The sequence below is a fragment of the Bos taurus genome, chromosome 2 (genome assembly GCF_002263795.3).
Source record: "Bos taurus isolate L1 Dominette 01449 registration number 42190680 breed Hereford chromosome 2, ARS-UCD2.0, whole genome shotgun sequence".
In the NCBI taxonomy this organism is placed as follows: Eukaryota; Metazoa; Chordata; class Mammalia; order Artiodactyla; family Bovidae; genus Bos; species Bos taurus.
The window spans coordinates 70,730,869-70,802,957 of NC_037329.1; the positions used below are offsets into that span (position 1 = coordinate 70,730,869).

Below are 72,089 nucleotides of genomic sequence, written 5' to 3' on the forward strand. Positions count from 1 at the left end.
ACAACAGAAAAAAGTTTTGGCTCCTGTGAAAACATTATATGTGTCAGGAAGGCAGAGGGTGATGTCTGTGATCAGGAGAACTTTAAAGAAAAAAAAATCAGACCAGAAACTCACAGCTGCCTCTCTTGCTTTTGCCCTGGGTGTGCCCTGAATGGGAGTGCTGGTTCAGTGGGAAAGTTGCACCACAGACCAGTCTGCTTCCCTTTTCTTCCCTCTGTTCTAGAACACAGGCTGCAGTCCTGATGCAGCAATCCCAAAATGTGTGTGAGCATCCCTTCACAGGGAAGAGAAGATGTGGGTGGCTCAGCAAGGTCTCACACACACTTCACCTCATCTACACCCTCCAATGTTCCCCAAAGGACAAACTTCTACAAGTTGGGCCAGGGTCCAGCAGTAATAATTTTGTCACCTTTTTTTCTTTAACTTCTGTTTTAATTAACTTTATTGAAGTACAATTTACATACTATATATATATATTTCAAATGTAAAATTTGGTGAGTTTTGTAACAAACACCCAATCAAGACACAGAACACTGCCATCAACTCAGAAATTTCCCTGGTGCTCCTGATCAGTCAATTCTCCCCTACCTCTAACTCCAGGAAACCATGGTTCTGTTTTTCTTCTTTCTTTTTTTTTTTTAGTGTTGTTTTTAAATTGTCAACTACAAATTGCCACTTGCCTGTCAACTACAAATTGGCACTTACCAAGAGCATTTGTGAGCAACTGAACTACCACAACAAGGGCATTTGCCACCTGCCTGCTCTGCTGCAGCTGCTGACCTTCAACACTCCCTGAAAGGAATTCAGAGTGGAGAGCGAGGCACTCTGTGCTCCAGGGAAACTGGTGGAACAGGTCTTTAGATAGTTAGGTATTTTCAGGAACTGTTTTCATGATCCCAATCCTTGCATCTCTTCATATCTAGGAAAGCACTAAATCTCCTCATGGTCACGTCATCTCCTTATAACTAAGAGAAAACCTTTTGTAAAGTAAGTGCTTGATTACACTGAACTCTCCCTTCACCAAAATCTTATATATTGACCTTTCCCCACTGCCTCTTTGGAGCAGTGTCTCAGTTATCGGAGTGCTGTCTCCCAGGCTGCAGTCCTCACTCTGCCCAACCTTAACTCATCACTCACAAATGTTGTGCATCTTTTTAGTCAACAGTACTTTTATTTATTTATTTTTGGCTGTGCTGGGTCTTCATTGCTGTGTGGACTTTCTCTAGTTGCAGCAAGCAGGGGCTACTCTCTTGTTGCAGTGTGCAGGCTTCTCATTGCAGTAGCTTCTCCTACTACTGGAAAATGGGCTCTGGGGTGTACAGGCTTCAGTGCAACATGGGCTCTAGGGCGTACAGGCTTCAGTAGTTGCAGTGCATGGACTTAGTTGCTCCATGGTATGTGGAATCTTCCCAAACTAAGGATAAAACCCATGTCTTCTGTATTGGCAGATGGATTCTTCACCAATGAGCCACCAAGGAAGCCTGATGGTTCTGTTTTCTGACACAATAGATGAGTATGACTTGTTCTGGACACTTACATGAATGAAGTCATACAATGTCCTATTGGGGTCTATCTTATTTCACTCAACATAATGGCTTTTAAGATTCATTTATGTTGGTGCCTCTTTATCTTTATTGCTATAGCCCATTGAATGGATATACCAAAATTTATTTACCTGTTAATCTAATGATGCTTATTTGTATTGTTGAGATTTTTTAACTTTTAAAATGAATTCATAAGAATTATACTTCATTAAGTACCATTAGTGAAATTATTAAGTAAGTGCTGAGCTAGTCATGGGGGACACTGACCATCACTGTCATGCATGACTAGCAAGAAAAATAAGGTCAATAGATAGAAATGTTTAATATTTGTCTCCTTTCTATTTTCTTGAGCCCAGGTCCCTCTTTCTATCATCTCCACTGGTGAGCTTAAGAAGATAGCAGAACAATGGTTCAAATTGTCAGTGAGGTGTGACAGGGACTCAAAGAGCATCCTGGAGACCTGGCTTGTCTGTTAGCTGAGAAGTTTTGTTTGTTTGTTTTGAATACTTTGGTTTGTGCGGGTGAATTTTACATCATGTGTTATCATGGTTGCCCCAGTTTTAAGCTGGAATGGGGTTACTCAGGGGTTCTTGATGATCTGCCAGGTGGCCCAATGACTGTAGTGGTTAGGGAGCCACTAGTTCAGAGGGTCAAGCTCTGCAGAGGGTACCATGAGTTGGGGTCATGCTTTCCTGGGACTCAAACACCATAACCCCTGTGTAAGAAAGGCAATTTGGAGAACATCAAACCTTGATAGAACTACGTGAGAACCCCTCTGAAAACATGTTTAAATTCTCCAGTGCAATTATATGCACTCTGCATGAAAAGGAAAGCCAAACCCTGCATTTCTTGAACAGCATGGTCCTCCTCAAATGCAAGTCAACCACTTCATCTGGTGCTCAAGGGAAGTAACAGCCAGATCTGTGTTTCAGAGGTAAAAATGTCTGAGTGGGACTTAGGAAGAAACTGTACAAGATTCCCCAAATCGTGTCTTTTGCACTTTATGGAAGACTTAAGGGATTTTTAAGGGTAACATCCACAATCCAGAAGTTTCACACTATGTACCAGCTTGGTATAAGATGCTATTCCACTGAAAGCCCTTTGTTTACAAACACTTAGACTTCTATTATTTAGTTTGATCCTCAAACTCACACTATGGAAAAACAGGGAACTGTTGGTATCCAATTTTGCAAATGAAGATACTGAAACAGAGTAAGGAGCAGTGCTGGGTTCTGGTTGAATGGGTGACCAGAGTCATTGCACAAAGCAGCATGGGATCCTGTGGTCTATTTAAAATGTTGACTTTGTTTTCATGATGAAACTTTTGCATTAATTTTGATTTTTAAGGATTGTGTTAAAATATTACTTACCTTGGTTACTGAATCTTTTCCACCCCAAGCTAGTGCCTGGTTTGCTTTATCTGGCCCTGCTAAGCAGATAGACTAGCTTGAATCTTATGAAGTATCCATTTATCTGGTATCAAATGGGATTAATATCAGTAATTTCCTATGGTTCAACCTCATGGGTCCTCCTAGGATGGAGTCCTGAGGGCTCACATGGGTCTCTGTGCTGCCTGTGACTGCTTTATTATTTTGCACAGCAGTCCTCAGCCTGGCTGTGCATTAGAACCAACCATGAGGCTTCTGATTAAAACCAGGATCTCAGGCTGGAGTAGGAGAAGAGCACCAAGTATTTTCAAAAGCTCATCTGGTATGAGTTTCTGGATTAGAACCCTTGGATTAAACTAGATTTAAACCAAACTGTAAAGGCAAGATGTCCTGGATTTGAATTCAGGTGCTATCACTTTCTAACCACAAGATCTGAGGCAAGTTACAAGTTATTGTGAGTGCTGAGTCATGTATATGTATCCAGCACAGTGCCTGACACCTGATACATCTTGGATAACAGGTAATGCTTCTATGAGCTATTACATTGTGCTGAGGTTCAGGGAAGCTAAGCCAATCACCTGAGGTCACACAACAAGTATGTGAAAGAGTTTGGGTCCCAGGTCTGTCTGACCCCAGAGTTGGAGCTAGTTGACTATACTTGATATCCACTAAATGTTCCCACTAAAGAGGACTACACTCCGTAATTAACACAAGCATTTTCCAAAGAGTCCATTCTGCACCCCTAAGAGTGAGGACTGCCCTTGGCCAGAGCTGAGATAACCAGGCAGAGAGGGGAGGCACTGCAGCCCAAGTAATGGGTTCCTTTCGCCAGGAGATTTCCTGCCCATGGAGGAAGCCCTTATAGCCCCTGGCCTCTTGAACAGTCCACTACCAAACTTGTGACTGGAGCTGCCAGCTGCCTTCATTTCCTCACTGCCAATTCTCTCTTTTAACCTTTCCTGTCCTGGATTCTGCTTCTAAGTCTCAGCCCAAACCAGTGACCTCTTGAATGTTGAAATTGTGAGCAAGTGGGGACCTCTACCTTGAAGGGCACTGTCAGTAACTCCTTTTCCTGAGTTTGCTTTTTGCTATGCCACTGGCTGAAGAACGAGACTTAGTCTAGTTGAGCTTTATCTCCTGCCACATCACAGCTCATGCCTCCAGTATTCCAGTGGTCCATGATTCCTCTGCCTCCAAGTGTCCTGCTGCTGTGATACTATGCTTGCCATTTTTTCCCACCTGCAAGGCCATCACCTTATTCTCCTCTATAGTTAACCCCCAGTCACCCCTTCAAACCCAGATCCAATGGACAAGCTCTTTGTGGCATTCCCAGGCCTGCCTTCTCTGCCTCCAGGTCACACCTGTCCTCCTAGGGGCTCCAATCACCAACATCAATTTTCTAGAATTCAGTTGTATCCAAAACCATTCTGCATACTGGACTGATATCCCTTAAGGCAAAGGCTATTATTACCTTCATCTCCCTGAACCCAGTGGGTTCACAATGTCTCTAGTGATAATAGCAGCAGCACAATGTTAGTGTTCATTGCCCATCAGATGCTACCCTGGCCACCTTACACCATTTAAGTCATTTAATGCACACACAAATTATTACCACCTTCATTATTTTACAAACAAGAAAAGTGAGATCTTCAAAGCTGGCATGACTTTCCCATGGTCACACAACCACTTGCAGGAAGTGAAATTGGAACTCAGGCATTTAAGCTTTCAGGGTCCATGTGTTAACTACTGTGCTATATAACCTCCCTGGTAGAGAGTACCTGGTGTAGGGAACAGAGCAAAGGGGTTTCTCTTAAGGGGCTCAGATCTTATTGGGACCAGACAAAGCACACGCTTTCACACACAGAGAGAACATGGAAAAGCAATGAGAGGAAACATAATTAAATGCTAAAACATATGGGGTAGAGCAGTGTTTCTTCAACTTGAATGTGTACATACATTACCTGGGGACCTTGTTAAACTATAGATTTGGATTCAGTCTCTATGGGGTGGGACCTGAGACTCTGCCTTTATAAGAGTTCCCAAGTGATGCCAACGATACTGGTCCATGGCCCACACTTTGTGTAGCAAGGATGAGCTCAAAGGATTGAAATAGGTCAGAGGAGTCAGGTTTCACTGTGGGTTGGAGAGGTCCCATGACAATAAGCTGGGTCTGGGATGAAGGCAGGGTCTGGACAGGCAGAGAAGATGGGGGTCATTGGTTTTGCTTTTGAGGGACTGAGAACAAGTGATTTCAGGGACCTGTGATTTGTGCCCCAACTCCCCATACCCGTTAACAAGCAGTTGCACTAAGCAGGAACTCCGTGTGTGAATAGCCCATTTTTGAGAAATGTCTAATCCTGACCATGTCAGGAAACATTTTGCAAATTCAGAAATCAGAGTCAAAGGAAGTCCTGTGTGCTCTACAAGTAGAAGCAGTAGTCAAAAGGGAACAATCTCTCCCCAAATGGTTCCTCTTGGGGAGAGCATTTCTGCTGGCTCCAGAACTTTGGCCATCTATAAACCTTAGCAATGGAAAATGAGGAAATTCTCAAGGAGAAAGAGCTCTTGGCTAGCACTGAAGACGGAACGGCTCTCGACCAAACCATGTTGTCTAGGATGGAGACATTCGAAGTTAATGGTAAAGTACTACTCCCCAATAATGACATTGCCTGTGATGTCTTTCTCTTGGCAACATAGGAATAGACAAGTCCATTGAAAGTCTAGATTTGCACCTTAGAGATTCAATGATGCATTTCTGGAATGCTTCCACTGGAAATTTGTATAATGCTAGTAATAGTGTCTTTAGCATACAGTTGGGTTTTCTTTTTTTTAGTTTCACAGCTCGTTTAAATTGTATTTAAATATTTTTCCCTTTCATTAATACTAATGCTTTTTATATGTCCCTCCTTTTTACTAATGTCTCATTGACACACAGATTATGTCTGTGATGTTTGTAATAAAAGGAAAATGCAAAACAAGAGGGATGAAAAAGTTTTACAAAACTGAGGCTAAGTGTCGTATTTATTTAATACAATTCTGTTAAAATTCTTTAAGATAGCTTCTGTGAATACTCATGTGTTGCTCAGGGAACACATTCTCTACTTGTGGGCTTCCTCAGTGGCTCAGTGGTAAAGAATCTGCCTGTAATGCAGGCGACTCGGGTTTGATCCCTGGGTCAGGAAGATACCCTGGAGAAGGAAATGGAAACCCACTTCAGTATTCTTGCCTGGGAAATTCCATGGACAGAGGAGCCTAGTGGGCTACAGTCGCAAAATGATGTAGCCTAGAGCTACAGCCCTAGTGGGCTACATGGGGTCACAAAAGAGTCAGACACGATTTAGCAACTAAACAACAAAGAGTACGTTATAGTGGCATAACTAGTCTGTCTTAAACTCAGAGTTTACAATTCAGTCAACTCTGTTGTTTTATTTTCTCCCTCAATGTTACACAGGTGATATATTTTTAAAAATCTCCTAGAACTCATAACATTGAAAGTCACCAATGAGTGCTTCCCACAGGGGATCTCTGATTTCCTATTTCAGAATATCCTCTTGGAATTGTCTTCCAAGTCAATTAGTCATTCCCACTCTCCATCTTTTCTGGAAGTTGTATGTGTAGGAACAACTGCAGTTCTGTCCCCTGGCTTAACTGTCCCTCTTGTCCAGGGACTGTTGTGCAAGTCAGTAGCTGGAAAGATAGGGTGACAAAGATGAAGGGTCTGGTGCTCTGCCTTTAGGTGCTCAAGTGGGGTAACAATAAAGGCTGAATTACAAACAATTTTAATAATCATTGGCTATTCAGAACTTTGGAGAAGGCAGCGTTATGGACATGTAACTTTTTAAGATACTGAAAATGTTCAAGCAAAGTCAAGTGATCAAACAGACTCAGTACCTACTATCTGCTGAGCTCTGTACTCAGCTCCAAAATGATAGACAAGAATCAACCCAGTCTCTGGCCTCATGTAGGATGGAGGATATAGTACATGACTACATGGATGGAGGATGGCAGAGTGAGCCTATCCATAACTCATTGCTATACAATTTGTCACCAACTGTCACTGAGATTTGCACAGGACTTTATGGACAGATCTAATCTGGTGCAGGGCCCTGGAGGGCAGAGCTGAGATCTCTTCTAAAGTTTAATGGATAAAGAGGATCCATTAGAGAAAGTAAATGGAAGCTGGGACAGGGATAGGGCACCACATGCTTGTGATACTTTCACAAGGAATATTCAGAAAAAAACAAACAGCTCCGTATTGTTTGGTTCAAAATTGGGTGGAGAAACTCAGTGGGGACTGAGATTAGGACCAATTAAACCTGACCTTGTCCTGAAAGCGTCTACTGAAAAAAAAATGCACAATGTGAGAGTGGTGAGTTAATTTTTTTTCAATTGGGGGATAATTGCTTTATAATGTATTGGTCTCTGCTGTACAACAATGTGAATCAGCCATTGTTGTTGTTTAGTCATTATGCTGTGTTCCACTCTTTTGCAACCCCATGAGCATCCGTGGGATTTTCCATGTTAGAATACTGGAGTGGGTTGACAGTTCCTTCTCCAGGGATTTTCCCAACCAGGAATTGAATCCACAACTCCCGTCACATCTCCTTCATTGCAGGTGGGTTCTTTCCTGCTGAGCCATCTTAGTTCATAAGTATATCCCCTCCCTTTAGAGCCTCTCTCCCACCCTCATCCCAACCCTCTAGGTTGTCACAGAGCACTAGGTTGAGTTTCCCGTGTTATACAGCAACTTTCCACTAGCTATCTATTTTACACATGGTAATGTATATTTGGGGCTTCCCTGGTGGCTCAAATAATAAATAATCTGTCTGCAATGTGGGAGACTAGGGTTCAGTCCCTGGGTCAGGAAGATCCCCTGGAGAAGGGAAAGGTTACCCACTCCAGTATTCTTGCCTGGAGAATTCCATGGACAGAGGATTCTAGTGGGCTATATAGTCTATGAGGTCACAAAGAGTTAGACACAACTGAGCTACTAACACAACAACAACAAATGTATATATTTCAATGCTGTTTGGGACAAAATAAAGTCAATAGCCCCGGAGATAGCATTTCAAATAGCTCTGAGAAAATGCTCCAAAGAGGCAAAGGGGAAGGTCAGAGCTTTATATGATTTTAGTGAAGGGGGTACTTGCAGTCAAGTACATATTTTGGCAGAGGCTTGCTCCCAATCACAAAGAACAGATGTCACTGTTAATGATTTTAGTGCTTTTTCAGATGTGAGGAAAGAATTGGGCTCATAAAATCTAATCCTATAAATATCTATCTGAAGACCTATTCTACCATTTTTCCCAGAGTACAAGAATGCCTCATTCTTGACCTCCACACTGAACTCCTTTCAGAGGGTGTTGAAAACAGCTTCAGAGGCTCATTATTTAATCCTTGTAGAGGTAGATGGCAGATGCCAATTTGTAGGTGGCAAGGGCAGTGGGGAGCTTTGTAGAGACTGAAGTTGGCTGAGAGGCAGTGATTTGCACTTCAGTTACTTATCCTCACAGATGGGGGACGAGTTGGAAAGAGCAACCCTGGGGACAGAGAGGAGCTTGGCAGCCAGAGATGATGAGAGACAGTGGGTGTGTGGAAGGAAAAGAGAGGATGCTCTGGAAAAACAGACGTCAGATCAGTAAGACTAGAGTAGGGGAGTCACGGCAAGTGAGGATGATGCATAAGTCAAAGGTGAATCCTAGATTTCTGACTGGGGTTATAGATACCATGATGTAAAAATCTAACCACAATCACCCCTGTTTGGAGAGAACATTTTCCTAAATGCATCCACAAGTTCTTATCTCCTCATACAAAGAACATGGAATGCATGGAAATTTCTAGATGAATACCATTATGGATAATGTTCACTGTGAGATTATGTAACACCAGTACCCCCTCAGGGCTTACTGAGACTAAAAAAAAAACTATTTGCTTCGGCACTAAATGGCTCCAGCCTCATCTATCTGTCTATCCTCATTTATCTGTCTGTCCATCTATCTATCTATCCATCATCTATCTGTCTACTTATCTCTCTGTCAACTGAAGATTGCTTAAGTTATCTGAAGAGGCTCCGCAGACTGCAGACTCTGGTTGCCCTTAAGACAATGAAACTCCAGGTCTTCCTTTATGAACAAATATCAGTTCCTCTTCCCTTCAACAATGGAGCATTTGAGCCCAAATGACAGAATACACCCTAGCCTCTGTGGTCCATATCTTTCTGGAATGTACTTCTTTCACTTTCTTGAAAATATGAGCATTTCTCTGGCTCACATCTTGCTGTCATTCTCCTTATAGGATGGGTCTGATATCTGAATTTCTGTTACCAGATCAGCATGCTCTTGCTGATTTCTGTGGAATGTAATCTAGCCCTCTCATGCAAAGCCCTCAATTATTTTACGTCTTGTATCTTTCATCATGATATTTATTCCCACAAATTTCCATCTGAAGAACATCCTTCTTGACAGAGAAGACCAGAAAAAATACAAATAGAGAAGTTATGGGGGGGGGGGCGCATTGTTTGTTTTAATTAAATAGAGCATTGGCCCCAGCACTGGACCTAGCTGTCCCTTCTTCCTGCTCTGAAGTTAATTTTAAATATTCTGCTAACATGAAACTAAAAGACGCTTACTCCTTGGAAGGAAAGTTATGACCAACCTAGATAGTATATTGAAAAGCAGAGATATTACTTTGCCAACAAAGGTCCGTCTAGTCAAGGCTATGGTTTTTCCAGTGGTCATGTATGGATGTGAGAGTTGGACTGTGAAGAAAGCTGAGCTCCAAAGAATTGATGCTTTTGAACTGTGGTGTTGGAGAAGACTCTTGAGAGTCCCTTGGACTGCAAGGAGATCCAACCAGTCCATCCTAAAGGAGATCAGTCCTGGGTGTTCATTGGAAGGACTGATGCTGAGGCTGAAACTCCAATACTTTGGCCACCTCATGCGAAGAGTTGACTCATTGGAAAAGACCCTGATGCTGGGAGGGATCGGGGGCAGGAGGAGAAGGGGACGACAGAGGATGAGATGGCTGGATGGCATCACCGGCTCAATGGACATGAGTTTGAGTGAACTCCAGGAGTTGGTGATGGACAGGGAGGCCTGGTGTGCTGTCATTCATGGGGTCGCAAAGAGTTGGACACGACTGAGCGACTGAACTGAACTGAACTGAACAGACTTTAACTTTGGAGTCTATGCAGGGTCAGCCTTGCTGAAAGGACTACTTTCATTTCACATTGTTGCTCTGACTTTTGTGTTTTGTCATGTCCTTATTTCTCAACATTTTTAAAAAATCTGACTACCCAGAGGTGTTTTTCCACTTTTTATTGTGAAATATTTGTAATTTCACAGAAAGTTGCAAATAATGTACGGGGAAGTCTTTGTGACCTTCACCCATTTTCTTCAGTGATAACATCTTACATAACTCCAGTACAATATGACAACCAGGGAACTGATATTCATACAATCCACAGAGCGTATGTAGGTTTCTTTAGTTTTACATGCACTCATTTGTGTGTGTGAATGTAGTTCTCTACTATTTTATCAGATGTGTATACCTGCGTAACCACTACCAAAATCAAGATATAGAACAATTTCATCACCACAGAATCTCCTTCATGGTATATTTTAGAGACACACATGCCTTCTCTCCTGTCCAACAATCACTATCCCCAGCAACCACTAATCAGCTCCTCCTCTTTATAGTTTTTCTATTTAAAGAAAGTTACATGAACTACAAGTATGTAACTTTTTAAAGATCGGCTTTTTTTCCCTTTGAGATCCATCCAAGTTGTTGTATGTATCAATAGTTGGTTCTATTATTACTGAGTTTTACTGAGTATTATTTTGTGATATGACTGGACCACAATTGGTTTAACCATTCATCCACTGAAAGACTTTTGGGTTGTTTCCAGTTTTGGGCCATTACAAATAAAGCTGCTATGCTTATTTATGGAAAAGTTTTTGTGCAAGCACAGATTTTCATTTCTCTGGGAAAAATGCCAAAAAGTGCAATTAATTGCTGGATTCTAGGTATGTTTAGTATTATAAAAAGCAGTCGATCTGTTTTTCAAGTGTGGATGTTCCATTTTATATTCCCATCAGCAGTGTACAACTGATTCACTGTCTCTGCATCCTTGCCAGCAATTGGTGTTATCACTATTTTTACTTTAGCCATTTTGATAAGCATGTGATAGTAATACTTTACTGTAATTTTAATTTGTATTTTCCTAGTAGCTAATGATGTTGAGTGAAATAGTTGGCTTAAAGCTCAACATTCAGAAAACTAAGATCAAGGTATCTGGTCCCATCACTTCATGGGAAATAGATGGCGAAGCAGTGGAATCAGTGTCAGACTTTATTTTTCTGGGCTCCAAAATCACTACAGATGGTGATTGCAGCCATGAAATTAAAAGACGCTTACTCCTTGGAAGGAAAGTTATGACCAACCTAGATAGCATATTCAAAAGCAGAGACATTACTTTGCCAACAAAGGTCGGTCTAGTCAAGGCTATGGTTTTTCCAGTGGTCATGTATGAATGTGAGAATTGGACTGTGAAGAAATCTGAGCACCGAAGAATTGATGCTTTTGAACTGTGGTGTTGGAGAAGACTCTTGAGAGTCCCTTGGACTGCAAGGAGATCCAACCAGTCCATCCTAAAGGAGACCAGCCCTGGGTGTTCATTGGAAGGACTGATGCTGAGGCTGAAACTCCAATACTTTGGCCACCTCATGCGAAGAGTTGACTCATTGGAAAAGACCCTGATGCTGGGAGGGATTGGGGGCAAGAGGAGAAGGGGACGATGGAGGAGGAGATGGCTGGATGGCATCACTGGCTCAATGTACATGAGTTTGAGTAATGGACAAGGAGGCTTGACATGCTGCAATTCATGGGGTCACAAAGAGTTGGACATGACTGAGCAACTGAACTGAACTGAACTGAATGATGTTGAATATCCTTTTATGTGTTCATTTGTCACTTATATACCCTCCTCAGTGAAATGTCTCTTTGTGTCTTTTGCCAATATTTTAATAGGATTTTTATTTTTTACTAAGCTAAATGAAAGCTAAACTTTTTGAGAATTCTTTGTATACTCAAAATATACATCCTTTGCTGGATATGCAGTTTGCAAATATTCTTTCTCAGTCTGTAATTTGTCATTTCATCCACTTAACAAAGTCTTTAATTAAATACTTTAAACTAAGTATTTAATTCTATTTGGGTCCAATTTATTGACATTTCCTTTTATGGATTGTGCTTTTGGTGTCAAGTCTGAGAACTTTTTACCTATCACTGTGTCCTAAAGATTTCTCCTATGTGTAATTCCAAAGCTTTGATAGTTTTATAATGTAATATCATGGTTCATTTTGAGCTGATGTGAAGTTTAGGTCAAGGTTTGTTTATTTTGCCTATGGATGTCCAACTGCTTCAATACCATCTGCTGGTATTGAAGCAATCAGTACTATCCTTCCTCAAGTAAATTACTTTTTCACCTTTGTCAAAAATCAGTTGGGCACACTTGAAGGAAATGGCAACCCACTCCATTATCCTTGCCTGGAAAATCTTATGGACAGAGGAGCCTGGTGGGCTGCAGTCGATGGGGTCGCAAAGAGTGGTACACGACTGAGCAACTAACACTTACACTTACTTACTTGTATGAGTCTATTTCTGTGTTCTTCATTCTGTCCATTAATCTACATATCTATCCCTGCACCAATACCACACTGTCTTGATACTGTAGATTTATTGTAACTCTAAACATAATGTTATTTCTCACATTTTATTCTTCTTTTTCAAGATGATTTTAACTATTCTGGGGCTTGTGCCTTTCCATGTAAATTTTGGGGTAAATTTATACCGTCAAAAACCTTGCTGGATTTTGTAAGAATTATATTATACCTCTCAGTTCAGTTCAGTCACTCAGTCGTGTCCAACTCTTTGAAACCCCATGAGTTGCAGCACGCCAGGCCTCCCTGTCCATCTAGATAGTTCAAAAACTGACATCTTTACATCTTTATGTTGTTTTACAATCCAGGAACTTGGTATGTTCTCACATTTCTTTGGGTCTTTGTTGCTTTTTTTTAAATGAAAATTTTGTAACTTTCGGGCATACTGATCTTGTGTACATTTTGTTAAATTTATATCAAAGTATTTCATTTTCTTTAGACCAATTATAAATGTGTGTTTTAAATTTTGATTTCCACTTGTTTGTCAGTTGTATATAGAAAAAGGGAGTGAGAACACATATCCTTGCCTTGTTCCCAGTCTAAGGAGGAAAGTTTTCTGTCTAACCATTAATAGTGATATAAGCAGGGGGCCTCCCCTGGCAGTCCAGTGTATAGACTTAGCCTTGCAATGCAGGGGGTGTGGGTTCAATCCCTAGTTGGGGAATGGAGATCCTACATGCTTCTCCAGTAAAAAACCAAAACATAAAACAGAAGTAATATTGTAACAAATTCAATGAAGACTTTTAAAAAATGGTCTACATCAAAAAAAGAAAAAAGAGTGATGTAAGCTTTAGATAGCTGTTGATACTCTTTTTTAAAAAAGAAAATTTGAGAATGTTCTCTTCTAATTTTCTGAGAGTTATATTATAAATGTGTTATTTATTATGAGAGTGATAATTATGACAGTTTATCATGAATTGGATTTTGTTAAGTACTTTTTTCTGCATTAACTAACTATACAGTTACATGATTTTTCTTCTTTAGTCTATTGGTATGTAGACTACATTGATTTTCTAACATTGAAAACCAGTCATGCATACCTAGAAATCCCATTTAGTATATAAATCTTTTTAATGCTTTATTGGATATGGTTTACTGCTATTTTGTTGAGGATTTTTGTGTCAACATTCATGAGACATATTGATCTTTAGTTTTCTTTTTGTACTGTCTTTGATTTTCATATTACGATAATACTTACAAAACGAGTTAAGAAGTAGTGCTCTTTACTCTTCTGTAAACCGAAAGAGATTGTCTGAACTTAGTGTTAATTCTTTTCTTAAAGGTTTGTTAGGATATTGGACCTGGATATTTCTTTTTATAAGAGATTTTAAATTACAAATTAACTTGTTTAATAGGCATAGATATTTATATTATTTCTTTCACCTTGGTTGAGTTTTGGTAGTTTGTGATTTTTCAAGAATTGGTTCATTCCTTCTAAGTTGTTAGCATAAAGTTAGTAGTATTTTCTTGTTTTCTTTTTAATGGCTGCAGCATCTGTGGTGATATATCCTGTTTTACTCTTGATATTGGTGATTTGTGTCTTCTTTCTTTTTATCTTTGTCAGTCTTGATAGCGCTTTATCAATTTTTATTGATTTTATTCAAGCAACCAGATTTTCAGTTTTTCATTTTCTCCCTTGTATTCTTATTTTAAATCTCGTTGATTTCTGCTCTGGTCTTTATTATTTCTTTTTTTTTTCTGATTGTTTATGATTTATTTTTCTTTTATGTCTTCTTGAGGTAAGGACTTAGTTTATTGATTTGAGAACTTTCCTCATTTGTATTTTAAACTTTTAGTGCTGTGAATTTCCTTTCCAGTGCTGCTTTAGAATCATTCCATAATTTGATATCTTTTATTTCCACTTTCATTCAATTCTTTTTAAGATTTTTTATCTTTGAGATTTTTCCTATGATCCATGCATTATTTAGAAATTAAAAAAAGATTCCAATTGTTTGAAGATTTTTCTATTATTATCTTCTATTTTGATTCCATTATTGTCAGAGAATATCTGTAAATTTTAATTTCTTTTACAGTTTGTTGAGGTTTGTTTTATGACTCAAGATATGGTCTTAGTAAATATTCCATGTATGCATGGAGAGAATGCATACTCTGCTGTTGCTGCATGGAGCATTTTATAAATGTTAGATCCTGTTGGTGTTCAGTTGTTCTATACTTTTGCTGATTTCCTATCAGTTGCTGAGAATGGGGTGTTAATATCCACAATTATAACTAGGATTTGTCCATTTCTCTTTTCAACTATATCGATTCTGTTTCATGTGAATAGAAGTTCTACTGTTTGGTTTCTTATAGACATCTTATAAAGGGTCATAGCTTTTCATGCACTTTGCCAATTTCTGCCCTGTACTTGGTAAAGTTAGATTATTTATGAAAGTAATTACAGGTACGTTAGGTTTAAAGCTGCCATCCTAGTTTGTGTTTTCTCTTTGTTTCTTCTATTTCCCATTCATCTGTTTCTCTTTTCTTATCTTCCTATAGGTTGAGCACTTTTTAGAGTTCCATTTTTATTTATTTATAGTTTGTTTGTGGTACATCTCTTTGAATAGTTTATTTAGTGGTTTCTCTGTGCATTACAATATACATACATAACTTAGCACAGTCAGTGGTATCAACATTTTATCACTTTGTGAGTCAAGTGTAAAAATCTTATTTACATTTATGTCTTTTTATTATCTTCACTTTTTAAAATGAATTGTCTGAGGTATTTCCTCTGCATACACTGAGAGCCACATTAGACGGTATCATATATTTATTTCAACCGTCAATTGTGATCTTTAAAAGCTGTGAGGAAAAGGATAATCTAACATATATCCTTGTATTTTACCCGTTCTTCTTTCCCTTTTCCTGTTCTTCCCTTTGGAGGTGTCAAACCTTTTCCTACATCATTGCCATTCTATTTGAAGATTTCCTTTAGCCATTCTTCAAAGGTAAGTTCATGAGCAATAATTTCTATTAGTTTTCCTTCATCTGAGAACTTCTATTTTCCGATCATTGTTAAAGGATGCACTAGGAATAGAATTCATGGTTGACAATTTCTTTCAGCACACAAAAAGTACTGTGCCACTTCTAGCTGATCTCTGTGGTTTCAGATGAAAAATCTGCTGACATTCCAAACAGATATTTCTTTATAAGTAATTTCTCCTTTCCCTCTGGCTGTTTTCAAGACTTTTTCTTTTTCTTTTGATTTTTAATTTTCTTTATCTCTAAATTTTTCAGATTTTTGCCTATGTATCTTGATATAGATTTCTTTGAATTTACCATGTTTGGGATTTGCTCAACTTCTTGGATCTGTAGGGTCTTTCATCAAATTTGAGAAATTTTCAGCTACCATTATTTCTTTGAGGTTTTTTTTTTTTTTTTTTTTTGGCTTCACACTCTTTCTGGGACTTCAGTGATGAGTATTATGTGTTTTGTGTGTGTGTGTCTTTTTTTATTGACTCACACATCTCTGAGGCTCTGTTTATTTGTCGTTTTGTTGTTGATTTTCTGCTTTTCAGGTTGGGCAATTTCTATTGTTCTCATTTAGTTGAGTGATTCTTTCTTTTGTCATATTTATTACACTATTGAGCCAATGTGGTGATGTTTAAAAAAGATTTTTGGCATTTTGAAATTATATAATTTCCATCTGAGTCTTTTATATATCTTCTATCTTGTGAGATTTTTTTAAAAGTTTTGTTTGTAAGTACTCATTAAAGCATTTTTGTGGTGGCTGCTTTAAAATTTTATTGAATAATTCCAACATTTGTGTCATCTCAATGATCTTAGGTTTAAGTTTCTTGCATAAACTGTTTAGGTTTATTAAATAGATTCTGGCCCATTTTGTGGCTATCATTCTTGACAGTTTCTTCTAACCACTAAGAGATGAAATGATCGACACCAGTCAGTTCAGTTACTCAGTTGTGTCTAACTCTTTGCAACGCCAATGGACTGAAGCACACCACACTCCCAGAGCTTGCTCAAACTCATGTCCATTGAGTCGGTGATGCCATCCAACCATCTCATCCTCTGTCGTCCCCTTCTCCTCCTGCCTTCAATCTTTCCCATCTCAGGGTCTTTTCCAGTGAGTCAGCTCTTCGCATCAGGTAGCCAAAGTATTGGAGATTCAGCTTCAGCATCAGTCCTTCTGATGAATATTCGGACTGATTTCCTTTAGGACTGACTGATTTGATCTCTTTGCAGTCCAAGGGACTCTCAAGAGTCTTCTCCAACACCACAGTTCAAAAGCATCAATTCTTCAACACTCAGCTTTATTTATAGTCCAACTCTCACATCCATACATGACTACTGGAAAAACCATAGCTTTGACTAGATGGACCTTTTTTGGCAGAGTAATGTCTCTGCTTTTTAATATGCTGTCTAGGTTGGTCATAGCTTTGCTTCCAAGGGGCAACCATCTTTTAATTTCATGGCTGCAGTCACCATCTGCAGTGATTTTGGAGCCCCCAAAAATAAAGCTTGTCACTGTTTCCATTGTTTCTCCATCTATTTGCCATGAAATGATGGGACTGGATGCCATGATCTTTGTTTTTTTGAATGTCGAGTGTTAAGGCAACTTTTTCATTCTCCTCTTTCACTTTCATCAAGAGGCTCTTTAATTTTTCTTCACTTTTTGCCATAAGGATGGTGTCATCTGCATATCTGAGGTTATTGATATTTCTCCCATTAATCTTGACTCCAGCTTGTGCTTCATCCAGTCTGGCATTTTGCACAATGTACTCTGCATATAATTTAAATAAACAGGGTGACAATATACAGCCTTGATGTACTCCTTTCCCAATTTGGAACCAGTGCATTGTGCCATGTCTGGTCCTAACTGTTATTTCTTGACCTGTATACAGATTTCTCAGGAGGCAAATACAGTGTTCTTGTATTCCCGCCTCTTTAAGAATTTTCCACAGTTTGTTGTGATCCACACAATTAAAGGCTTTAGCATGGTGAGTGAAGCGGAAGTAGATGATTTTCTGGAACTCTCTTGCTTTTTCGATGATCCAACAAATGTTGCTAATTTGATTTCTGGTTCCTCTGCTTTCTAAATCCAGCTTGAACATCTGGAAGTTCTCAGTTCACATACTGTTGAAGCCTAGCTTGGAGAATTTTGAGCATTACTTTGCTCGTATGTGAAATGAGTGCAATTGTGTGGTAGTTTGAACACTCTTTGTCATTGCCTTTCTTTGGGATTGGAATGAAAACAGACTTTTTCCAGTCCTGTGATCACCAAATTTTCTGGCATATTGAGTACAGCACTTTAAAGCATCATCTTTTAGGATTTGAAATAGCTCAACTGGAATTCCATCACCTCCACTAGCTTTGTTCGTAACGAGCTTCCTAAGGCCCACTTGACTTGGCTCTATGTGAGTGATCATACCCTCGTGGTTATCTGGGTCATTAAGATCTTTTTTGTATAGTTCTATGTATTCTTGCCACCTGTTCTTAATATCTTCTGCCTCTGTTAATGATCAACATAGGGGTAAAGAATTTATCATATCCTTTGCTTTGTACAGAGCAAGTTAGACAAAACCTACAGATTTAAAGTTTCCAGTTCTAAAATACTTTGCCTTTATGCCAGTATAGCTCTGAATTAAAAAGCATTCTGCATTTTGGACCTGAACTACTCCCACCTCCCCGTCATGTCTGTTTTTCCTCTTGTTATCCTTTTGCAAATGCCTTACACCATGTTCCTACCATGTAGTTGAAAATACCTGTATTTTCCATGCTGGCCCTCACCCCTACCTCTAGCACCTATGATATGTGTGTCTCTGAAACATAGTTTATCTTTCTATTCCCATCACATGTTAAGTTTTATCACATTTTGTGCTGTCTATGAGACTGTATTTGCCATCCACCATCTTCTATTAAATGTGAGGCTTCCCATCACACTTATTCATTCTCACTATCATGACTATATGGTACCTGAGGTTTTAAGTTCCATTTCTGATGCTCTCCCAACACTTTTAAACTGGCAGTGTTCAACTCTGCATGTATTTGGCACCCAGACTACTCATTCATCCATTCAACTAGCCGGTCGCCATTTTTCCAGCATATCATATTGATGCTGGAATGCAGCCTTAGGAACTTCCAGGCCATATAGAGGAGACTGAGATATAGAAATAGTTCAAGGTGCTCAGGGTCACAGCAGATAAAAACAAAGTGATGTGGGGAAGAAGAGCAATGTCCCACCCATCCCAGGGGAGCCTGAGGATCTATCTTGGAGCAGGGAAGTCTCTACTCTGCTCCCAAAGGATGAGTAAGAATTAGTTATGCACAAAGAAGGAAGGAATATTCCTTCCTTGGGATTCAGGGGAGATACTCTATCTGAAGTCAGAAGGGTGTAACCCCAGTGGTCTGGGCTCACCATTGGTCAGTATCAGGGGTGGAGGCATGGCCACAGGAGAGCTGGCTGGAGACCAGGCTACATGTACTCACAGGGGAGGTGTTTGCCCTGAGGGCAGTGAGCCCAAGGGCTGAAAACAAGGGAGCGACTGGGGCAGGATGTGTGTTGGAGAACTCACTCAGGCTGCTATGTGGGCCTAGACTCCAGGGGTGCATGCAGGTAGAGAGGACACCCTGTGATAGACAGAGACTAGCCTTGCGTCTTTAAGGAATATGAAGCAACTAATACAGAGAATAGTTAAATCTCTGTCTACTGAGAAAACTAGAAGGAAATCCATGGAAAAATTCTTCATTGCAGAAGCAACATGTGCTTTAGTTGATTACATACTACTAAAGCACATGTGATAAGCACAACATGATAAACACACGTGCTATAGTAGTATGTATTTGTAACATGATATCATTAGTGTTAAACTAACAGGAGAAACAGTCCATCTAGGAGGATACGGGTTTGTTCGGAAGGGGAAATGGGAGGAAGGCCGCATCCCAGAAAGCTAATGAAGCTTACCTCAGCAGGCTAGGACCTCAGGGGATTAATTATGAGATTATTAATCCTTGAAATGCTCTCCATATTGTTTGATAAATTATATTATGCATGTTTTACTTTCATAATTTAAAAATCTAAAGAAAAAGAAAGCAAAGGCCTGGACAAAATGTGCAGATCTTGTCTGATAACCTAATAGGTTTTTCAACTGTTCCAAACCTCACTCACTGCTTATAAAATGGGAACAATCATTTCCTCCAAAAATTTTGAAACTGAAATATGTTAGTTCATCGGTTAATCTGATGTATATCTATTGAGCACCTCCTGTAGCAGGTGGCACACTGGGGCTTCTACAATGAGCAAGGCTGATGTAATATCTGGCTTAAGGACCGTGCTGTTTCAGCAAGGAATATATGCAGAGGTGTTTTTCAACCAGCCACACAAACGAGTGGCTTCTTGCCTTGTGGAAGGAGGATCAAGGGGAGGATTTGGGTGTCATTGGTCTTTGTGTCTTTCCCCTCATGGAACTTCATGGAGACCCCCTTGCTCACCCAGAGGGGATTTGGGCCCAGGCTAGGGACCTCTGCTCCACTCTCTCTAGCAGCTGCTTTCTGCCTGTGTTCTACTTCAGATCCAAAGCCCAAGAGGAGAAATGGAATGAACTGCATCATGGTCCTAGTGATCTTGTACCTGGTTCTGCTCACTGCGGGCGCTGGGCTCTTGGTGATACAAGGTAAAGCATCTGAGTCCTGTCTGGTCCTTCCTTGGGTAACAATGTGGCCCCAACTGACAGAGGACGCAGGCTCAGGGGAGAGCCCTGGGGCCACTGCTGCCCATCTGCTGGGAGAGAGTTCTCAGGCCCTGGGAGGCCAGGGAGGTGGGGGGACGAGAGGGGAAAGCAGAAAGGGCAGTGTGTGTTACGTGTTACATGTGTGTGTGTATGTATGTGTGTGAGGGGGCAGGGAAGAGGGAGGCAAGGAGAAATAGACCACACATGTGTATGTCTGAAGCAGTGAAAGAGGCAGTGATTTCACACAGGTGTGCCTTATGCATCTCACATCAAGAATTCCCTCTCTCTGGGAGGGAAGGAGCCTTGTTTGGTTGGTTTTTTTTAATTTATTTATTTTGATTGGAGGCTAGTTACTTTACAATATTGTAGTGGTTTTGCCATACATTGACATGAATCAGCCATCGGTGTACATGTGTTCCCCATCCTGAACCCCCTCCCACCTCCCTCCCTATCCCATCCTTCTGAGTCATCCCAGTGCACCAGCCCTGAGCACCCTGTCTCATGCACAAAACCTGGACTGGCAATCTGTTTCACATATGATATTATACAGGTTTCAACACTATTCTCTCAAATCATCCCACCCTCGCCTTCTCCCACAGAGTCCAAAAGACTGTTCTATATATCTGTGTCTCTTTTGCTGTCTCGCATACAAGGTTATCGTTACCATCTTTCTAAATTCCATATATATGCAATGGCAAGCCACTCCAGTACTCTTACCTAGAAAATCCCATGAATGGAGGAGCCTGGTGGGCTGCAGTCCATGGGGTCGCTACGAGTTGGATGCGACTGAGTGACTTCACTTTCACTTTTCACTTTCACACAGTGGAGAAGGAAATGGCAACCCACTGCAGTGTTCTTGCCTGGAGAATCCCAGGGACCGCAGAGCCTGGTGGGCTGCTGTCTATGGGGTCGCACAGAGTCCGACACGACTGAAGCGACTTAGCAGCAGTAGCAGCAGCATACCGTATTGGTGTTTTTCTTTCTGGCTTACTTCACTCTGTATAATAGGCTCCAGTTTCATCCACCACATTAGAACTGATTAAAATGTAGTCCTTTTAATAGCTGAGTAATATTCCATTGTGTATATATACCACAGTTTTCTTATCCATTTGTCTGCTGATGGACATCTAGGTTGCTTCCATGTCCTGGCTATTATAAACAGTGCTGCGATGAACATTGGGGTACACGTGTCTCTTTCAATTCTGGTTTAGGAAGGAGCTTTGTTGATCAGTGTTTCGTTTCAACATTATTTGACTTTCAAAGTGCTCCCAGTCCAAATGGTTAGGTCAGGAAGCGATTTTATCATACAGACCATGAAGTTGCTCAAGCGTGTCATGTGCCCAGTTGTCATAAGCACACATCACACACATATTAATGCCTCACATGATTAGGCCAGGTCCGCATATTAGTGGCCATGCACTCATGCCCAAGCATGCACAAAGTTCTTAACTGCATGCAGGTTGATCATGGATGCAGTGGCTGCACAGACTGTGCCAGTGTGTTCTACGGACATGTAACATCTGAGTGTGAAGTGCCCATGTGCCAGATACAGACAAAGCTCTGTGCTTACTCTAGGTCCTCATAGTACACAAAACATGTGTTTACATAGTCAGAACTTACAGAGTTATGCACATATAACACAGAATGTCAGGGTTATGTTCAAATGCCTTGGGCTTTAATGAAGTCCCTAAAAGAATGCTGAAGGGTTGGGGTGTGGGGTGTCCAGTTCTAAACCTGCAGGAGCGGCTCCGGGTCCTGGAGATGCCCTACAACAATGAAACGCAGGCCCAGCTCACCCAAGTCGTCACCAAGCAGGAGACCCTACAACAGCGGATGGACAACTTTATTCAGATCCCAGGTTGGTCCCTCCCCACTGAGTTTGGACTTTTCAGAGAGAATGGGAGTGGGGGAGCTGCTTGTGTGTGGACAAGAGGGTCTCTAGACCCAAATTCCTTTCTTTGGCAGAGGGGCTTCCCAGACCCTGGCCTGGCATGAGACCCTGGAGGCCAAGAGAGGGGGTAAAGACTGAATGAGGAGGGCGTGAAATTACAGGCACCCTGGGTGGCTGCAGACAGATCTGGAGAGAGTGGGGTCAGGAAGCTAGGAGCCAAGGACCCTGTCCAAATGATTATGACATCCAAGAGCCAAGGTCTTCAGTAACCATCCCAAGGTCAGGTCTGGGTCACAAAGCCCTCAGACCAGCCCAGAATGCTCAGGAGGGCAGGTAAAATGCAGAGCCTGGGGCGATTCCTAGGACCACTTCTAAGTGGCAAATTAATACTAGTCTGTGGCTGGAGAGAGGAACGGTGGGCACCAAGCCAGTCTAGCCAAAGCAGGTACCATGGAGGGGAGAGGACATTGGACCTGCCCTTATAGAAGAGACCCCAGAATGCACCCTGGCTCCTCCCACATGTGGGGACGCAGACAGAGGTGGCAGACTGCCACACAGAAGTCCCCTGCACTCGACCCCTCAGGCCCCTTGTCTTGGGCTTCCAGCCTCCAAAACTGTAAGAAGTGAATTTCTTTGGCTAAGCCCCACCTCCCCAGTCCATAATGTGTTGTTATAGTGGCCAGAATGGACTAAGACAGGATAAGGAGCCCCGTCACATCCATCCAAGTCTTTGGGAGGCTGTCATCCCCAAAGCAGTCCTGGAAAGGGAAAGATCTGATATGGGTGACAGCAGTGATGGGTGCCATTTATCAGAGCCTGGGCACGCTTTCCATGTGGGTTTCCATGTGGCAGCCTCAGAACAGCCCTGCTTAACTGGTATATGAACCCTAGTTCACTGAAGAGAAAGCTGATGCTCCAAACGATGGAAGGTCAGGCCCAGGATCACTCAGCTAAAGGGGCAGTGCTGCTGTTCAAACCCGGGTCTGTCCTGCTCAACCTCCCTCTGGAGTCATCATCTATACAACTGAATTTTGCCTGCTGGGCCATGAGCTTCTTGTGGGAAGGCACTCCATCTTTTCTTTCTTCCACGCCATTGGGCTGATCCGTGGTGCCCAATGACACTTGTCGAGTGAATGATGGTGTGAGTGGCACTGTCATCCTCACCTTGGTCATTGGGGCATGGTGTCTCTGCTCCCTTTCCTTAGATCTTTCAGTCCAAAGGGGCTCAGGGTGGACCTCGCCTTCCCCACCTGCCAGGACCGCTCACAGAGAAGTCATAGAAACCACCTCTGTCTCCTGGCCCCATAATCCTTTTTCTCCTCCTTGTCCAGGCTACATTCTGAATTCCTTTTCCTTTCCAGGACCTCCAGGACCCCGAGGCCCACCAGGAATCAAGGGAGAGGCAGGTGAGCAGGGGCTGGGTGTGTGTGCCAGCCAGGCAGCAGCCTGTCTCGGAGCAGCTGCCACACACACACCCCACCCTGAAAGTCTGAACTCCGAGTGGGGTCTGTGTGTGAGGGAGGTCACCTGGGGTGAGACCCTACATGTCCTGGGATGCTGGGAAGTACCTGCTTCACGGAGGAGACACCTAGGTGTCGATGGAAGGGTGAGGACACTGCGAGACTTGGTGCTCAGAGTACAAGCCTATGAGCATCCCTGGAGACAGTCAGGCTCATTGGTCCAGACTCCAGAGTCTGACACAATTGCCTTCACCATAGACTGGTTGCACGACCTGGGGAGCACCCCTTTACCTCTCTGGGTCTCAGTTTCTGTGTCTGTAAAATGGGGATAAGAATGCTTCAGACGATTACTGGGAAGTTAAAATTATAATTCAAAGCCCATGATTGGCTCTGTGTTTTAGGCTGTGGCTTTAATATGCTCAGGTGCCTTACCAATGGCCACGGCAAGGCTCGGATGTGGGGGCTTGGATGGCCCCTGGGGGAGAGGGGCTTCATCACTGTTACAGTCCACTCTGACCTTCACTTAGACTCTCAAACCTCCAATCCCCAGAGGGGTGGAGGCTGCTGAGTTGTAAAGATGTCAAGAAAGCTGTTACTAAAGAAAGAGCAGAATGAGAGGATTTGCAAGAAAAGGGGAAATAGACTGAGAGCCTCTAAGTCTCCAGGACACCGAGACAGAAAGAAAAACACCACTAGTTGCAGAAGGGAAACTTGTTAGGAGGGAAAACTTTTTTTTTCCAGGAACTAATTTTTGGAAGGATTTTAATAGAAGGGGAAATCCCAGCAGGCCTAGTGTTCTAAGTCTCCAGCAGGGTTTTCCTGAGGAAGGTTTTCAGAATGGAGGATGGGCAAACAGTAGAAGGAGAGTTCAGGGACCCACCCAGGCACACAATCACACATGCACGGTCACACTAGGGCACCTGCTCACACGTGCACATCACTCACATGCATACACGCCCACACACTCACTCACATGCACTCACCACCCCTACCACAAACTCATACACACTCACTCACTCAGCCTTCAGGGCCAGGGAGGGGCAAGGTCACCCAGAGGGTGGTGGGTAGCCAAGCATCCCAGGGGCACAGTGGTGGTCACTTCTGTCCAGGCGAGCAAAGGACAGGATGGGAAAGCTGCGAACAGAGTGAGAGGGGGAAGAATCTCCTGCCATGTATAACTGGTGGCAAGGGCAGGCCTGGCAGTGCTGGGAACTCAGGAAAGAAAAAGGTGGGAGATCCAAGTGGGGCCCGAGGTGGGCCTGGGTCAGGAGGGGAGACCGCTGGTAGTGAGGACAAAGGGGCTGATAAGGCATCTAGAATCTTCCCTTGATGGCCAGCACTTGGTCTAGAGCACTGCTTCTCAAGCTAATGGCCATGAATAAGAACCATTTGAGATGCTTTAGAGGCCGTGGAGGATTCAGATCCTGGAGGTGTGGGGGACAGGCTTTGAGAAGCACGGCCCACTGCTCTGGCCACGACTGAGCAGCTCATACTCCTGGGCTCCTGGCCTTCCCAGAGACCACCCTTGGGGTGGCTTGCTGGGGTGACCATCACTTGGCTTACTGAGATTTAACTTCATTTCAGCAAAGAATGGCAATTACATTAAAATAATACTAATTAAATTTTATGTGCTTTCCAGGACAGCTATAAGGATTGGAAATCATTGTTTTCAAACTCCGCTACATTGTAGGTAGTGTGAGTGATCCTGTAATGCAGAAAGGGATTTCAGTTCCTAGGTCAGACAGATCTGGGTTGGAACATGGCTCACTAGCTGTGTAACCTCTCTGAACCTCAATTAACTCACCTATAAAAGGGGGATAGTAATAGCAACCTTCAGTGAGGATTGATTACAACATGAATATAAGACAAAAGATGTGTGATACTGTAGCTGGCATGTGGGAATTATCTACATCAGAAGAAACTGAGGGTACTTGCCTTCATGAGGTGAGCCCCTATAGGGGACATGTCAGCCATCCTTAAATACTAGAAAGGTCCTTGTGGAGGAGAAAATAGACTTGCTGTCAGTGGTACCCATCAGAAGAATGGAGGCCAAGGGGCAAAGGTTTCTGGAGAACCAGTTGTGCTGAGGTAAGGGAGGAACAAACAGTTAAGACTGGGGTCTGCCCTACAATGAAACAGGCAGATGCGGGGCTGGGGGAGAGGGGCTGCAGAATTCTTGGTGGAACAGAAGGGAGATACTTGCACCAGGTAGGTGGTCGGACAGTTGACCTATGAGGATGATTCCAAAGGTGGCCCTCCACAATTCTCAGTGGCCCAGACTTTCTCAAGGTGGCCCCGGCAGCCCCAGAGAGGGGATGAATGAGAGCCAAGCCTTTGCCTGTGGAGTCTGAACCACACTGCTTCCCACCTCACACTCACCCACTGCCACACCCAGGCTCAGAGCTGGGAGCACTGCAGCTGGCAAGGGGAAATGCATCGGTTTCATGTCTTCAGAAATCAGGACTCCTCTTCCCAAATTACCCACTGTTTGCCCAATCCACTGCCCGCAGACAGGGTTAGCAGACCAAGTGGGACCCGCCCCTGCAGTACTGAGTACTGAGGTTTTCCTCTCTTTGTCCCAGAAGATGGGTAATGCCACCGTGATGAGGTTCCAGGGGATCATGTCAATCTCCTTCACTCCACCTTCAGCTGTGATGATGGGGAGTTTCTGAAGTCAGATGTAGCTGTCATTCCTCAGTTGGTCCCAGATTCTGGTATTTTCACCAGTACTACTTTGCTTCCCAAGGTGGTCCTCTTTGTGGAGACATGGAAGTCATAGCAACACACACTCAGGCCCACACCAGTTTCAAGAAACCTCATACAGGAACTTCCCTGGCAGTTCAGTGGTGAGGACTCCATTCTCTTGCGGTCCAATCCCTGGTTGGGGAACTAAGATCTTTCAAACTGCGTGGGAGAGCAAAAAAAGAGAAAAGAAACCTCATACAGTCACACAATTGCCTTAATGTGATGACCCTGACTGGCCCAGAGCAGCAGGGCACCAACAAATGCCTCAGGGAATAATTCCTTGCATTGTCCTAGCTTTTTGGCCCTTCTGCTCAAGTGCATGCTCTGAAGGACCAAAAACTTGTTTGCTCTTTGCAGCTGAGGCAGTTGTAAGGGACTTCAATTGTAATCAAGGTCTCTATGGTTGTTTTGTCTTCCATCAAGGAATAATCATTCTCTAAGTATCCTAACCACCTCAAAGAATCTCATTCTCAAGACATACACCTAACATCTCTCAAATCTTAGATCCAGAGAGTTCTGTACAGCAGTTGCTTCTTTGCCTCCACTCAAGACGACTTTGCCTACTTTTCTAATTCATTAGAGAGGAGGCCAGGGCCTTTCTGTGTTCTCTCCAGCTCTGCTGCTGCGTTGCTTCAGTTGTGTCCAACTCTGTGTGATCCCATAGACAGCAGCCCACCAGGTTCCTTCATCCCTGGGATTCTCCAGACAAAAATACTGGAGTGGGTTGCTATTTCCTTTTCCAATGCATGCATGCATGCTCAGTCGCTTCAGTCGTGTCCGACTCTATGCAACCCTAGGGCCAGCAGCCCACCAGGCTCCTCTGTCCATAGGATTCTCTAGGCAAGTGGGTTGCCATTTCCTTCTCCCTCCAGCTCTGAAATCATGAAAATAATCGAATAGAGCCCTTTAACCAAATTCTGTATTAACGAGGCAGTCCTGCCCCCTGAGGGAGTTGCTAGGAGTGCGACTCTGCTGATGGTGGGACCTCACCAGCCTTCCTCTGCCAGTGGGTACCAATGAGCAGGCCCTTTATGGGTGGCTGGCAGGTTCAGGAAGGGGTTGCTGAGCCCTGCCCAGTGAGGAGCCTCCCTCAATTGATACGCTCTGAGCAGTGGCAGGAAGGAGGAGGGAGTGACGGAGGACAGAGGAAAGGATGGATGGGGGCAAGCTCCGAATACTGATGCCAAGTGGAAAATGTGAAACCGTGGCCACCAGGCAAGACTGTGTCTGAACCACTAGTGGTTCAGTGCTGTTGCAATGCTTTTCTCTCCATCAGCACCTCAAAGCTTCTGCTCTCAGCACATGAAATCTGCTTTCTGGAATATTCAGAATTCTGTTTGGGAAGTTTAAAAAAACAGTTCTCCAAATTCAGACACTGAAATAAGCTAGGCAATGCCGATGGAGAGCTCAGCTTCTGGGACCTTCAACTTCCCATCGGCCAGGCCAGGTCCTCTCATCCATTTTTTATGAGTTTATGCCTGGTCTCTGGGCAAGATGGTGTGCTCTTTGAGGGCAGTCATTGTATCTTCCACTTCTGGGCACCAAGGAGTTCAAGGAGTCTGAGTTTGGAATTTGAGTGGGACAGGAAGTATCAGAGTTGGATGTAGTGGCCTGGCTTGCCCTCCTCCCATGGTGGTGGTGGTTTAGTTGCTAAGTTGTGTCTGACTCTTTGCGACCCCATGGACTGTAAACTGCCAGGCTCCTCTGTCCATGGGATTCTCCAGGCAAGAATACTGGCATGGGTTGCCATTTCCTTCTCCAGGGATCTTTCTAACTCAGGAATCAAACCTGGGTCTCCTGCACTGCAGGCAGATTCTTCAACTACTGAGCCGCCAGGGAAGCCCCACCCTCCCTCCATGTCTGACCACAGTTTCTTGGTTTTTCAGGAAGAAAGGGAGACATGGGCATGAAAGGAGACATGGGACCCCCCGGAGCTCGGGGGGATAAAGGTGACTCAGGAAAGCCAGGTTTCCCAGGTAAGAGTTTGCACTGTTGGGTCTGTTGTCCTGCGGGTATTCCCCTTTTGTCTTGCAGGCTGAAGCTAGAGGGTAAAAATACAATCCCTAAAAATCCTTCTGTACTTTAGGAGTGGCTGGAATTCCTGGAATCAAAGGTGATCAAGGTAAGAATTGTAGGGATGGGCATCATTCCAGGTACCACTCTCCCTGTCTCGTATTTGACTGTAATATTAACCCAGAGCCTCTGAGATTTTGTAAAACCTGGCCCGTCCTTAAGAGGAACGGAGCAGTATTCAGAGGGCAGCCCTAATTGATATTCTTTTTTTTTTTCTTTTTTTTTTAATTAATTTTATTTTATTTTTAAACTTTACATAATTGTATTAGTTTTTTGAGAGCGTCTCTTCACTCTGCTGCTCAGGCTTGTGAAGCCAGACGCTCACACCCAGAGTTCTGAGTGAGTCCATAAGCTTCAAACCCTGCAGCAGTGAAAGGAAATAAATTAATAAATTGCTGAGACTGTAATTTTCCTCCCACTAATAGGGCTAGTTTAAGGCTTCTAAAGAGAGATCTTTTAAGCTGCCCAGGGAATATTTAAGGTGTTAAGAGATGCATGTGCCACTGCAGAGAACAGAGGTGTGTTGAAAGCACAGGCAGCCAGGCCCTCTACCAACCACCCCCAGCCTTCTATTCATGACTTTACTTTCAGGACCTCCTGGAATGAAGGGTCTTCCAGGCTTTCCAGGAGCTGTGGGATCCCCAGGTGCCAAGGGTGATACTGGCAGCATTGGCCCCACTGGGCCAATAGGTGAGGTCCTGGGTCCTGTGGTTGGTGTGGGGAGTGATGTCTGAAGACCCACCCAGTCCAGCCCTTACACTCTCTGTGTTATCTATTGTCCAGGACCACCAGGGCTGCCTGGGACACCAGGAGTCGAAGGTGTGAAAGGAAGCAAGGGGGACACAGGTAACAGAGGCTGTGGGTAGGTGGGCAAGTGGAGTTGCTGGGTGTCAGTGATGGACATGGAGGAGGACTACTTCCCAGCAGGGCCATCAGAAGGAGGCAGAGGGTGTCCTGAGCTCTCGCCCCTGAGCATCTGGATTAAGAAGGGCACCTTCCTCTGCCAGAGCCCTTTGAATCCAAGGCCCTATGGCTGTTTTTCTCTGCCCAGAGTCCATGAGAGACCTTGAATGCCACAATCAAATCTCCACTGTCAAACAGGAGGGGGGTGGGCACCTTGCTTGCACTGTCTCCTGGCCTGCCTTCCAGCTGTGCATGTAGAGCCTACCCTCTCCCACTGATCTGAGGTGGGGCCCCAAGGGTCAGGGCTCTGGATTTGGGCAGCAGTTGTCAAAAATCCTGGTGGTCCTGCAATGCGGGAGACCTGGATTCAATCCCTGGGTTGGGAAGATTCCCTGGAGAAGGAAATGGCAACCCACTCCAGTACTCTTGCCTGGGAAATCCCATGGATGGAGAAGCCTGGTAGGTTACAGTCCATGGGGTCACAAAGAATCAGACACAACTGAGCAATTTCACTTTGTCAAAAAACCCTACTTGCACATTCTCCCAGGGGGGCCCCGGCTGAAAATAGTGACCCACAGTTCCCCAACTCACAGAGATTAGTTCATGAGCCATCACACCAACTTAGTCAAGGTCATAAGCTATTAGGCCAATTTAGTCAAGGTTATAAACCATCCTACCAATGTGGTCTGCTTTATGCTGCTGCTAAGTCACTTCAGTCGTGTCCGACTCTGTGCGGCCCCATAGACGGCAGCCCACCAGGCTCCCCTGTCCCTGGGATTCTCCAGGCAAGAACACTGGAGTGGGTTGCCATTTTCTTCTCCAATGTATGAAAGTGAAAAGTGAAAGTGAAGTCGCTCAGTCGTATCCGACTCTTAGCGACTCCATGGACTGCAGCCTACCAGGCTCCTCCGTCCATAGGATTTTCCAGGCAAGAGTACTAGAGTGGGGTGCCATTGCCTTCTCCAGGTCTGCTTTATAAACAACTGCTAACTTTTGCTAGTCACTAAGTAAGTCCAGGCACCCATGATGATCTAGAAAGTCTGGTTCACTGGATAGTCTAGAAAGTGTTGGGCCTCCAAGACACATAAGACCTGGTTCCTGCTCTCAGACATGCAGGCTGATTCAGGAGACAGGCAGACAGACTGTTGTTAGATGGCATCAGGCACACTCTGCTGAGGGTTTTGCATGGAGGAGTGCCATGTGCCATTTAGGAAGCCAGGTGCAGGCCAGGAGGTGTTGTGGCCAGTGAAGGTTGAGAAAGGGCTGGGCATCTTCCAAGGATGTCTGTGGACAGTCACTGCAGGTGCAGAAGGTCATACTTGAGTTAGACAACCTGGATGCCTTCATCCCAGAGCTACGCTAGAAACCCACACCAGGGGCAGGCCCTCTCATTTTTCATTTAAGCGGTCAATGGATTGATTGATTTTTTTAAAACAGATGTGACTTGATTCTATCAAAATCTTCAAGTTCACAGTGGCCCCTGGTGTGGGTAGCAAAATATAGCATCTTGCAAGAGTGATGGAAGAGCTGGAGTTGAGTCATAGAGGATGAATAGGGCTTGGCCAGGTGGAGAGAGGAAGGCAAGTCTAGAGAAAGGGAACAGAGCAGGTGAAGTCTTCGAAGGTGAGGGAGGGCTCTGTAGGTTGGCATCCCTTGAGTCCAGGTCTGGGATGTGGTGGAGGTTCAGGAAGCTCTGGCCAGAGAGCTGGGCAGGTCACTTTCTGAGCCTAGGAGTCAGATCCTTTGACCTTTGGGTTTCCCCTGAAGGTTGGCAGGAGCCCTGGCACAGGTGACTCCTATACACACTGTCCTTCTAACCCATCCATTTTCAAAGCTGCTTTCCTTTTCACAGATGGTGGGTCAGGAAAGGCAGGGGATCTGCTACCCAGTCCCATGTGGATGCCACCTGAAGGCTGTCAGCAAAGTCTCCATGTGGGTGTAGTGGTCAGGTGACCCCAATTTATTGGCTGCTTCTTTCTGGTCTTATACTTCTCTCTTCCCTGACCCCAGATCTTAGGATTTCTGATTCTGAGGCCTAAAGATGTCTTACCCCTGAGTTTTCTGCTTGGCTTCATGAAGATGCTGGCTTTTCTCCCTCAGTTATAAATTTTGGGGAGAGCCCCTGTACCACATCCCACCTTTGCCAGACTAGTGATTCTTGACTAAGCAAGAGTATGGGTGATAAAACAAGATTTTACACACAGGCAGCACTGCATCTACTTCCCAGGTCCCCAGCCTGCGTCTCCCACTGTCCAAAGGTGGAGAATCTTGCCTGCACTCTGCATCCTGGGAGGGTTTGAGTCCTAAAACTCAAAGAGCATTTTCATGAGTTTCCAATTCAGTGCATCTGGTTTGGGCATCTGTTTTTTGTTTGTTTGTTTGTTTTTAGAAATGTAAAGGAGAAGAGTTTTTAAATATTTTTATTTATTTATTTGGCTGTGCTTGGTCTTAGTTGTAGCATGCAAACTCTCGGTGTGGCATGTGGGATATAGTTCCCTGACCAGGGATTGAACTCAGGGCCCCTGCATTGGGAGCTCAGAGTCTTAGTCACTGGACCACCAGAAAAGTCCCAGAAAGTTTTTAACAAACCTTGTACAGGTGACTGATGTTCACTATAGTTTGACTACTCATTTAGGAGTAAGGGATGGCCCAAGGCTACTGAAAGTCTTTGGAATCCCATGGAGAGCCCATGTGAAACTCCAGGCAGGGGTAAGCTGGCACACTGGTGGAACAGGCAGCCACAGTGCCCAGTGGGAGGCCAACCCTGGTTCCCAAATTTAACTTCACCAGTCCCTCTCTGTGTGACCTGGGTAAATCACCTAGCATCTCTGAGTGTAGACTTCCTCCTCTATGAAGAGGGAAATGGCACAACCTAGCAGGGCAGGTGAGAGATGTATGTGAAGCCCCTGACAGTGTCCAGCATAGCGCATTCAGGAGCAGATGCTTAGTCTCTAAGAGGTGAGGGGCTGGGGGAGGGTGTGAGAAATGAGGTGGGAGAGTCAGGCCTCGGGGACCATGGACCTAGTGAACCAGGGCTTACCTAGGGCTCCTGTTTGTACAAGACATTTGTTGTTTGGTGCTTTGGAGGCTTCTTAGGTAGTGGGGAGGCAATCAGGAGGGATCACAGTGTGAGGTGGCTGCAACCTTGCATCTAGGGACAGGCTTTTAAGGTAAATTGTGCAGTATGGCATCCTTTAGGACGAGACATGGGGGATCAAGTGTCTAGATATGAACCATTTTTCTATTTAACAACCAAAGACAGGTTTCTGAATGTGGTTTCTCCTCCCTAATCTTGACAGCTGCAATTCAGATGCAGGTAAGCACAGAGGATGACTTCCCAGGTGGCACAGTGGTAAGCTTCCCAAGTGGCTCAGTACTAAAGAGTCTGCCCTCCAATGTAGGAGAGGCAGGTTTGATCCCTGGTCAGGAAGATCCCCTGGAGGAGGAAATGGAAATCTATTCCAGTATTCTTGCCTGGGAAATCCCAGGGACAGAGGAGCCTGAAGGGCTACAATCCATGGGGTCACAAAGAGTCAGGTACAACTGAACGACCGAGCACACACCTAAGTAGAGAGGACACATCTGCCGCCCCTGATGGGCCACTTACGGTCAACAGCAAACATTTTGGGGGGCTTCCTGGGCAGCAAGGCTGGAGCTCCTGTGGGGGCTTTAGCCCCAGGATCCCAGGTGCTTCCCACTGGAGGAGTACATACACGTACCAAAAGGGTCCCCAGGGTCTGCATGACACCACTTGCCAGACACGAGGCTTAGGGCTTGACACAGGTGACTTCATTTCAATCTCATAACCACCCCTGAGGCAACCAGAAGCTCAGAGGAGAAAGGTTAGGCTGAGGGAGAGGGAACTGGACTAAATGCCACAGAGGCAGATGCAAACCCAGGCTATCTGGGGCCTGTGCTGCCCTGGGAGGAAGCACATCATCCATGGGCAAGGCCAGAGAAGGTTTTATAGTCGGCAACATCTAGCATCATAGCAGCTTTCACAGGCTTGATCCAGTTCTCCAGGAGACCAAAGGGGTGAGACTTTCCAACCAGAGGGACCGGTAGGAGCACAGCTGGCCCGGGTGAGCTGTGGCCTGCCTGCCAGCTGACCTCAAAGGTTCTAGAAGAAGCTCTCTGAGACTCAAACTGGTCCTCATCTCAAGAATGAGGGGCAAAACTAGTTGCTCTCTCAGATCTTTCCAGCCCTTCCAGCCTCCCTTAGTGCCCAGGCCTGCAGCAGCAGCTCCTAGCTCCTCAGCCCTCTGACCCTCCTCCTCAGACTAGCCATCTGAAAGGCGGCCAGGAGCCAGGACTCCTTGTTCATTATTCCAAGAAGGGATCCTGAAGAGGTGTGCCAGGCCCCGCCTCTGCTCTCCACTGACCAGCACACAGTGGGTGCTCAGGAAAGCCAGGAATTTAAAGTGAGAGGCAGGAACGTCCCCCAGGTGATTGGCAGTGAGAGTAACTGAGTTCCTCTTGGTTCCTAGTGATCATCCAATGAGTGGGTTTTTGGTTAAAGCCGACTGGCTTGTTGGAAGGGACCCCAGTCAAGATCATGGTGGAAGTACAATCCCATTGTTACCCTCAAGAAACTGTTACTTCATGATCAGTAATGAGCTTTACTTTCCCCAAGTTTGCATGACTGTCTTAGAGAATCCTGTTTTCCTGAAATTGAGAGATCATGGAGTTGCTAAACCAATAGGTTATTATCCCACAATAAGTAATGACCCATCATGGTGCTGGGAATAGTAGGCCTTCTACATAAGTTAGTGAATAAAGTGATGAATGGAGGAAAGAAGGAAGGGAGGGAGGGAGGAACTTTCACATCAAAACTACAAATAGGATCGTCCCAAACAATTGCAGTGGTTATTTTTCCATTTTCTGGACATGAGACCCTTTAGCTGCCTAACTGTTTAGCTACAGTGGGGGCCACGATGAAATAAACCAATAGACTTACGGAGTATCTACTGAGGGTGAGAGACTCCCAGAGCTTCTAGTGGCCACTGAGTGCCCTCCACAGTCTTTTAGAAATAAAAATAACTTTATTTTCAAAATATCTCTCAATTCTTTTCCAACAGAAAATGTTTTTTCCAATCTTTTCCTTCTTTTGCAACAAGAAGGAATAGATATCAAGCCAGGTTATTACTGGACAAAGAAGGCCAGTTACTGAGTGTGGGGTCTGTTCACCTAATCCAGACCTTCATCCACCACGTTTCTATTTCACCCCAATACACATACCCATTTATCTGCAATCTGTCTACTTTTATGCTCTGCTAAAGTGGCTTTAAACAATCGAGGAGAACCAATGTACCTTTCCATCTGCATTAATCAGACAGAAGGTAGAGGTTGTCTAAGATTAAAAGTGTTTAATATCTAAGTTTTATTATCTTCTTCCCTTTTCTGTATTTTGATCTTAGGACTTCAAGGACAGAAAGGAACAAAAGGAGAATCAGGATTTCCAGGTAAAGCACTGGCTTCATTTTAATTTTCCACAATAATGACTGGAAGGACTCTCTGAGGTGGGTTTTGTTGACCCTGAAAGCAGGGCTGTAACTGCAGTAACTTTCCACCAGAGTGATGAGGCCTCCAGGGCTCTGTCTTTCAAGCCTCAGGCTCTTCCAGTGATAAACCAGGGGAAAGGGTTTAAAGCGGTGGAGTTGAGAGAGAAAACGGTAAAGAAGCCCCGGAAGCTGCCGCATGGTGGTGAATTCAGGCTGCGCAGCTGCCGTGGAGCTAAGCAACTTTCTCTCCAGTTCCCAAGGTGGTTGCCTGGCCTGTATCTCTTTGGTCCATCTCCCTGTTCACTCTGGCCCTCAAGGCACCCACTCCTCCTGCTCCTTCTCACAGGACTCTCATTACAGTCCTTGTTTGAGCAGTCTTTATTACTCCTAAGGTGGATTTTCTTTTCTTATTCTAACTTACTAATGGGGACATTGAGGCCTGGAAATGTTCTAGCAAGTTCTCCCAGAATGGCTTCCACATAATGGCCCAATGAGGACCAGCAACTTTGGAATCCTGTCGGCTATTTTCACCCTCTTGTCCCCAACCAGAGTTTACCTGGAAAGTGGGGGGATTGGGGCAGGGGCAACACTCTGCCCCTGCCCCAAGGCTGAACATCCAAATAGCCCACTGATAGGGGTGGGGGGACTTTCAGGACAATTCATTCATTAAACACCAAAGCTGTTAGTTTCCCTTGGAAAGTAGAGCAGAGCATCTGATGGCGGTGGTCTCTCTCTTCCCCAGGCCTTTCGGGCGTGAAGGGAGAGAAGGGAAGCCCAGGCCTGGGAGGCCTCAAGGGGGCACCTGGACCAACTGGCCAAAAGGGAGAGCCCGGATCGAGAGGTAAGGTCTCGGCTTCTGACATAAGAGTTCAAAGGAGAGGCCTGTTATAAGGAGTTGGGGGTGGTTTTCAGAACCAGAAGGCTAGAGGCTTAGTGGTTCTGTGGAGAAGTCTTGTGCTGGGGTTGCCCTCGGCCCGGAGCTTACAGAGGTGAATAAGGCACAGCTGGGCACTCAGCACAGCAGGTGACAATGTGCTGGACCACGCCCAGCCAGGCCCCCGGACCATGCAGTCTCCGTGACTGACCTCAGGAGAGACCTCCCACTCCATGCCTCTTGAATGTCTTTCTCTAATCTAGCTTAAGTCCTTCCTGCTGTAGCTCAGGCCCATTTCTTCTTGCTCAACCACGGAGATCCATGGCATATCCAGTCCCCATGATGCCAGGGGGCCGGCAAAGATGGAGGAGAGAGTCTGACCCCCACCACTCCTCCCCACTGCTGGCAAAGGAGAGCAGGGGGTTCCTGACTTGGTTTCCTTCAAACTGTGCCATTTTTTTCCTCATGACAGGAGCTACTGGGCCACAAGGAGCCAAGGGAGAAAAAGGTCAAAAAGGTAATTGCTATTTCTGTTCTGTTTAACGTATGCTATAGAGGCTACTCTGTACTTGAAAGTTGTATGTGTTCTGGGGGAGAGGCCTTGTTTTTCAGAGAGATTCTTCGTTTGGGGGGAAAGCTAAAAGGCTGTCCCTTGAATAAGCCTGCCCGTGTCCAGAGCCACAGGTAACAGTTTCTCTCTCTCCCTTCTTTCCTCGCTTGTTCCCCACCCCCAATTCCCTCTCTCTTCCTCCCTTCTTCCTCCTCCCTTTTTTTTCTCCACAATGTAAGCAAAACATGGCAGGCTAGATTTGCAAGGCCAGCTGCAGAGGCACCTCCTTGTATGGCCTCATGCCTACAAGCCTCAGTGCCCAGAGGCTGCTGGTAGTTCTGGTGCCATAACGAGGGATCTTACTGCTATGATGACAGCCAAGCAGAAGACTTCTTTCCCTAACTGTAGGACTTCCAAGCCTGGCATACTGCAGTCCATGGGTCGCAAAGAGTCATACACGACTTAGTGACTGAACAACAACAATAGGACTTCCAAAAATTAAAAGGCAGAACCTGCATCTGCCCAAAGCCCTGTGCTGCTTCCCTCACCTCTCCCACATGTGTTTTGTCATCCAGGTGACTCCTCATTATCAGTCCGGATTATCGGCTCTAGGAACCGAGGTCGAGCTGAAGTTTTCTATAATGGTGCATGGGGGACAATCTGTGATGACAGCTGGGATGGTTCAGATGCCACTGTCTTCTGCCGCATGCTGGGTTACTCCTCTGGATCTCCTGTCTACAATGTGGGAGCTGGTGAGTGAATCAGTCCTCAACCAGGAGTCTTTTTTTTTTTTTTTTTTTTGAGGTGTTGATGTGAGCTTTCTCTCCTGGGTAGGGTATTGGCACCCATCAGTTGCAAGTGACTCATTGTGGTTGTCTTAAAAGAAAGGGATTGGTTCAAGCAACTGAAAAGTTTCACAGCTCAGGGCCCCAGCTTACATCCTTCTGGCTGGCAGCCCCAGGAGAAAGAAGGCTCTCTTCCTCCACAGGGACAGAAGTCGCTGTCCATGCAGCCCTAACGCCAGAATGCCACGTGTCTGACAGTGTTTGTGAGGGGTGCTCTCTGAAGGACAGCTGAGGGGTGGAAGCCAGGAGAACAAAGATGCCGGGCAGGCAAGCACAGTGGTTATCTCAGCTCTCTGGAGCCTAAAGGCCTGGGCAGCCCAAGCTTGATCATCTTCAAGGAGAAGGGAAGAGACAGTGAATCAGAGCAGGGACTTCCTAAAATCAGTTTTGGAAAGATGTCCTGGAGTGCTGGACACTCAACTATGTTTTGCAGCAAAAGGTCATTTTCTTTGTCCATAAAAGCAGACCTGTGCCTTCCTGGTGGCTCAGTGGTAAAGAATCTGCCTGCCAATGCAGGAGACGTGCCTACCAATGCAGGAGACGTGCGTTTGATCCCTTGGTCAGGAAGGTCCCCTGGAGTAGGGCTTGGCAACCCACTCCAGTATTCTTGCCTGGAAAATTCCGTAGACAGAGGAACCTGGTGGGCTACAGCCTATTTATTGGGTTGCAAAAGCAACTTGGCAACTAAACAACTAAACAACCACCAAGAGCTGACCTGGCAAGGACACTAGGCTGGTTTCTCCTGCTCCTGCCCCCAAATCTTCTCTGTCCTCACCCTTCCCCCTCCACCCTACCAAAATGCATACCTATTTTTTAATCTGAGTCTAGTAGGATTATAAAACTCCTTAAAAATACACATTTCCTCCCACAGATTAAGCCTATATAGATTGTCACACTGTAGTGTAAATTACTGGAATCGAATAAGCCAGTAATTTCTCTGAGCTCTTGATCTGAAATCAATTATATCAGAAGGCACGGGGTTTGAAGGAGGTATGAATGCTTTGGAACTGGGAATGACCTGGTTATAAAGGCATTTAAGGAAGAGACAAACCCTGAGAGATCCTTAGGAGATTTCAAATCATGCTTGGATTACATATTAAATATTTGGATGAGACTTTTATCAAAGGGTAGAAAGCAGAAGAGAGGCAGAGTCATCATAAGAGAGCAGATCAGTCGTCCGCACCGCGGGCCTGGGCAGTTGCAGGAGAAATGATCAGTCTAGCTCCCTGTGGAAGACCCCGAGGACAGACGGACCATACAGCTTGAACCCTAATCCCACACTCCTCTCTCCCCTTGCTTTCTCTGTGTCCAGGCTCTGGAAACATCTGGCTGGATGATGTTGCATGTTCAGGGTCAGAATGGACCCTGTGGGACTGCAACAAGAGCAGCTGGGGCTCTCACAATTGCAACCACAATGAGGATGCAGGCGTGAACTGCAGCTGACCCCACAGCCCACTCACCACTCTGCCCCCAAGGTGTCCACAGCCAAGACACTCAGCCCACGAAGGGAGGCGGTGCTCTCTGAGGGGCTCTCTGAGGGGTGGCTGACAGCCTCTGAAGCAGGTTCAATAAAGCTAATAAAGCTCAAAGCGCTACTTGGCACTGCCTGGCTGTGGCTGAAATTACTAGCTCGTCCCTCCTGTCCCTTAGGGATGCGTTCACTCAATGCACACAGCCTTTCATTGAGTCCTCATGCTCCTCTCACTCCCACCCAGTGCACAGGGTCAGTGGAATCTTAGCTCAGAACTGGGGCACATGGGGGCTGAAATTCCATGGTGAAAGTGGCGCTCACCCATTGTCAGAATTAGTCATGACCAGCCCTTCAGTCAGTCAGATGTAGCCTCTTTGCACAGCAGTGAACGGTCCCCCAGCACTGGAGCTACTCACCAGCAAATGAAGAGACCTCATGAAGTTGACACCAGGTTGCATGGAAAATAGGAATTGTACCTTTAAGCATGAAAATTTGTTCTCATTAGGATGTGGGCTCCATAAATGCAGGAACTTTCATCCATTTTATTCACCCATGGGAGACGTGGGTTTGATCCCTGGTTGGGAAGATCTGGCTGGAGGAGGGCATGGTAACCCACTCCAGTATTCTTGCCTGAAGAATTCCATGGACAGAGGAGCCTGGTGGGCTATAGTCTATAGAGTCGCAAAGAGTTGGACAGGACTGATTTGACTTAGCACACATGCATGCACTTGTAAATGGTAGAGCCCAGGAAGAGCAGTGGAAGGACTGGGAGATGGAGCAGAGATCCCAGGGCTTCCTCGCTCAAGAGCTCAACCAGCCACCCAGGACCCAGTCTGCACTTTCAGAGGCTGCAGCTGTTCAGAAATCAGCACCAGGGTCAGAGCTGCAGGGCAATGGGAGGGCTCTCTGGACCTGGGCACAGAGAGGGGAATGGGGCCAGGATTTGAAAGCTGGTTGTTTTAATTTGGCAGAAACCTCTATAATGATGTGGGTTTTCTTGGCACTTCAGGATGGAAGAATGGAAGGTCAGGGAGGAAGGAGCCCCTGTCAGGGGTTCTAAGATGTAATATTTTACAAGTGTAACTTGTCCGTCTTATCAGCATCCTTATCTCTCAAAGCTTATTGCCCATTCCTTCTATCCTAACAAGTCCCCCACCTACCCACCCACATGGAAAGTCAAGAGCAGGTCCAACCTGAAACAGAGAGGAGGGGTCATCTCTCCCATCTGAATCTCAAAGTGACTTCCTGAACCTCTTTAGAAACAGGAGTACCATGAAAGCAGAGTTGAAAGCAGAAACAGTTTTCTAGTTTTTTCCATTTAATTTATCAAAAGCCAAGCCTGGCTGACTTGGTCACAGTGTTCGAAGTGCAGGAGGTCTGAGCAGAGCAAGCAGGAAGGAAGGGTACTGTGAAAGCCCCCTGCCCTTCCCTGGGGAAGGCGGGAAAGGAGACGAGGAGACAGAAATAGAGGAGGGTTCTCCCTGCAGTATCAGGCCCAACTCTCCCATCTTTATCTCCTTTCCCAGGATCTGCCTCCTTCAAGAGTGAGGAACTGTGGGACTGGTTCCTACCTGGGGGACCCCTTGCATCACCCTTAGGGATGGATGTGTGAGCATGCATGCACTTCTCTCTCTCTCTCTCTCTCTCTTTCACACACACACACACACACACACACACACACACATCTTTCCACAGGAACAAATAATAGTTTATAGGCAGAATAGACAAAATCCTTACAGAGAATGGACCAACCTCCCGCTATCCCTCCCTTCCTCAAGCAAGAAAGCGGAAAGACATGGTTCAACACACCCAAAATTTCCCTTCCATGGCTTTGGTTTTCATCTCTTAGGTCTATACTTCCAGTCTATACTTCCAGTGAAGACCTGTCTCCTGAGCTCTGGCTACATATATGTCTACCAGCTGCCTCCACAGTAGCACCTCAAAGTTCAGGCAGCTAAAACCTGCTCCCTCCATCCAGTGTCCAAGACAGACACTGGGTGTCAGATGCTATGCCTCCACCAGGCACCAAGTATTCTACCTCCCAAATGTCTCTCCAGTCCACTCAGGTCTCTCCATCTCTACTACCATTATGGTCCAGGCCACTGCCCCGTGGCCTGGATGCTTGGAGCTTCTAATCAGTCTCTTTCCTCCACTGTGCTCCACCAACCACCTATTCATTCTGCAAGCAGCAGCCTGACAGATCTTTAGAAATCACACAGCTCACTACGCCACTCCATGTTTATATCTTTCAATGGCTCCCCATTCCCTTAGGTGGTGGGGCAAACTCACCATCGTGACTTACAAGGTTGTGCCCCTGACAATCTCACAAAGTCCTCCTGCAACCTTAATGGTTCACTTACCCCCTATTACATCCAGCCCTTTGTTCATTCAGTTTCTCTTACATAATGTCTCTTACACAACCAGCTGGTGATAAATATTTTCTGACTGGCTCTCTGAAGGAATGCTAAATAGAGTACTTAGCTTTTCAATACTGGTATTGCTTCACAGACTTTCCTCTGACAAGAGACATATCCTTGTGGTGCAGTGGTTCAAGACGAAGATTTTCTCCAAAGGCAAATCTAGTCACTAGGCCTTTCACACTTTAGGAAATTAGCTTTTGAAACAAAATGGGGTCCAAGTTTTGCAAGGTGTATTGTAAATTTTAAAAGATCCTATCTTCGCACTCACTGTCTCAGCATCGCCACAAACAGGCTGTGAGCACCAGCCCAGGTAATCAGGCGCACTGGTGTGATAAGCTGGGCCCCTGCCACAAATTCCCCTTCCTCCCCCTACCCACAGTGACTGTGACCTAGTGACATTCAAATGCACCAATGAAATCCCCTTACACTGGTTGCTTGTGTACCCCATCCTGACCCCCCAGTGAAGACCCTTGTCCATGAGTCTTCACCCTCTCCTGGCTCCCTGTCGAAGTGGCTGACCCACTCCCTGGGGCCCCTCTCAACCTGTAGGGACTCTGTCTTGATGAGTGTAATCCCCACAACTCTTCTGGGTCCCTTCTTGAGGCCACACCTGACCAACCATCCCATCGAAGAACACAGCATACCAGAGCAGCACATGATACAAGGGATACCATTCCCATCACAAGTATGCAAACTGAGTCTCTAAGAGCTTTGGCACTGCGGTATGTTGGCTCCAGCTCACCATCTTTCTATTGATAGCCTTTGCAACGTGACTGCTGCTCTTCTCAACAGGAAGCAGGGCTGTTACTCTTTCACTATCTCTCTCGGAATTCCCACCATGATATGAAACTAAGCTCAGGCTAAACCTAATGGAGGAGGCATGTGAAGGAGTGAAATGTGTGAAACATGACCCAACTCCCCCCGCTGAGGTCATCCTCCATGAGTCAGCATACAGTTGGCCACAGTCACGTTAGTGAGCCCAGCTGAGACTGGTCAAGCCTGGCCCACATCAGAAGACCAACCCATAAATTCGTGAGTAATCACAGATGGTTGTGGTTGAAAGCCACTAGGTTTAGGGGTGGTTTGTTATATAATAATAATGGCCTAAGAAAACTACATGCAGCTAATAAGAAGTAGAGGGGGATTCACACAGCAGGAGAGTTGCAGCCTGCACGTCTGCCAAGTTGGTTCCCCGATAAGCTCTCTGGCTGAGCTAAGCTGAGGAAACCCCTTTGGAACCACAGTGACCACAGAACTTGGCCGCAGCATGTGGCTGCTGGTGCTGTGGCTGACTGGCGGCTAGTTGTGGGGCTGAAGAGGAACTGGGTAAAATTAGCAGGACAGCATCCTCAACTGTTGGAGAGCAGGCTAGGGGCCTGGGGACGCTGTATGTTGGGCATGACCTCTGTGTGACACTGCCGTCCACTTGAAAACACTCTCCTCCCTCCTGTTTCCCCTTCCTGGGGATGCTGGACCCTGGCTGAGGCCAGCAGCACAGACACCAGCACTGAGCACACTGGCTGGGTATGACAGAGATGGCAGGGCCCTCAAAGGACCCTCTGTGTGCAAGACCCCCATGACTGGCCTGGCAAGGCAAGCACAGAGAGTTTCCCAGCACCTAGCTCTAGAAATGCAACTCAGGACTGAGATGTCCTGGGTTAGAATCCAGTGTTGCCATTTAACAGGCCTTCAGCTGCACAATTAAATTATTGAAACTCTCTGGGTCCCAGTTTCCTCATCTGTAAAATAAAATCTAGTAACAGCTCCCCCCTCTTAGATTTTTTGTGAGGATTCATTGAAATGATAAGTTAAGGTCAAGGTCAAGATGATGGAATAGGAGGACCGGGGGTTCACCTCTCCCCACAAGTATATCAGGAGTACATCTATAAGTTGAAAAATTCATACAGAGCACCTGCTGATCTCTAGCAAAGGACCCCAGACACCTAAAAGGACAAGAAAAGATCCCAGCATGACCAGGTAGGATGAAGGAGAAAAAGGGAAGAAAAGGAAAGAGGGAACAGGATGGGGCCCACACCCCTTGGGAGGGGGGAGCTGAAGGAGAGGAGAGGTTATTGCACCTGCCCTTTCTGGCAACAAAGTACACTGAAATAGAGGGAGACTGGTCATAGCCTGGGAGCCCCAGCTTGAGACGGCTGTCTGCCAATGCAGGCAGGGGCTGGCTGCTGAAGGGTGGGGTTACGAGAGCAGACCTGGGGAGAAGACTGCTGTTGGCTGCATGGAGACAGCTTGAGGAGACAAGAGTGAGGAGCTCCACATCCCAGAAAGCTCCTGGAGGAAACGTGGTCTGCCTGGGAAGTGAGGTGCCATTGTTGAGTGGCGCACAAGTGGAGGGGTCACCATCAAGAATCCTCGACAGGGAGACTCTCTCCCCACCACACCAGCCCCTGCCTCCACAGGCACTAGAGGGGAATCCCATCAAAGTGAACCCACGCACCCCATATATTGCTGCCTTATCAATCTCTCGTCTGAGTGAGCCTGCACTCCAGTCTGTAGCAGCCTCTTGCCCCTCCCAACTAAGCAACCAAGAGCACCCTAGTCAGCCACTGCCTTTCCTCCTCTCGCCTGGGCAAGAGACAGACACCTGAGGGTCACCCACATGCAGAGGTGGGCCCAAAACCAAAACTGAGCCCGGGGCTCTGCAGCTAAGGAAGAAGAATTTAAATCTCTCCCAGAAACTGCACAGGTCATTGATTAAACCCCAGCAATCAGCTTGGTAAACCCAGTATCTGCAGACTCTATGAATGTGGACATAAGTGCCCCCACAACTGAGACTGGTCTAGCTTTAGCAGCTGTGGACTTTGGGGACAAGTACATGTAGGTGTTGGGCCAGGTCAGAGTTTGAGCTGTCTGCAAATTGCCCACAGCAGGTACAGAGACCTACCTAGAGGTGTTGGAGGGCCTCCTGGGAAGAAAGGGGTTGTCTGTGGCTCACCGTGGGGACAATGACACTGATAGAAGAGGCCTCAGGGAATCTTTCCAAACAACCAGCAAGACAGAAACACAGCCCCACGTATCAGCAGACAGCCTGTGTAAAGTCATACTAAACTCACAGACACCCCAAAACACACTCTCCAATGCAGCCCCACCCATCAGAGGAACAAGACACAGCTTCATCCACCAGAGTGTAGACACAAGTCCCTCCCACCAGGAACCAACAGAAGCCCCTGAATCAAGCTGAGCAACCAGGGAGCAGACACCAGAAGCAAGAGGAACTACAACCCCACAGCCCATGGAAAGGAGACCACAAACAGTACGTTAGATAAAATGAGACAGCAGAGGAAATATGTTGCAAACACAGGAGTAAGGTAAAAACCCACAAGACCAAATAAATGAAGAAGATATAGAAAATATATATACCTGAAAAAGAATTCAGAGTAATGATAGTAAAGATGATCCAAGATCTCAGAAAAAGAATGGAGACATGGATTAGGAAGATGCAAGAAATGTTTAACAAGAAACTAGAAGAACTAAAGAATAAATGAACAGTGATGAACAGCACAATAACTGAAATGAAAAATACACTGGAAGGAATCAATAGCAGGATAACTGAGGCAAGAGAACAAATAAGTGAGCTGGAGAATGGTGGAAATAATTGCCACAGAGGAAAGGAAAAAGAAAAAACATCATGACAGTCTCAGAGACCTCTGGGACAACATTAAATGCACCAGCATTTGAATTATGAGTCTCAGAAGAAGAGGAAGAGAGGGATCTGAGAAAATATTTGAAGAGAATATGCTCAAAAGCTTCTCTAACATGGGGAAGGAAATAGTCACCCAAGTCCAGGAAGCAGAGAGAGTCCCAGACAGGATAAACCTAAGGAGAAACATGCCAAGACACATATTAATCAAATTAACAGGAATTAAATACAAAGAAAATATTAAAAGCAACAAGGAAAAGCAGCAAATAACATACAAGGGAATCCCCATAAGGTTATCAGCTGATTTTTCAGCAGAAACTCAGCAGGCCAGAAGGCAGTGGCAAGATATATTTAAAGTATTGAAAGAGAAAAACCTACAACCAAGATTACTCCACCCAGCAAGGATCTCATTCAGATTCAACAGAGAAAGCAAAAGCTTTACAGACAAAGAAAAACTAAGAGAATTCAACACCACCCAACCAGCTTTAGAACAATTGCTAAAGAAACTTCTCTAGGTGAGAAACACAAGAGAAGAAAAAGACATACAAAAACAAACCCAGAACAATTAAGAAAATGACAATAGAAACATACATATCAATAATCACCTTTGGGGAAATTCTCTGGTGGTTCAGTGGCTGAGACTCCATGCTCCCAAAGCAGGAAGCCTGTATTCGATTCTGGTCAGGGAACTAAATCCCACATGCCTCAGCTTAAGACCTGGCACAGCAAAATAAATAAATAAAAATATTAAAAAATAATAATCACCTTAAATGTAAATGAATTAAATGCTCCAAAAAAAAAAAAGGTATAGACGTTGCTGAATGGATGCAGAAACAAACTCACATATGCACTGTCTACAAGAGGCCCACTTCAGACCTAAGGACACATATAGACTGAAAGTGAGGGGACAGAAAAAGATATTCCATGCAAATGGAAATCAAAAGAAAGCTTGAGTAGCAATACTCATATCAGATAAAACAGACTTTAAAATAAAGACCATTATAAGAAATAAAGAAGGACACTACATAATGATCAAGGGATCAATCCAAGAAGCCATAACAATTAGAAATATATGCTCAGTATATAATATATAGGCATCTCAATATATAAGGCAAATGCTAACAGGCATAAAAGGGGAAAGCAATGGTAACCAATGGATAGATCATCCAGACAGAAAATTAATAAGAAAACACAGTCCGTAAATTAGACTAAATAGGCTTAATTGATATTTATAGGACATTCCATCCAAAAACAACAGAATGCACTTTCTTCCCAAATGAAAATGAAACCTTCTCCAGAACAGATCACAAATCAATCCTTGGTAAATTTAAGAAAATTGAAATAATATCAAACATCTTTTCTGACCACAGCACTATGAGATTAGCAATCAATCACAGGGAAAAAAAAAAAAGTTAAAAAAAATGGAGGCTAAACAGCATGTTAATAAGTAATCAGTGGATCACTGCAGGAATCAAAGAGGAAATAAAAAATGGCAAATGAGACAAATGGCAATGAAAATACAACTACCTATGGGATACTCCAAAAACTATACTAAGAAGGAAATTTATAACAATAAAATCTTACCTCAAGAAACAAGAAAAATCACAAATAAACAACCTAAAACAACTAGAGAAAGAAGAACAAACAAAACCCAAAGTTAATAGGAGGAAAGAAATCATAAAGGTCAGAGTAGAAATAAATGAAATAGAGACAAACAATAGCAAACAATAGCAAAGATCAATGAAACTAAAAGCTCGTTCTTTGAGAAGATATACAAAATTGATATATGTTTAGGCAGACTCATCAGGGAAAAAAAGGAGAGGATTCAAATCAATAAAATTAGAAATGAAAAAGAAGTTACAATGGACACCACAGAAACACAAAGGATCATAAGACATTACTACAGGCAACTATATGTAAATAAAATGGACAATCTAGAAGAAGTGAACAAATTCTTAGAAAGGTATAATGTCACAAGACTGAACCAGGAAGATATAGAAAACATAAACAGACTAACTGAAGTACTGAAATTGAAACTGATTAAAAATCTTCCAACAAATAAACACCCAGGGTCAGATGGCTTCTCAGGCAAATTCTAAGAGTTAACACCTACCCATCTGAAGCTCTTCCAAAATATTGCAGAGGAAGAAACACTCCCAACCTCATTCTACAAGGCCACCATCACCTTGATAACAAAACCAGACAAAGATCTTGCAAAAATAGAAAATTACAGACAAATGTCACTGATGAACATGGATGCAAAACTCCTCAACAAAATACCAGCAAATCAAATCTAACAACACATTAAAAGGATCATACACACTGATCAAGTACGATTTATCCCAGGGATACAAAAATTCTTCAATATATGCAAATCAATCACTGTGATATACTACATTAACAAATTGAACAGTAAAAAACATATGATCATCTCAAATCTGTTGACAAGTGAACACCCATTTAGGATAAAAACTCTCCAGAAAGTGAGCCTAGAGGGAAACTACCTCAACATAATAAAGGCCATATGCAACAAACCTACAGCTAACATCATACTCAATGGTGAAAGGCTGAAAGTATTTCCTCTAAGATCAGGAGCAAGACATGGCTGTCTGCTCTCACCACTTTCATTCAACATAGTCTTGGAAGTCTTAGCCATGGATATCAGAGAAAAAATATATATATGGAATCCAAATTGGAAAATAAGTAAAATCATCACTGTTTGCAGATGTCATGATATTATCCATAAAAAATCCTAAAAATGCTACTAGAAAATGACTGAAACTCATCAATGAATTTGGTAAAGTTGCAAGATATGAAATTAATACACAGAAATCTCTTGCATCCTTATACACTAACAATGAAAAATCAGAAAGAGAGATTAAGGAAACAATCCCCTTTCCCTTCACATTGAAAAGAATAAACTACATAGGAATAAACCTACCTAAGGCGGTAAAAGACATAAATTCAGAAAACTATGAGATACTGATGAAAGAAATCAAAGATGATAGAGATGGAGGGATATACCATGTTTTTGATTAGATGAATCAATATTGTTAAAATGACTATACTACCCAAAGCAATCTCCAGGTTGAATCCAATCCCCATCAAATTACAAGGCATTTTTCACAGAATTAGAACAAAAGAATGTATCCTTTGTATGGAAACATAAAATATCCCAAATAGCTAAAGCAACCTAAAGAAAGAAGAATGGAGCTAGAGGAATCAAGCACCTTAGCTTCAGACTATACTACAAAGCTACAGTAATCAAAACAGTATGGTACTCCCCCTCTCTCCACCAAAAAAAAAAAAACCCAGAAATATGGATCAATGGAACAGGATAGAATAGAAAATCTAGCAATAAACCCAATCATCTGTGGCCACCTAATCTATGACAAAGGAGGTAAGAATATATAGTGGAGAAAAGTATCTTCAATAAGTGATGCTGGGAAAACTGGACAGCTACATGTAAAAGAATCAAAATAGAACACTCCCAAATGCGATACACAAAAATAAACTCAAAATGTATTAAAGACCTCAGTGTAAAGGCAGATACTACAAAACTCTTAGAGGAAAATACGGACAGAACACCTTTGACATAAATTACCATAAGATGTTTTTTGATCCAATGGAAATAAAAACAAATTTTAAAAAAATGGGACCTAACTAAACTTAAAAGCCTTTGCACAGCAAAGGAAATTGTAAACAAAATGAGAAGAAAACTCTCAGAATAGGGGAAAATATTTGCATGTGAAACAACCGACAATGGATTAATCTCCAAAATATATAAGCAGCTCATGTTCATACACTCAATATTAAAAAAAAAACAAATCAAAAAAAATAGGTGGAAGATCTAAACAGACTTTTCTCCAAAGAAGACACACACGTGGCCAGAAAACCCATGAAAAGATGCTAAACATTACTAATTATTAGAGAAATGCAAATCAAAACTACAAGGAGGTATCACCTCACACCAGTTAGAATGTCCATCATCAAAAATCTACCAAGAATAAATTCTGGGGAGGGTGTGGAGAAAAAGGGAACTCTCTTAAACTATTGATGAGAATGTAAATTAATACAGCCACTGTGCAGAACAGTACAGAGATTTCATAAAAAACTAAAAATAGAGCTATCATATGATTCAGCAAACCCACTCCTATGCATATATCAGGAGAAAATCATAATTGAAAAGATGCATGCACCCCAGTGTTCATTGCAGCAGTATTTACCATATCATGGAAGCAACCTAAATTCCATCAACTGAGGAATGGATAAAGAAACTGTGGTACATATATACAATGAAATATTATGTCCGCCATAAAAAGGAATGAAACAGTGGCATTTGCAAAGATGGACCTATAAATTGTCATACAGAGTGAAGTAACTCAGAAAGAGAAAAATCTCGTATAATATCATTTATATGTAGAATCTAGAAAAATGGTACAGATAAACTTATCTGCAAAGCAGAAATAGAGTCACAGAAGTAGAGATTTATAGTTACCAGGGGTTGGGGTGGGTGGGTAGTGGGAGGGGAAAGAATTGGGAGATTGGGATTGACATATACACTACTATGTAAAAAGCAGATAACTAATGAGAACCTTCTGTATAGCACAGGGAACTCTCCTCAGTGATCTGTGGTGACCTAAATGGGAAGGAAATCTAAAAAAGGAGTGAATATAAATATACATGTAGCTGGTTCACTTTGTGGTACAGCAGAAACTGATACAACATTGTTGAGCAACTGTACTCCAATAAAAATAAATAAATACAAAATAAAGTTTAGAAAAACCAGAAGAAATGATAAGTTAAAAAAAAGCATGTTAACTGTTGCTTGGCATGTGGTAAATGCTCAGTCTGGGTTATTATGATTATTCAAGACCCTTCACAGAAGCTCAGAGAGTAGTATTGACATATACACATTCAGTTCAGTTCAGTTCAGTTCAGTCGCTCAGTCGTGTTCAACTCTTTGCAACCCCATGAATCGCAGCACACCAGGCCTCCCTGTCCATCACCAACTCCCAGAGTTCACTCAGACTCACATCCATCGAGTCAGTGACGCCATCCAGCCATCTCATCCTCTGTCGTCCCCTTCTCCTCCTGCCCCCAATCCCTCCCAGCATCAGAGTCTTTTCCAATGAGACAACTCTTCGCATGAGGTGGCCAAAGTACTGGCATTTCAGCTTTAGCATCATTCCTTCCAAAGAAATCCCAGTGCTGATCTCCTTCACAATGGACTGGTTGGATCTCCTTGCAGTCCAAGGGACTCTCAAGAGTCTTCTCCAACACCACAGTTCAAAAGCATCAATTCTTCGGCACTCAGCTTTCTTCACAGTCCAACTCTCACATCCATACATGACCACAGGAAAAACCATAGCCTTGACTAGACCGACCTTTGTTGGCAAAGTAATGTCTCTGCTTTTGAATATGCCATCTAGGTTGGTCATAACTTTCCTTCCAAGGAGTAAGCGTCTTTTAATTTCATGGCTGCAATCACCATCTGCAGTGATTTTGGAGCCCAGAAAAATGAAGTCTGACACTGATTCCACTGTTTCCCCATCTATTTGCCATGAAGTGATGGGACCGGATGCCATGATCTTCGTTTTCTGAATGTTGAGCTTTAAGCCAACTTTTTCACTCTCCACTTTCACTTTCATCCAGAGGCTTTTGAGTTCCTCTTCACTTTCTGCCATAAGGGTGGTGTCATCTGCATATCTGAGGTTATTGATATTTCTCCCGGCAATCTTGATTCCAGCTTGTGTTTCTTCCAGTCCAGCGTTTCTCATGATGTACTCTGAATATAAGTTAAATAAGCAGGGTGACAATATACAGCCTTGACGTACTCCTTTTCCTATTTGGAACCAGTCTGTTGTTCCATGTCCAGTTCTAACTGTTGCTTCCTGACCTGCATACAGATTTCTCAGGAGGCAGGTCAGGTGGTCTGGTATTCCCATCTCTCAGAATTTTCCACAGTTTATTGTGATCCACACAGTCAAAGGCTTTGGCATAGTCAAGAAAGCAGAAATAGATGTTTTTCTGGAACTCTCTTGCTTTTTGCATGATCCAGCGGATGTTGGCAATTTGATCTCTGGTTCCTCTGCCTTTTCTAAAACCAGCTTGAACACCTGGAAGTTCATGGTTCACGTATTGCTGAAGCCTAGCTTGGAGAATTTTGAGCATTACTTTACTAGCATGTGAGATGAGTGCAATTGTGCAGTAGTTTGAGCATTCTTTTGCATTGCCTTTCTTTGGGATTGGAATGAAAACTGACTTTTTCCAGTACCATGTGTAAAATAGGTAGCTAGTGGGAAGCTGCTGTGTAACACAGGGAGCTCAGATCTGTGCTCTGTGATGACCTAGAGCAGAGGAATGTGGGGGTGAGTGGGAGGGAGGTTCAAGAAGGAGGGGATATTTGTATACTTATAGCTGATTTGCTTCGTTTAACAGCAGGAATTAACACAACATTATAAAGCAATTATCCCCCAATTTAAGAACGTAAACATACATTTTTAAAAAAGGAAAAAAGAAATTATTTAATGTAAACAATAAATGGACTCAACAGCGTCCATCAGAGTCCACCCCCTCCCGAGCTCAGACTTTTCATCCCAGTGTCCCTGTGTGTCATCATGTCACTGGTGCACAGGCCCCTGGGAGGACAGGGGGACAGGGCCCAGCAGACACTTTGGCTGTGTGGCTATGGAGAGAAATGGGGCTGCAGCTGGAGGAAGACAGATGGGATGCAGGGGCGGACTTTATTTTTTGTAACAAGATAAAGTCCTATTTATATGCTGATGGGAATGACCTAGTAGATAGGCTCAATTAAAATTCAGAAGGGAGGGCACAATTTCAGAAGCCAGGTCCTTAGAAGGACTAAAGGATTCTGAGCAGTTGGCAGGGACAGGAATAGTTCTAGGATAGGAGGAAGGAAGGTGGCAATCTGAATAAAGATGCGGAAGCCAGTGGATTTGGTAGTGGCAAGATGAGGGATGAGGGATTTCTCATCTGATTGTTTCTGTCTTCTCAGAGGTCAGGAGCCAAAGTCAACAGCTGAGTGGGGTCTGGGGAGGAATGAGTGCTGGGCACATGGAGAGATAAAGATCTGAAGCTGGGGTGGGGAGCACTGCATGGCCACCTTTGCTGGAAACATTAGGAGTATTGGGGCAACTATCTTGAGGGTTCCCTTTGCCAGGCACGTACTCTCAAACTTCAGAACAATCTGCAAGGTAGGATCACTGATAAGGAGCTATGGGTTCAAGGTCACACAGTTAGCAAGAGGCAGAGGCCAGATTTGAACCTGGTGTTTCTGATGACAGAGATGAGTGGCCCTCCGCACACACACCTGTTGGACATGCCCTTGATAAGACTGCATAGTTGGACTCCATCCACCCCGCTGGGCACCATCTCAACCCAGTATTCATCTGGTCAAGTCCTGTTTCCTGCAGGATTGGCAAATTTGGGGGCTCTGGTACATGAATGAATGTGGTTTAATGTCCTACCAGGGGAGTTTGGGGTGTTTTTAATGGGGCACCTCTGTGCTTAATTCTGCACTGTACCTCTCTTTCCCTTCCACTTGTCACAACCGTGCTCCCAGCCTCACCTTCTCACACTTGCCTTTGCCCCTCTAATCTGGCATTTACCTGTGCCTTCTCTGTATGAGGTGCTATACAGGGAGCCACTGACACAAAGATTAAAAACCCAGTTCGTGACCTCTGAGGTCAGGGTTCAGGGGGGAAACCACAAGTGAACACATCAGCACAGAGTGATGGGCTGGTCTGGCCCATGAATGTGGGGGCCAGGGGGTTCTCCGCGCTGAACTCCCCCTCTTCCAGGCCCAGGACCAGTGGGATTCCTTCCCTACCACTAGCCCAAATCTGCATGATAAAATCTTAAAGAATCAAACAGCTGTATGGTAACTCCTCACTACATGCACTCAAAATCATTGTTGTTTAATTGCTAAGTCATGTCTAACTCTTTGTGATCCTATGGGATGTAGCCTTCTAGCCTCCTCTATGGATTTCTCAGGCAACAGTACTGAAGTGGGTTGCCAATTCTTCTCCAAGGGATCTTCCCCAACCAGGGATCAAACCTGAGTCTCTTGAGTCTCCTGTATTGGCAGGCAGATTCTTTACCAGTGATCCACCTGGGAAGCCCTACTCAAAATCATACAAACCATCAAAAGAAATTTGAATACTTGTTAAAATGCATGTTAGAACGACGTTTTTCTGGATTTTCTGATTGGAGTCCTGCGATAAGCAGATGGGAGCTCTGCTCTGGCCCTCTTTTGGTGGGGACTGGGAAGAATACTGCATGGAACACAAAGGTGCTTGGTACCAAAAGCTTGGGGAACTCCAAGAACTCGGTAAACACTGGGCAGTGACTGACCTTTGCAGACGGTGGCAGGGTTGCGACCGGGGGACAGTCTGGGGAAGTCTGCCCCACAAACACAACCTGGCTGCCTCCCACTCCGCATGATCAACTGGACCGTTTTCCGCTCAGAGATTAAGGCCTGCAGACCTCTCGCTGGGGAGGCCGCCTTCCCGCTGCGGGCACTAGGGGGCGCTGCAGGCCGTGCTCAGCCCGCCAGGCTCCGACCTCAGTCTCTGCCCGGCTCCGCCAGGAACGGAACTAGAGAGGCTGCGGATCCCCGCAAAGGCTCGAGGGCTGGAGGCAGCCCACCGCTCAGAAGAAATACACACGCTTCATCTGTCCCCGGTTCGGGCATCTACGAAAATCTCTCCTCCGTTTCTCCTCCTGATGCCCAGTAGTAACCAATCTACTGCTGGCCCTGGACAGAAGCCATTCAAAAGGGACCATTTAGGGGGTCGGCACCTTTATTTTAGGATGTTGAAGGACTCCCATTCATTAAGTACTCACTGTGAATGGGTTCCGTGTGAGGTTCTTTACACACATTAGTTGTTCAGAACAATCTCATGAGATTCTATAGCTCCCATTTTACTAAGAAGCTCAGAGAGGTTAGATTTTTTTACCCAGGGGGACCAGCAAGCGGATATGCAGCAGGGCTAGAAATCCAAATCCCAAGGTTGACCCAAAGCTCATGTCCTTCCCCATTCTTGCCATCGCTGCTGATGCCCACAGCCCAGGGAAAAGAAGCTGGGCAGGAGGAGGGGGCAACCACAGCAGGTCTGATGGAAGAACTTCTGAAAAGCTTGGAGGAGACTGAGGTAGAATTCTACAATGAAAAGGCATCAAACAGTCAGGGACCTGAGTCCCAAACTCTACTCTGTCAGATATTAGCTGGTGACCTCCAGTCAGGTCCTTCCCCTTTGGCGCCCATTTCCTTATTTGGACAAGGCGGGATGAGATTAGGTCATTTCCCAAGCACCCCCACCCCAACATCTCCAACAGTTTGTGCATGGAGAACTCCCCAACTAGGGGCTTCCTCCAAGGACTGGCCAGAGAAGTCAGAAAAGAGCCAAGAAGGGGCCTTCATGCATATAGTCTCAGGACTATGCCATCTGTGAATTAAGGTCTGGGTACCAGAGGGCCAGAGCCTCTGAAAAGTTGTCCCATCCCAGGCCTGCCTGAGGATGGCCAGTGGTCTGGGAAGGTGGGGGAACAGAGCAGCAGAGACCCACACCACAGGTGCACACCCAGGGTCTCAGCGAGCCCCTCAGTAACCAGGCAGCTGCTAGTTACTCTTCACGCACTCTGTCATCAGGCAGTACCCCCAGCACTCGACAGCTCATCTTTTTCTTGGCAGAAGCTGTCTGTCTCCTCTGGCTGTTTCCACTATAAACATGTTGGATTTAACTCTGTTCCAACATACTCTGCCCTGACACACTGTGTGTGTCAGGTGTGGGGGTATGGGGATGGAGGCAACCTGCAGCCTGACCCTCCAAAACTCTCCATCCAACTAGGAAACAGAACCATCAACAGACAGCTAGGCCATTAAATACAGGGCCCAGGGACCCAGAGGAGGACGGAACCACTGGGGGGGTGATGGAGATCTGGGGCAGCTTCTAGCAAGAGTTCACCCCAGGGCAGGGAGTGAATAAAGTCACCTCGGGGAGTAAGGGCAGAGGGAAGATGCTCTAGGAAGAGGGAGCTGGGTGAGGGTCGGGGGGGGGGTGGTGGGGAGGCTGGACTTTTAGGGGTCAAGAGTGGTGAAGAGACTGGCACAGCAGCCCAGCTAAGAGATGTCAAGGCCTTGAACAGGGGAAAGGGGCACAGGATGGGCCCTCTCCAACCAGATGCATGGAGAGGAGGGTGGACTCCAGTCTTATTCCTGGGCTCCTGGCTGGGGTGCCCGGGAGTGTAGTTGTGCTAGTCACCAAAGCAGAGGGCATTTTGAGGGAGAGAAAAGCTTGGGTTTGACCTGTGGGAACCCTTGAGGAGTTGCGCAATTGGTATGAACAGGAGAGCCCGTGGGGCTGCCTGGGCCTGCTGAGGAGACCCTCCCAGTACACCTGAAGTGTGGAGAGTTCTCAGAGGCAATTAAAGTGATTCTGTGATGCTGACTGTGGCCCCTGCTGTCATTGATGAAAGAGGCTGCAATTAATTAAAAATGAGCCTCCTTCTCTGGTGAGTGGTGCTTGCAGATGCTCTCCAGTGCACCTGAAGGCTCTTTATCTCCTGGATGAATGGACTTGCTTCTCCCTGAGACTCCTGGCTGGCTGACAGCTTAATCTCCACCAGGCACTGGGCTGAGAGGTCACTTCTCATATCAGTTTACCCAGAGAGCCCCTCACTCCCCACTGCATACAGGAACCCTCCTAGGTTAGCTCAATCAGAGCTGAAACATGTGGGCCAAGGATAGCTTGAGCCTGAGGCAAAACCGCCCCCAAAGTCTGCAGGCCTCCCAGACCTACCTGTGGCAGGTAACCAGGTGGGTACTGTCACTCGACACACACAGAGACACTCACAGTTGTCCAAGTTAGTAATTCATTCCATCTTTGGCTAAGACCATATATCTAAAGTCGTTCAGTCATGTCTGACTCTTTGCGCCCCCATGGACTGTCACCTGCCAGGCTTCTCTGTCCATGGGAATTCTCCAGGCAAGAATGCTGGAGTGGGTAGCCCTTCCCTTCTCCAGGGGAGCTTCCCGACCCAGGGATCAAACTCAGGTCTCCCACACCGCAGGTGGATTCTTTACCATCTGAGCCCCCAGGGAAGCCCATAGAAGATAGACACATAGACCTCTATATATCACAGCACAGGCACTGTGCCAGGTACTAGGGATCATGATTCAGGATCCCAAGGATCCCAAGGGTTTCACAGTCTAGTGGGTTAGACAGAGACATCAACAGACAATTTCAACAGAACACAACACGCACCATCAAAAGAGTGAGGACACGAATGCCCAGAGGAAGGGTGTTTGGTAAGACTCGAAGGAGGTAAGGAAGTAGGCATCCTGTGTCCTGCCATTGCTTTCTGATTCCATTATAAGAATTTCCCTTTTTATTGAGCACCTATTAGGCTCAGACCATAAAGAATCTGCCTGCAATGTGGGAGGTCTGGGTTCGATCACTGAGTTGGGAAGATCCCTTGAAGAAGGGCATAGCAACCCACTCCAGTCTTCTTACCTGGAGAATTCCATGGAAAGAGGAGCCTGGGAGGCAACAGTCCATGGGTCGCAAAGAGTCAGACACGACTGAAGTGACTCACTTTCATTATGTGCCAGGCCCCTGAGATGGACGTGGCACTCTCTAATCTGTACCACCACCTTAACTGTACTTTATAAATGGAGAAATCAAGGCTCAGAGAAGATAACTGGCTGATTCCGTGGTTGTTGAGGAGTGGAAATGAAGTTCAAAGCCAATGTTATCTGCCTCCAAGGCCAAACTCTCCACCCCAGGAAGCCGTGCACACCAGACCTCTGCAGGCTCAGCCCTACAGGAGGTTCTAGGTAAAGTAGAGAAATGGAAGAATATATAACCAAGCTTGGAGTTGGGGCCAGGAAAGAAATGTAGAAAAACCAGAATATCTGACCTGCGAGGATCATTAGAAACCATGACTAAGTTGGATTTCTTCTTTTAAGAAACAAGTGATGAAGGTCAAAGAGGCATTGTGATGGCCGCAGGACACAGCTGGTCAACTGCTGAGCTGGATTAGAACTCAAGCCCTCTGGTCCCTGATTCAGGGCTCCGTCCACTGATCACACTGTGTTGCTCACCTTGGGATGCACACACACACACACACACACACACACAGAGGCACACACAATTGTCCAAATTAGTGATTTGTTAAATGTCAATATCAACATGCATTCTCAGTTGTGTTCGACTCTTTACGGACCCTGTGGACTATGACCCATCAGGCTGCTCTGTCCATGGAATTTTCCAGGCGAGAATACTGGAGTGGATTGCCATTTCCTACCTCAGGGGATCTTCCTGACCCAAGGAGTCACCTGTGTCTCTTGCATCTCCTGCATTGGAAGATGGATTCTTTACCACTAGCGCTGCTTGGATGATTCTTTAGATCTTTGGCTAAGACCATACTTTGATGTTTGGGGATTACAAGGAAATGGAAATGATTCAGAACAAAATCCTGTTATGGTTATCTTGAGGCAAGATGGTGGGCTTGGTTGTGGAGGTTGGGGGGGTTGCATCCCAGGAATCTTTCAGGGGTTTTTCCTAAGGACCTCCATGAACAAAAAGTGATGAAAGGATTTCACAAAGTAGAGAAACAACTTGTGGTACAGCAGGGTGATCACAAAGAATTCCCATCCTGGCCCTTGTTGGGGGAAAAGTTGAATGATGTTTCTCACATGTGGCCCTGGGCCAACAGCTCAAGTATGGCCTTAATATGCAATTTATTTAAAATCTATTATAAAATATTTTATATATTATGAAATATAGTACATGCACATAATTTTAAAAGTTTATATAGAACTTGGAAACATAAACTAGATACTAGCAGCCTTCCTTTCTATATTGAAGAGCACTCAGTCCTCCTCCCAAGTGTATTTTAAACTCAAGAGTCAACAGACATGATTTTCACCCAAAGACCTGCATCTGCATCTGTTATCTCATTTGATGGAACAATCATTCACATAGTGTCTCAAGAGAGAAATGGTTATTAGCATCACGAATCTTCTTCCAAAACAAAATGTAAATATAATCCATATATAGTGTATATAATTTTTATCAGTGTCATGTCATAAAGAGAGATGATACACTGTTCTCTGCTGAGCTGATGGCTTCCTGATGGCTACATGATATTCCACAGTCAGGCACAGCATAACTCATCTCTCCACTCACCAGCTGATGGATGTTAGGTTGTGCGCAGTCTTTGCCACCAGGAGCACCCTTCCTGGTCCACCTTGGTGTCTATGCAAGACACCTGTAAAGCTCATTCCTAGGGATGGGATTTCCAGGTCAAATGAGATATGTATTTCAGATGTTGACCTGGTCCACAACTACCTACCATAAAAGCTCTGCAGCAGTTAACTGGTACCAGTAGTAAGAGGCTGTCTGTTTCCCCATACTCCGCATGGCACTGGATAATAATGAGCATTTTCATATTTGCTAGCCTGAGATGTGGTTAATGAAGTTTTGAATTACATTTCTTTAATTATGCGTTAGGTTGAAACTACTTTCATATCAGCTTTCATTTTTGAGAACTTCCTGTTCACATCTGCTCATTTGGGGTCTGTCTCAGAATGATTCTTACAATGTAAATGAAGGAAATTAGTCTTTTGTCTGTCATATGCATTACAAATACCTTTACAGTTTGTCCTGAAGATTTTCTCGCTTGTATTAAAGCTTTTAATTTTTGTGCAGTCAAATTTGTCAGTATTTTCTATTGTGGCTCCAGGGTTAAAATGTTATTTAAATATTTTATAGCTAGTTTCAGTTTTTAACTGACTAGAGTATACTGTGCCTTAATAGCGTTACCTACCGATTCTAATATGATGTCTTGTTCTTGGCAGGCATGTCTTAAGTATTTACGGACGAGGTAGATGGATGGATAGATAGATACACAGATATTGGAGATATTTGTGTTAATCATTACTTCCTTTCAAAAAAACATTTTTTTAATTCAAAAAGCACATAGAGCTTTTTGAAACATTCTCTCCCCCTGATTTTCTCAATATTTTTTGGAGTCTCACTCCACTCGTCTCCCTGACTCTCCCTCAGCCTTCCTCCCTGGCTTCTTTCCCTTTGCCTGTCACTCAAAAATGGGCATTCACTCTCTCTTCATTGTCCACATGTTCCCTAGTGGGGATTATGCCAAGGGGTGGCTGGGGGTGATTATCCTGCAACTCCACCTGCTTCCTCCCAAAGCACCCTCTCAATCAGAGGAAGAAGAAAAAGGAGAGAAAAAAAAGCGCGTGAAGTGCTTCACATGGAGCGCATGTTTTCTCATTCTCCAGTAGAGCTTGACGGAACACACCTTAGAAGACCTTGCTGTTTCTGTCTATGTAACCTAAGCCAGAGCGCTGCACACGTGCACACAGCCTCTCGCCTCCAGCAGGGCTGCTGCTCCGTCCCTCCCGGGTGTCACCCCTGCTGCCTGGGCCACCTTGGCTTTCCACTGCTGCAGCCTCACCACCCTCTGAGTGCCCCATGGGTGCCTCCATTGCACAGACCCAACCTAGGACCTTCTCAGCAGATCGCTTCTCTCGCTTGAAGATGCTGTCATCTAAGCAGTCTCTCAGAGAGCCAGTAGTTCCTGGCGCAAGTGCTCCAGTTCTCTCAGTCCTTTCATTTCTATCACAAGTCACCTTCAGATCCTCTCCCTCTTCCCCAGCAGCCACTGTCTCAATCTGGATCTTTGCCCCCTCTCCCCTGAACCAGCCTCCAGTTTATCTCCTGCCTTAATTTTCGGCCCGTCCAATCTCTGGGCCCCATGCAGCCCAAAGGGGTCTCTAATGTTCAAGTCTGACTTCATTATTCCATGGGGCAGAATTCCAGCCCAGGACCTGGCAGAGGGCGGGCAACTGACACATGTTTTTGAGTCTGAAATGAGATGGGGGACCTTATGAGATGGGGCTCAAACTCATCCCCCTGGGATGTCTCCAAGCTCCCCCTCCCAGGCCCTGACTCAGACCCTACACAAAGGGCTTTCCCACATCTCTGTGTTGAATGAATGAATGAAGACTAGCTGGGTTCTCTTTCCTGCCTTTACTTCCCTTCTCCTTCAGATCCCACCTCCACACTCTGTCTCTGCCTTAGCCTGGAGTTTCTGAGCACCCTTGGCCCTCTAGCCAGTCGTCCGAGTATGGGGTATCTGCTGCTTCAAGTTTGTAGACAACTCCTTCCTCCTTTGGGGCACCTGGGAGGGGAGGTCATGGAGGAAGATGATGAGGTAGAGCTTTGGGAAAGTGATGGAGGTGATAGGTAAGACACAGAAGGTATCATTTTTATCTTTTCTTTTTAGCTAGATTTCTTTTTAATTGAAAAGTTATTTTCACAAATGGTTAAAAAAAAGAAAAGAATTATGACTGAATATATTATGAAGAGTAAGTTTGCCTCTGACTCAAACTCTAGTTCCCCATCTAAGTCTTTGTTAGTAATTTCCTGTGTATTGTTTCATATATAGTCTATACCTGTAGAAGTACAAGTGCTTTTCTTTCTATCCAGCTTACTCTTCATCCTGCTCTGGAGTCACTTCTTCACCCGGCAAAGTGTCTAGGAGATGGAGCCCTGGGACTACATACAGCTCTACTGTTCAGGTCCTAGGCAGCCTGGGAGTCCACTAAATGGGTGTATCACAACCAGTTTAACTAGTTCACTACTACTGATTGTTAGGCTTTTCTTTGCTAAGTTATTGCTGTTACAAGTAATACTGTTATGAATATCTTTGTGTATAAATATCACTAGAATATTAACCCCACAAGGCTGTGTTGCAGCAGAACACACTTCAGTCATATCCAACTCTTTACAGTCCTATGGACTGTAGCCCACCAGTCTCCTATGTCCATAAAATTCTCCAGGCAAGAATACTGGAGTGGGTTGCCATTCCTTTCTCTAGGGGATCTTTCTGACCCAGGGATGGAACCCACATCTCTTATGTCTCTTGCATTGGCAGGCAGATTCTTTACCCCTAGCACCACCCGGGAAGATGGCCGCATCCTAATCCTCAGGACCTTTGGTCATGTTCCTTTCTGTAGCCAAAGGGACTTTGAAGTTGATTAAAGCTTTGTCAAAGCTTTGATTAAAGCTATGACACTTCCCTGCTGGCACAGTGGATAAGAATCTGCCTGCCAATGCAGGGAACACAGGTTTGATCCCTGGTCTGGGAAGATCCCACATGCCTTGGAGCAACTAAGCCCATGTGCCACAGCCACTGAATCTGAGTCTGAGTCCGAGCCTGAGTCCATGAGCCATAACTGCTGAAGCCCACTCACCTATAGCCTGTGCTCCACAACAGGAGAAGCCACTGCGATGAGAAGCCCACACACCACAGCCAGAGAGTAGCCTCCGCTCACCACAATTAGACATAAAGCTGTACAGCATCAAAGACCCAGCCCAGCCAATCACCACAATTAGACATAAAGCTGTACAGCATCAAAGACCCAGCCCAGCCAAAGGTAAATACATAAAAATATCAAAATAAAGATCTGGGGTTGGGATGGTCAGCCTGGATTATTCCTGTGGGCCCTAAATGTCTCACAGTGTCCTCCTAAGAGGAAGGCAGGAAGGTCAGAGTCAGAGAGAGGATGAGGGGCCATGAGCCAAGGAATGCAGGAAGCCTCTAGAATCTGGGAAATCAGGAAAAAGGATCATCCCCTAGAGCCTCCATCAGAGCTCAGCCCTGCTGAAACCTTGATGGTAGGACACCTGACCTCCAGATCTGTGAGGTGATAAATCCGTGTTGTTGTAAGTCACTCGATTTATGGAAATCTGTTCTGGCAGCCATAAGAAACTAATCCGGATGTAGCTGTGTTTTGCCCTCCCCTCATTGCCAGGAACAGCATCTACAGTAGGGGTTAACGGCAGATTTGTTGAATGAACAGAGGTGCACATGTAATTACAACTGTAAAGTAGCTCCTAGCAGTGGCACTGCCCTCTCAAAGGGGATAAGCTTTAAAAATACTGGTAAATCTGTCAAACCATTGTCCCAAGAGGCTGCACCAGCTCACATCCCCATTAACAGTACCCGACTGGCTTTCTCCCCATCCTCTTGTCTGATCGTACATGGTCATTATTTTGCCAACATTTGTGAAAATGGCATCTCATTGCTCTGATGTGCATTTTTGTTAATCGTGAGTGAGTCTGAGATGCTTTTCATATGTTTATTGACCATTCGTTTCCCTTTTTAGAAGCTGTCTTATGTGTCCGTTCCCTAGTTTTTAATTGAGTGATCATTCTTTTTCACTAATTTGGAAGAGCTCTTCATGTTGTGTGGATATAAATATGTAAATAGATTCCCGTGGTTTGTCCTTTTACTTTGCTCATGGTATTTTTTTTTTTGCCATGGAGAAGATTTTAATTTGACACAGGCATGAATGAGGTGCTCAGCCTAGTTTGGCAGAGAGAAGAGGGGATCTCACTCTGTTGCACCTGACAGGAGCAAAGGCTGGGAGATAAGAGAGAACAAGGAAGATTAATATGACTGGAGCGGTTAGGGTGGAGAAGGATTGATGAGGTGCGTGCTGTCAGGCCCAGGGGCGGGAGCAGCAGACAGGAAAGCAAAAGTGGAAACAACCGAGAACCACGGAGGGATCTGGGTCATCCACTCCTTACAGTCAGGTCTGCAGGCAGGAGACTCATCCTTTTTAAAAATTCCTAATAACGCACCAAGTACTGTGTTAGGTATTTAACACACTTTATCCTACTCCATCTGCACAGCTCTAGGAGGTAACATTATAATGCCCACTTAAAAACTGGAGAAATGAAGGTTCAAAGGAGGTTAGATAATCACCCAAGGTCACACAGCTAATAAAGAACAGAGAATGTGCCTGATCTCCAAGTCCAAGGTCTCAATTACTGCATTTGTGACAGTCCTGAGAGGCAGAGTCCTATCCCATCTACAAAGGCGGAAACTGAATCTCAGAGAGGTTAATTAACTTGTTCAAGGTCAAACAGCTTATAGGTAGAGGAACTAAGATTTAAACTCAGGCTTGCTGACCTTCAAGGGGCTTCTCTAGTGATTTAGATGGTAAAGAATCTGCTTGCAGTGCAGGAGACCTGGGTTCGATCCCTGGGTCTGGAAGATCCTCTGGAGAAGGGAATGGCAACCCATTCCAGTTTTTGTGCCTGGAGAATTCCATGGACAGAGGAGCCTGGTGGGGCTATGGTCCATTGGGTCGCAAAGAAACCAACACTTTCTCTTTCTACTGACCCCAAAGCCAGTGCTGTACACTCTTCCCTCTTCATCCATTCTCCGGGCACAGAAGCCCCCAGAGATTCAATGTAACTGGTCTGGCATGGAACTGGGACATCACCAGATAACTTCAGTGCCCATCCTGGTTGAGCACCTCTGCCCTGGCACAGAAAGGCAGGGCCAGAGGAGAGGCACTGGCCCAGTGAGTTACTCTCTTCAAACAGTGGCCTCCCTAGGGCACCTGAACCATCACTTCCCAGGCCAAGTCTATCTGCCCCACTGAAGCAACTAGGTTGAATGCTGGACAGGGCAGAGAAATTCTTATGCAGTTCAGTCTTTCATGAACCTTAGACTTAAAATCTCATTCAGTGTTTTCTTTGAAAGTACCTCCCTTAGGCCTAGGCAAGCCAACCCCTGCCCTGGCCCTGTACCTAAAAGAGGCTACCTTCCTTGAAATTCTCTGGGCCCCCTTGGGTACTTGGGACCAATCTTGACTAGGAGCCCAAGCAGGGTACCCGAGGTCCAGACCAGATCCCCAGATCTCATGTGTTCCCAGGTTCTAGCCACACCCTTCTTGAAATATTCTTAGATCCTTTCTAGTACCTGAGATCTGCAGGGCTGGAAGAGTATCTGAGCAGGGCAGCCCTACACCAGATTTAGACTGGTGAGGACCCTAATCCTGTTTTTCCCTCTACCCAATACAGGGCATCTACAAGATAACTGAAGCCCCCAAGGACTTACTAAGGCCCCATGAGCAGGGTGTGGTTCCAGGAGTGCATCACAGCTGAGTAGATAAAATTTCTGGGTGATTGTATATTTCTTTCACTGGCTGGCCTGGATCTTCACCCTTAAAGTGGAGCTGACATGCTGCTTTGGGGTAACTCGTATTCATGCCAGAAAGAGGGTGAATTTGGGGCTCTGAGCTATTACAGTCCACAGTGGAGCTTCAGGCCTGAGCCGCCACTGTGGGTCCACGGGCTGTCTTCCTGGGTGTGTTTCCACCACAGCGCTTCCTCAGTCCATGGCACCTGAGGGCTGTGGAAGTGGTGGCAGGCCTCCTTCATCCCTTGTGTCTCCCACCACTGGCACACAGGATGGCACCCAAAGTTCTACCCCAGGATCCAAGTCAGGCAGCCTCTACAGATGGCCAGGAGGCTTCCCAGAAGGTGCAGTGTTAAGTAACCTACCCTCTATGCAGGGCGACACAAGAGACACGGGTTTCCAGGTTCGACCCCTGGGCTGGGAAGATTCCCCTGGAGGAGGAAATGGCAACCCTCTCCAGTATTCCTGCCTGGAAAATCCCATGGACAGGGGAGAAACTGAGCGCGCACACACTGAGCACACAGGTGGCCACACCTATCTCCTCTGAAGGCTTTGGAGAAATGCCAAAGGATCTTTCCAATGGATGCATTCTCTTATGACCAACGGGTGCGGTGACATCACAGTCCCCCGGCGCATCTTAAGCTGTGCCGGAGAGCGAACAACACTCCTATGTGCATGCACCAGTCTGCAGGCTCCGGCCATGCCCCCTTGCCTGTCCTCCATGCTGGGGGCAGTGAGTGAAAGGCTGGCGCTTGGGCCGCAGTGAGAACGATCACATTCTGGGGACACAGGGATCACAGCCTAATGATTCCAGAGAGGACATGGGTGGAAGATATATATTGTTTTATGTTTATGCTACAAAATTCCAAGAGGCAAATTTAACATGACCGGAAAATGAATTATTGCTCCCATTTCCTTGCCATCTTTGGGCAGGACTTGCCCATGTGGTCATCAGTAAATAAAGCACAAAGTTGACTTAAAGTCAGTGAAGTCAGTAGTCATGAGCAGCACAGTGGCACATGGAGCTTCGGGAGTGAAGTGCAAACCAGCATGAATTATACAGCGTTAGGGACCTGCAGACGCAAAAAGTTTATGAACTGGTTCCAGAAAGCCATGGCACTGAGAATTGAAATAGTGTTACCACTTTTTCCTTGCAGTGGGAAATAAGAAATTAGCCAGGAATGTGCACGTGACAATGAAGAATACAAAGAGATGGTTCTGGGCCTGAACAGGGAGAGACAGAGCCTGGGGACATTGAAGAGTCTTCATGAGCTCTGATTGGACAATAAATAAACAATTAAGTTTCTCTTCTCTGCCCATTATTCTAAATCTTCATCAATAAATCATTACACTCCACATGGATTTTATAACATATTTTTAATCAAATACTTTCCTCGGGCCTCATACACCCTAAAATTAATCCTGTTCTTTAGGCTTCGTCAAGCTGTAAAAATGCACATATTCACTAATTTATACAATTTATTTCATGCTTCCCACGTCCCCAGCACCATGCTAATCACGGCTTTAGCATTATTGCATTTCATCTTCAGGTCACCCTCTTTGAAGATGGTTCTAGCTCCATTTTCATTTTCTACCTGGTCTAAGGCTAAGAGAGGTAGATTAACTTGCCAGAGGTCACACAGCCCACTAGGTGGCCAAAGCAGAACTGGTCCCCAGTGCCTGTGTGGCCACAGTCACACCTGTTTCATTGGGGTTGGGGCTTCTGCAACTGGGCAAACCCTCCTCCTTCGACCATGACAGATGCACCGAAGAACAGGAACAAGGTGAAGGGCTTGCTAAACTGGTGTCTTTCTCACTGGGGTCCAACTCCCTGGGCCTTCATCCTACCTTTGCATCCGGTCTTTCCTCTGCCGGGATTGTGTTTTCTCCTATTAACCAAACATGCAAACCTCGTGTTAGGAAAACTTCCAGAGACTGGGCAAGCCCCAAAGGTTCACCTGGGCCACAAATGAGATGGGTGGGGGAGGAGCCAGACAATGAGGGGAGCCAGGCATGGGGGAAGAGAATGACTGTTTCTAAACGGCCCCCAAGGTGCCAGGCTCTGGGTCTTGTAAGTGTCATAACCTCTCCATGCGGAGATCCCTTTATAACTGACTGACATGAAGGAGCCTGAGGCCCGAGACTTATAGTAAGTGGCCCAAGTATCACTAGGGGTAACTCGCAGAGCTGAAGGGGAGGAGTGGAGATGCAGGGCAGCAAGGGGAGAGGACCAGCATCTGAACAGAATGGGCACACTCCTAGAGGAAAGAGGCCTTCGGGCTGGGCTTGGCCAGCAGCTCAGATTAACCCAGTCGGTGTTTCTGGCAAACCTGCTGCATGCTGAGCCTCGTGTTGGGTACTGGGAGTCAAGGACAAGTAAGGTAAGATGTGCTCTGTCCTGGGGGAGGGCCCAGCTGAGGGAGAGAGAGGCCATGTGAAGTCCAGGCTGCAAATGGAGGAGGAGGTATAGTCCAAGTGATTCACACTCCTGGTCTGTGGGCTTTGGGGAGAAGGCCTCCTTAGCAGGGTTCTGAAGGAATTCCAGGAGGAAAGAAGGATTTAGACAGGAGGGGCAAACGCTTTGGTGTGGGAAGCAGTGCCTGCAGTCCCAGGGGCCATACACGTGATCTGAGCATTAGACGTAGGTGGAGGGTGACATGCCACCCGCCTACTCCACCCCTACAGATTCCCCTCCTCCAAGCTCCTACACCCTCTCACCTCCCCATGGAATATCCTCTCCCACCAACTCTCACCCAGCCACCCACGAGGTTCTTCCTGACCAGCTGCTCCAGCTCCCAGCTTCCTGGATGTCCAGCCCACCTGCAACCCAAACTACTCTATGCAGTTCTCCTAGGGTGTGGTTGTGCCTACACTTTGTCTCCCAGAGCTCCCTCGAGGGCCAACCTCCATCCTCTCATTCTCTGGAGACTCTGTAGCCCCTGACAAAGGATGGATGGAGCCCAGGTGGACAGGCAACACCTGGCTGATGACGGATGTATGGACTGCTCATCAGGCTGCGGAAAGAATAGGCAAGATCCCAATGCAACTGGAGCTGGACAGCATCTTCCAGGCTGCTTGAGATACTGCGTCCTTCTGTGGGAGGCGACTGGCCCAAGTGGGGCATCAGGTACTGGGTATTTGTGAGAATCTGCCATCAGTGGGGAGAACTTGGGAGACTGGGTTACGAATCCAAAGGCTCAGAAGCAGTAGGAAGCTGGGTACTCTAGAGGAATGTTCCACCCAAGAGAGAAGCCACAGCCTGGGGCTCTTCAACCTTCTCACCCAGGACCCAGTGGATTCCTGCAGCTCGACAAGGGCCTGGGTGACGAGGACAGAGGGGGAAGGAGGACACCCATGGCTGGGACAGGGATGTCTGTCTCCAGGCTGCAGGGCTGGAGTGGCTGAGCAGTTTGGCTGCCTGTTCAGGGGTCAGCCATCAAGACCACCAGGCACATCACTGATCTTGCATTTCTGGAGCTGGCACCTGGGGTGTAGAGCTAAAAGAGAAGACACTGTGTCCCACCCTCCAGGGGCTCACACCCTGCTCTGGAAAAAACAGCTGCCATCTCTGCTCCTCCCCAGCTTGTTCCACCACGTCCCTGCCTTGGACAGTGAGGGTAATGAAATGCTTTGGCTTTATAAGCCGTCTCTCTGCTACCTTGTGATGAGCTCTAGGCTTCAAGTGAATGAGGGGAAGGGGATGAAATGTCCTGTTCAACAGGTAGTGTGTTTTGTTGATAATATAGCCCAGAGTGCCAAAGTAAGGCTTGTGATGGGTGCCTCCTTATCACCCCAGCATCTTTCCCTGAACCCCCATTCCTGATGAATCTGCTTTTTTAAAAAGTAATTTTACTTGTTTATTTATTTTTGGCTGTGATGGGTCTTTATTGCCACACTGGCTTTTCTCTAGCTGTAGTGAGCAGGGTCTACTCTTTGTTGCCACGCTCAGCCTTCCCATCGTGATGGCTTCCCTTGCTTCACTGGTTGCGGCACCTAGGCCCAGCAGTTGCGGTTCCCGGGCTCGACCATAGGCTCAGTAGTTGTAGCACATGGGCTTAGTAGCCCCACAGCATGTGGGATCTTCCCAGATCAGGGATCTAACCTCTGTCTCCTGCATAAGGAGGCGGATTCTTTACTACTGAGCCACCAGGGAAGCCCCTGAATCTCCTTTGAGTTGGGTTTCTCTCACTGGACCCTGGAAAAATTCTCACCTCACTGATGCTCATTGTTCTTCCTCCTTGGTAAACTGAGAATAATGATATTGACCGGGCTTTCTTCTATGAGGATCGCCCCTAAAGAGCTCATGCTGCATAATAGATACTCAACAACTATTAATTCCTTCCATTTTATTTTAGCTCTTTAGCTTTATATCTAGCTCTTTCTTGGCTTCCCAGTGGTAAAGAATTTGCCTGACAATGCAGGAGACACAGGAAACATGGGTTTAATCCATGGGTCAGGAAGATCCTCTGGAGAAGCGCATGGCAACCAACATCAGTATTCCTGCCTGGAGAGTCCCATGGACAGAGGAGCCTGGCGGATGCCATCCACATGGGATTGCAAAGAGTTGGACATGACTGAAGCGACTGAGCATGACACACAACTCTTCCTGGGGATCCAGCTGGACACCTAGGACTGGATTAGCTCTCTGCTTCCCATGTTGAGCTGGCAGTTCAGATGGAGGCCCAGACTTTGTCTCACACCTATCAGATGTTCAGGCTTCTCTGATGGCTCAGTGGTAAAGAATCCACCTGCAATGCAGGAGACTCAGGTTTGATCCCTGGGTCAGGAAGATCCCCTGGAGACGGGAATGGCTACCCACTCCAGTATTCTTGCCTGGAGAATCCCATGGACAGAGGAACCTGGCAGGCTACAGTCCATAGGGTCACAAAAGAGTCGGACACGACTGCACAGAACACAGCAGCAGGAGCAAATGTTCAGCAAGTGACTGGACTGAGGGAACAGGGGAGACACAGCTGGGCTCTTCAAGTGATGTGGGCAAGGATAGGGACATTTGCTCTACTTTGTCCTAAGTAAAGAGCAGGAGAGGTTTAAATGTATGGAGCTTTACTTTTTTTTTTTTTTTTAACTGCTGTCTCAATCTATCTGCCTATAGAAAAAGATTTGCATAGTGGTGTGGGGGAGAACTCAGCAGCTTGTGATTTAAGAATGTAAATTGCTTTTTAATTTGGAAGGAAAAAACTGCTTGGTCTCCAGCAAGGCTTCTCTTTAGACGTACAGCCCAGCTTGGTGAATTACTCTTCCAGCTACAGGGCATTGGTTAAAGACTCTCTAGTGTGCCCTATAACTCTGGGAGGGCTGTAATTGCCGCACTAACTCCTAAATTTCCCCCTGGCCAGAGTGCCGCAATCCATTCTCATTTAGCAAATCTGTTCAGGATTTACTATTTTCTTTTAGACTTACTCCAACTTTAAATTTTTCCCTTTCATAAAATCCTTGATGTTCTCTAGCATTCATGTCCTGGGGGCCATCAAGACCTGCCCTTCAAGAGCATGAGCTCCTGCTCCTCCTTCTGGAAGAAGAGATGATAATGCACATGGGTAAACACCTGTTACAAAGATCATTGTTCAGTGTACACAATATTCCACACTTGTGCTGAGCATATATGAGATATATATATATATATATATATATGCACATACATAATACAGATATGTATGTGTGTGCGTATGTCCATGGACAAAGAGGCCTGGTCGGCTACAATCCATGGGGTCACAAAAAGTCAGACACAATTTAGTGACAAACACTTTCACACTTTCATGTATATGTAGACAAACATATGTGTGTGTGTTGTTATTTAGTCGCTAAATCATGTCCAACTCTTTTTTTGTGACCTCATGGATTGTAGCCTGCCAGGCTCTTTTATCCATGGGATTCTCCAGGCAAGAATACTGGACTGGGTTTCCATTTCCTCCTCCAGGGGATCTTCTCAACCCAGGTATAGAACCTGTGTCTCCCACATTAGCAACCAGATTTTTTACCACTGAGCCACCAGGAAAGCCTATATGTATGTGTATATGTATTTAATTTTGTAAGTAGGGGTAGAATTATCTTCCATTTTACAAATGGGGAAACTGAGGCCAAGAAAAATAAAGTAAGTTTTTTTGATCACCCATCTGGTAAGTGACTGAGCCAAAATTTAAGTGTGGATAGCTCATTCAAGTCAAATACTGCTTTCAACTACTGTGCTTACCTGCCCTCCTATTAAATAAAGCAGAATCTGCCTGAAAGCAGATCCTTGTATGCTGCTAAGGCGCTTCAGTCGTGTCCGACTCTGTGCAAACCCACAGATGGCAGCCCACCAGGTTCCCCCGTCCCTGGGATTCTCCAGGCAAGAACACTGGAGTGGGTTGCCATTTCCTTCTCCAATGCATGAAAGTGAAAAGTGAAAGTGAAGTCGCTCAGTCGTGTCCGACCCTCAGCGACCCCATGGACTGCAGCCTACCAGGCTCCTCCGTCCATGGGATTTTCCAGGCGAGAGTACTGGAGTGGGGTGCCATGTACAGACCACAGGAGATCCTGCCACTCACCAACACTCTTTGGGATGCATCTTCAACCCTCCACAAACCCTCTTACTATCACATAGCCCACGTGCTCTTCCTTTGTAGACCAGACTACCCAGAGAGACACAGAATGGTTTGCTGAAGTTCAGACACCCTGATCAACCAGATTCACCCTATTAAAACAGAGTCACCTCTATTTGCATATCTTTCTTCATGAGCCCTCACTGACTGGCCTGCTTTCTTCCTGAAGCACTTACAAACAGACTGGATTTAGAGGTTTTTTCCAGGAATTAACACTAAAGTCAATGGCCTTTAGTTTCCTGTTCGGAAATGGACTTGTTCTCATTTTCAGTTTTGAGCATCAATATTGCATTTGTTGTATGAGCATTCTTGCCTCCCTCCCTTGTCATTTCTGAGTCTGGAGAGAGTCCAGACAGTGGATTCCTTGAGGTCACATCATCGAGCTGTTGTCCTGTTTGAAACAGAGTTTGTGGGAGCCCACACGTACAGGGCTTTGTGGGGCTAGCCTGCAGTGAGCTCAGTGGTTGCCCTCCACCCCTGGCCACCCTCAGCTGCTATGCCCTCTCCATCTCTTGACCTTTGCTGGGCTTCACCTCCCACATCAAGCCCTCTCCATCCCCCCAGTTACGTGAAAACCCCTCACAAGGAAAACAATGAGAGAGGTTTGGATTCTTATGCTTTCTTTCTGTGCCCCGTTCACAGTGCAGTCTGCTACACACCTGCCTCCCCTGTGGCCAGGGGAGCACCTGGTCACCTGCGGCAGAGAACCCCGGTGCCTCCAAGGAGCAGCCAAATCCATACTTTCCTGGCTCCAAACAAAATGAAAGAAAGAAAGAATTTTTCTTGTCCTTGATTTTTTCTTCCAAACCTCAGTTCATTCAATACTGAGGCTTCCTGGCCACCACTCTTAGATCCTCAGAGCGTACTTTAGCATTTGTCCTTGGCTGTGAGTCTGCTTTTTGTGTGTCTCCTTCCCACACCAGTGCTCAGACAGAGCTCCCTGTGCACCCAGAGCTCTCCCTTCCGCGCGTTCCTCTCCTCGCCTGCCTTTCTTCTTCCTTCCTCTACATCTGGGTTGGGATTGCAAAGTCAGAATTGCTAGCGGGGTTTAACCCTCGCCTGCTGTGTGTGCCAGGGCAGCCTCTCCCAGGACTCATCAGCTCCTTGCTCCTCCACGACGGGGACGTTTCCATTAACACATTTATTTCCAAGCATACATATGGGGTTGAGAGTTCTTTTTTTTATAGAGAGCCTCTTCTGCCTTAATAAAAAGCTTTCCTGTTTCAGCCTCATGAATATGTTTGAATTTCAAAGGAGCGGGATCACAGAGAGAGCTGCAACCAGGGATTCAGGCTGAGTAAACATTTCCACCTGCTCACATTCATATATAAGACATAAGGCTTTACTTAAATACATAAACATTGATCTCTTTGGATGGAAGTACATGCAGAGAATGCTGTCTCCTGGAATTCGCTAATTGTTCTCTTCTGAGTTCCACTCAGGTCCTAACTCAGGACTTTTGTTGCTGTTGTTGTTCAATTGTTCAGTCATGTCCAACTCTTTGTGACCCCATGGACTGCAGCTTGCCAGGCTTCCCTGTCCTTCACTGTCTCCTGGAGTTTGCTCAAACTCATGTCCATTGAGTCACTATGATGTTATCTAACCATTTCATCCTCTGCCATCCCCTTCTCCTTTTGCCCTCAATCTTTTCTAGCATCAGGGCCTTTTCCAACAAGTCAGCTCATCATATCAGAGGGCCAAAGTATCAGAGCTTCA

General features: G+C 45.3%; 1 protein-coding gene across 1 annotated transcript; it reads left to right on the forward strand.

Moving 5' to 3' along the window:
• The first annotated feature begins 5,448 nt into the window (after window positions 1–5,448).
• On the forward strand, window positions 5,449–38,777 carry MARCO (macrophage receptor with collagenous structure). Its single transcript, XM_024981046.2, has 13 exons — window positions 5,449–5,570; window positions 20,175–20,276; window positions 22,060–22,191; window positions 23,586–23,630; window positions 28,316–28,405; window positions 28,516–28,551; window positions 29,094–29,192; window positions 29,286–29,348; window positions 34,823–34,867; window positions 35,649–35,747; window positions 36,253–36,297; window positions 36,906–37,082; window positions 38,488–38,777. Exons 1-13 carry the CDS (start codon window positions 5,462–5,464, stop codon window positions 38,616–38,618), a joined length of 1,173 nt encoding a protein of 390 aa, XP_024836814.1. The 5' UTR covers window positions 5,449–5,461; the 3' UTR covers window positions 38,619–38,777.
• Window positions 38,778–72,089: the final 33,312 nt, after the last annotated feature.

Bases quoted from the DNA above. Each gene is read 5' to 3' on its own strand.
- MARCO (XM_024981046.2), top strand. From the start codon at position 5,462: ATGGAAAATGAGGAAATTCTCAAGGAGAAAGAGCTCTTGGCTAGCACT. The intron at 36,298-36,905 runs GTAATTGCTATT...TTTGTCATCCAG, and splicing joins GGGAGAAAAAGGTCAAAAAG to GTGACTCCTCATTATCAGTC. The intron at 37,083-38,487 runs GTGAGTGAATCA...CTCTGTGTCCAG, and splicing joins TGTCTACAATGTGGGAGCTG to GCTCTGGAAACATCTGGCTG.